A 72,089-nucleotide genomic window follows, 5' to 3' on the forward strand; every position below is an offset into this window, starting at 1 on the left:
ACTTACTAAAGAACAAGAGGTTACGTGGCGTCGTCTACAGACGAGATCGATACGCACCCCATCACTCCTCGCGCACATTTATCCAGATCTTTACAACCCAAACTGCAAACACTGTGGCCAACGTGCTACCTACGATCACATCCTGTGGGACTGCAAAATAGAGCCACCTCCGGGTGATCTAGTTACAGCTCCTTCTCTCGAGCGGTGGGAGACCGTGCTGGCTAGCTCTGACCCCAGAACGCAAGTTTTGGCGGTGGAGTGGGCTGACAAAGTCGTCGAGGGCTATGTACTCTCGACCACTTAACGCGACCTCTTGCCAAGCTCTTCCCGGCGAATAAAATGTTTTACAATCAATTATGTCGGCATAAGTATCTGGTTGTGAAAATGCGCGAGTATTTCATGCTTACAACGCTGTGCTCCCTCCTTCATTCGAGGAACGAATTATGGAAGGAGTAGACGCTTAACGTGCACAAAGAAGTGCATTGGAAACAAAGAAAAAGTTCACGGACGATAAACATGATTGATGCGGAGGGGAATGCTTCAGCGTGTGGGCTCCGGTTATGTGAGCGGTTTGTGTTGGCAAACTGCATTCACACCTATGACAATTCAGGTTCTTAGCTAACCTCCCGTCGTTCGTTGTGACTTGCTCCGTCCTCGACCGGTGGCGGTTCCAGCGCTTTTTTCTGTTGGGGAAGGGGGGGGGGGGGGAGAAGGGGTAAGGGAGGGGGAGGGGCATGCGAGTTCGTGATCCTGCGTTTTGAAGCGGATGAAAGTCGATATTCAAGACACAACGCTAGAGGCAGGGATGAAAGCTAATTCATCGTCGTCAGCCTGACTACGCCCACTACAGGACAACGGCATTTCCCATATCTCTCCCATTAATCCTCTTCTTTGCCAGCTGTAGCCACCTTATCCACGCACACTTCTTAATCTCATCCTCCCACCCAACTTTTTGCGCCCCCTGCTGCACTTGCCTTCTCTTATTATCCAGTCCTTTACCCTTAACGACCATCGGTCCTGCGCATTACCATCCCTGCCCAAGACCACTTCTTCTTGATTTCTTCAGTGGTGTCATTAACCAGCGTTTGTTCCCTCACCCACTCTTTCGTGCTCTTTGTTCTTAAAGCTGCACCTTTTGTTTTCCTTTCCATATCTCGCTGCGTTGTCCTCAAATTAATTTGAGCCCTTTTCGTTAGCCTAACGTTTATGCCCCATGAGTGAGTTCCGGTAAGATACAGCTGTTGATTAAAGTTGATTAAGGTGATGACATCAGAGAGCTGTACTGGCCAACTCGTTGAAAGGAGTGTCAAGCTTAGCTGATGTGTTCGCGCAGCCGCGGGTTCTTATTCCGCGCGAGGCTGTACGTCTTTTTTTCTTTGCGTGTTCTCAGGGGCTCCAGAGAACGACACCCACGTAGAGTGTTTCCTGACATGAGGGTTCTAAAACTAACCCTCATGTAAAAGTAACCGCAGCTGAAATCGAGAAAACCCAGAGCGCCTTGGAATACGTAGTACACTTGATGGCTCCACCTTCGCAGTGGAGCCGAACCGCCGCGGAAGCCAGCACACTTTTTGGAGAAGCTTTTGGATGGTTTCGCCTTGACGGTGGCTTGTTACGGGTACAAACGTTGCTAGTGTTCTTACATGCTTTCCGTAACAAAAAAAAAAACAGCTCTAATAAGGTGACGAAAGTCAGAGAGCAGAAGTCTTTATGCTAATAGAACAAGGTTGATGATTTTTTGGAGGCTGGCGGCCTGCATCCGCTTGTGTCTATGGTAGCGGATGAATTCCAAGAAACGCAAAAATGCAAACCTAATTCAAGGATAGCGTTGTCTGACCGGGCTTTTAGCTTTCGCAGCTTGCTAACTCTCTTTTGTGGCCTATTGTATTCCGTACTCAAGAGCCAGCAAGTTTCGGAGTGCACCTAAAGGATACTGTACTTATCGGTTAAAACGAAATTTTAAAAAGTGAACTTGGCGTACGTCGTTTTTATCTTTGTCGTTTGAACCGAAACCTCCGAGCCCTGGATATAACAGCGTCAGTGCTGCGCGCTAAAGAGTTTTAAGGAGTTTGGTTCACTGTCAGCGAGGTTCATTCTCTATAACAAAAATGTGGAAGTTAAAAATGAGTATTATTGATGAGGAGGAGGAGAAGGAAAAGCAGGGAGGTTAACTGGAAGAATAAACCGATTTTCTACCCAGCACGGGGGAAAAGAATGAGCGATATAAATATGAAGGAGAAAAAGAGAGTAGCAGGAAAAGGAAGTCAATATGAAAGTCAGCAAGCGTTCGGTAAAGTCAAGTATGATGAAGAAAAATGATAATACAACTCGGCAACTGCAGCATTTAAAGCCAGTTTCATATCTGTGGAGCAACAGTTAATACAGGTTTCATAAACATTTAAGCTTCAAGGCCTGCTTTGTAGTTCTCAAGAGCGTGGACCTTTACTGCACGTTCTCAATATGCAACACAAAAAAAGCCACTTGTAGAAGAGAGGAACCGGTGGTGGCGTCAGTGTTGACACGTCTTCGGTGATTATGGCGATTAAGAGTGACATGCTCTCGGTGTGAAAGGGATCATTTTATTGGGAGTATGGGGGAGGAGTATATCTCGTCCATGGCCTATAAATGAACACAACCAATGTAATGAGGCAAATTAGAAAGCAAGAATGCGAGGAAGTCTCATAAAATATGTCGGGCATGTTAATGATGAAAAGGAAAATTCAAATGGGGTGGTCGAAGACTAACACTATTTTCTGCAATCTTCAAGCGGACCGACACTCTGCCAACCGAAGCCCGGGACAGCTTAAGGTCCCGAAGGATGGCTTATGGGCAATTATGCGCGTGCTCTTGTCACATGGAAGAAGGTAAGCACAGCCTGCTGTCCCGACCGCTAGGAGGAGGAAAACAAGAACATATGTTTAAGAATTTCATGGATCGCAAAAGTGGTTGTTAACTGTTAAGAAGAATATCTCCTTAAGTGTTCCGCGTAGAGATTACTGTACATTAAAGCCGGTGTAATTCGTCATTCGCACCCATGATATGTGATACGTGGCAGGTAGGCTATTCCTGTATTAGTGTTAGGCATTGTCTGTAGAATTCAAACAGGAACGAAAATAGCTTTGTACGTAGAGCCGGTTATGTGAACCTTATTAATATTAAATCATAAGTGCCTCTTCGTATTTATTTATTTATTAATTTATTTCCCATTACTATAAGCTCAGTTAAGGCCTTCATAGGAATTGTGTCCTACAAGCTAAGATGAGAACGAAAAATAATATAGGACAGCGCAATGGAAGAAAATGCAGAACAAACAAATTGAGATCACATATTAAAATCATTCAGTATCGGTGACGATGTTTCCCTTGCAACCGCTGTTTTCACTACTAAAGCTCTTGAAAAAATCTTTTTACCCCTCATGATTCTTGCGCTGGAGTCGGGTGCTCCAGCACCTGCTTGAAAACGTGGGACAAAATAAGAGTGCTCATTCCTTCAGCCACTTAGAAAACAAGCTCCGCAATACTTTCTAAACTAAATTATCCTCCACTTCGGTCAAACTGTGACCCGTACTAGCCATAGTGGAAGACGATAGAGCCGTCTGCTTTTCGCTTCGTTGGTGCAAGAAGGGCTGAAGGCTAGACTGCTACCTCCTCAAAAACAAAGTTGCGTTCGTGCTCAATCTCCGTTAAAGATCTAGAGACGCCCCGCAGGTCTTGAGGCGTGGTTAGCGCAGATAAAAACATAACACCCCGTAATTCTCTCCTTCATACGTACTTTCCACTCCGTTAGTCTGAAGCAGTCAAACCGAATCCAGCAAGCTTTCCTGCCTTCCGTTCAGGCTGTTATTTGTATCTGAGTGATATGTTTGTGTATGCTTCTTTGTTCTTAACGCACAATGGAACGTGATCTAAATATATATAGGTGATTGAAAACAGCGCAGCAAATACCAAAATAAGGAAGACTTAGACAGGACAGTCTCACTTCTGTCCGCGTTTGCTGCGCTGTTGTGAATAATGCATATACGTATACCAGCTCACCCAACTTTCTTCCCTCATTAAATATATTCGCCTTATTGAGCATGTGCGATGATGACGTGACTGCATGTTTACAGAAGTTCATAATACAGAACGCAGACGAGGACGTTAACCAGACGAATACGCAAGCTCTTTCCTTCATGGTTTGGTTAAAGCCCTTTACCTTTCAGTCTTTCTTAATTCCGAAAGGGCCGCACAACGTAAAACTAATATGCACAATATTCATGTTTCTTTTTTCTCCCTAGACAGAATAAAAAAAAAAACGAAACGTGTTCAGCCACCCGACCGAGCATCCATAATGTCCGTCGATAAACAAAGGCAGCTGACGGGAGCCTGAATGTGTTGGCAAGAGAAATGGATTGGGGAGCATTATCGGGCCAGAAGGTTTACTACTCTCGTTCTCTTACTACTGCTTTCCTTTTTTTTTTTCAGCCCGTCCATCAATCATGCACCCTGACTTAACTTTACCCGAGGGCAATCCAACCCTGTCTGCTCCGTTCGCTCGTCGATTTATCTCCAGCCTGCATTGCAGGCGTCTGCAAGCTTCCAATCCAGGTCGGCTCGAGTGCCTCTGCACGTGAGCTGCCCTGCAGCGGGCCAACGCTAGCCAACCAGAACGGACGACACTACATCTCGAAAGGATAGAAAGAAAATGAAAAGAAACAAACAAGGATGTCTCTTCCATCTCGTGCCACCTTGTTTTCTGAAGCAGCCCTCGCAGCGCCCCTGTCGACACCTTACTCTTCCGGTAAAATAACGGTGGTGTGTGTGCGCGTTCACGGAGCGCCCACCACGGCGACGACGAGGGGACACAGGGATTAGAGGGTGGCGAGGGATGGGAGCTGGGGGGTGGGGGAGGAGGAAAGGGAGCGGGCGGGAGCTGAGGAGGGCAGAGTGCGAGCGGTGGCGTCCCCTGCCGCTCGCGCGCCTCGCATCGACGTCGTACGGTGCGGGACAGCGCACATGCTGCGCTGGCAGCCGCACGGACACGGCGCGCGGCGTGCCAGGATTTCACACTTTTTTTGGATAACTCCGGCCGCTTCCCACTGGGGTGAGTAGTTGCCGTCGCCACTTGGCGCATTCCTTTGCCGGCGGAAAGAAGCGGTAAGCTGTCGAAAGTTATTGGCGAAGTTGCGAAGCTTCGGGGCAAGTTTAGATTGGGAATGTAGCAGCCCTGCTTTAAGTGGCGCGGCGGAAACCACCACCGCGCGCTTTTTAAAGTAACCGATTTCTTTATTTCTTACACCGATATCGGTTGTTTTGATCGCAGAATATGAATGATATATCGTCTTGTGTGGAGAAAGGTAGAAAAAAAGTTTTAGGCCGATCATAGCATGGCGTGTATATTTCCACTAAACTGCGTTATTTCTTTATTGGCACTTCTCTGTTGCAGTCATTTTAAAGAAATACCTGCCACTTTATACAAAATGATAGCCAGAAAACCTCGCAAGAAAAGCAAAACAGCAGAAAAGCAAAGCAGTTATATCGACCAGTTATCCGGAAGCACAACGAAGAAATCAGCTATGATAATAATAACACATGAAGGAAAATTTCCTTCTGACAGTACACCAATTTATCAGACACATAAAATAACTTACGTACCATCTCAAAAGTTCTTGCAGCTTTGACTTCACGATGGCAATGTTTATATATTTTCGAAAGGACAAATATTGTCCCTTTATCACCACATGCATTGTCACTATCAGGAAAATTCAGATTACCACTGGCCGAACAGTTCGTTCTACTACGAACTGGAAAGGAAAATATATCATATGGCAGCTTGAAGTTTGTTATTGATTTGATGTCTAATGGAATGACAATAGGACGACTTTATAATAACGAGCAGACGCTACGGAAACCTTCAAAGTTCGTCGGACAGAACTCTTGCTTGAGCGATGAAAATGCTGGAAGGTTACTGTGTAAAAGTCAGCAAAGTGCGACTTCTCGCCAAATTACACAAGGAAAAAAAACAAAACAATCACTGTACTTAGTCAACCGCACAGAACAAAAATAACTGAAATTTTGTTTGCTTTTATAGGGACGTTATAGTCATAACGGTTGATGAAGATGAAGTTTACACGGAAGCGTACGAATATGTTTTGGACAAGCTGATTTCTTCAAGGAGAAGATTTTTATGAATTCATTTTTTCGGATGGCGTAAAATTGCTCTATAAAAATCAATATATGCGTACATACCTCTTCTAGATGCTTGTAATTTTCTGCTGCTTATTTTCTTAAACGTGCTTCATTGCACGAACTTTAAAAACAATGTTTTTCTATGCACTGAAAAGTCATACCATCATCGTCTATATGTTCATAGCACTATCTCACAATATTCTAAAGTCGCCTTATAATTAAAAGCAATGTCGAAAGCTCGAATTGCTTTTTCATTTGACCGAGATTTTGTCAGTAAGCCCGTGGCTTCCCGTTTGCGGCTATTTTATGTAAAACAATGTTTTCTGCGCCGGCTGAGAAAGAATAGGCGAAAATTTGAGGAGGCCAAAGAGAAGGAATGGTTATTTTTCTGTCTTTTCGGTGTGCGCACAACTTTGAAGGTGTCCGAACCACAAGAAAAAGACGCTTGGCAGCCATTATCGCGGAGACATTTTTTTCATTTCTAATCTGTTTTATTTGTTGTTCACGTGCTTGGCGCCATTCACTGGAGCCAGTACTGAAAGGGAAAGGTCATGAAGGTTTTCTGTGTTTTTGGTTCTGAATGGACATTGCGGGGAGAGAAAAAGGCGGTTGTTGGTTTTCCTTCCGATGAGTGTAATGAGGTTTTTTTTTTTTTTTTTTGGGGGGGGGGGGAGGGAGGGGTGCTGAGGGCAGGCAGCAACTTTGCTTCTGAATGCACATTTCGATTGGAGAAAAAGGCGGTAGCTCGTTTGCCTCCAGAAAAAATATGAAAAAAATTTCTTTTTGCTGGGGGCAACATTGCTTCTTAATGCACAGGGCGGTGGCAGCAATAGGCGGTTGCTCGTTTTCCTCGAGAAAAATATAAAAGGTTTCTTTTTGCCGGAGGCAACGTTTCTTCTCAATGCACATGGCGGTGAGGGCAAAAAGTGGTTGCTCGCTGTCCTCCTGAAGAATATAAAAACTTCCTTTTTACTGGGGGCAACATTGCTTCCGAATGCACATTTCGGCTGGAGAAAAAAAGATTCGTTTGGCTGGGGGCGACCTTCTAACCAGGCGATATACATTATTAAGATTGGTCAAATTAATCAACTTAAGGTGACTTTTCAGGAGGGGTAGCTCTCTGAAGCAGGAGCGAAAATGATGGCAGCGTTCAGATGTCTATTTAGTGCGGTGAAAAAAAGCTTGTTCTTCAAAATGTTGTGGATACAAGTATAGAAGTGTCCAGTCAAGCATATGCCGAGTAATTCTGTTTACTCTTTACATCCTTACAAATTATTACGGTGATGGTCACATGGATGCTATCTTCACTGAGTGTGTATTCAGCCCGGCGGTCATAATATATAACACCATAGCGGTCACATTTATGAGAATACGAGATGAAATTTGTTGATTAATTTCTTAATTATTCACTTTATGATGCATGTTGCGATCGTAGAATTGAAGACTGCATTGGTTCGAGTGTCAAAGTGCAAGTACAGAACGTGTCAAAGTGCAAGAGGTCTTGAGATATTCATCAATCAACTTTTTTTCGCACCTCATTCCGGAACCGGGCACACACCGAGAAAAAGTAAGTGATATATATCTGAAGACCTCTTGCACTTTGACAATTTCTGCAAATTGAACTAGTCTCGAACTGATGCAGTCTTCAAGACTGCGATCGCAACATTAAGCACAAAGTGAATAGTTAAACAGTGATGTGACAAATTCCGGCTAATCTATGCCGTAACCTTCACCGCTGTCTCGTTATCTAGTGGGCGCAGAGTTCAACACACGTACCGTCCAGACAGCATCCATGCGCCCATCAGCTCGTTTTATCTCTACAAAACTGTACAGGTTAAAAACAACCACGCTATGGAGTACGGTATTAGGCCTATCATCTCGCATAATACGTACTTCGGAATGAAACGCAGTTCCCATAGCTTCCAAACTTCCAGCTGAATGACTTGCAGCGACTGTTTTTTGCGTGACGTGTCCTCGGCTCGTGAGCCAGTCACGTGCACTCTCAATCGCTTTATGTACGTCTTGTCGCACTAGGGTTAAGCAGAGCTGTGGAAATTCAAAGACTAACGAATCACAGAAGGGTATATGCTTGGGCTTGTTGGTTCATTTTTGAAAGGTAAAAACGTAGCGCAAAGAGACAAGGACACAGAAAGACAGACACCACACGGCGCTAACTTCCAACACTGGTTTACTTCAGAAAGAAATGGTGGTTTTAAGTCGACATCAAGACCAACACGCCGTCAAACCATGCGCTAGCAAAGCGTATCAGCCAGATATGCGAGCTCTTTTGCCAGCAATGAAACAGAGGGGGTACTAGCACAATCATCTTTGAAAAGTGATATCCATTCCGCTTCTATAATTTCTCGTGTCAACCGGTTATTGTGCACTTTTAAAACCATGCATTGTTCAAGAAGCGGTATGCAGTGACACACACGGCAGTGGGCTGACAACCCTTTTCCCCGCTTATCATCTGCGTCACGCCCATGCTCTCGAAGCCTATCATTCAGGCATCTGCCGGTTTGCCCAACATACTGCTTGACACAGGAAAGAGGAATCTGATAAATGACATTTTCAATACAATTGACAAACTTTTTCCTATGTTTTTTTGTACAATCAACACCATTTTTAGATTTGTTTGAAATGTTTCGTACACAGATGACTCAACTTCTTAGGCGCCGAATGATTGTGTTAGTACCCCCTCTGTTTCGTTGCTGGCAAAATAGCTCGCATATCTGGCTGATACGCTTTGCTAGTGCATGGTTTGACGGCGTGTTGGTCTTGATGTCTACATAAAACCACCTTTCCTTTCTGAAATAAACCAGTGTTGGAAGTTAGCGCCGTGTGGTGTCTGTATTTCTGTGTCCTTGTCTCTTTGCGCTACGTTTTTACCTTTCAAAAACGAATCACATTTGTGGCTGAGTCTCGAGATGTTGAGAACCCCAGACAATGTGAACCAGGCGTGTTGTATTCGAACAAGTGAACGTAACTGTACTACTGCTGAGATTCGTTGCTTCTCTTCATGAGCACCTCCGCTTACATGGCCCTAAATACAAACAGAGGACAAACGCTAAACCGCCAAACGCCCGAGTGCCGAGACAGCCATCGCATATTGCAAGCCCATTTTCTCTAGATTGTTCTCCTGTCGTTCTTGTTCTGCTGTCTTTAATTATTTTTATTCAGTCTGCTTTGAAGATTTATGCCTCTTAAAAAAGGATAGCAGAATGCCATCGCAAGAGGACTAGAAAGTGCATAACTGTAGATTGTCAGTCATCCCAACTGCACACTGAAGAGACGCAGGCGGAGGTAACCAAAGAAGAGAAAATGCCCTGCTGAGCGAAACCAGACTAGACATATCAAATATTTGTAAGCTAATGGATCGTCGCAATCAAGAAGCCATCACTTCATCACTGCTGCAGCTTCGAAGATTTTTTGCCTCGGTCACGAAATTTCTCCCCCGCTTTGGTGTGGTCCTCTAGCACAAGGCCTAAGCCCCACACTCCGAGATATATGAGCTTTTCTGGGCGAAAAAGTTTTCCGCAATTTGTACCAATGGCTGCTTTATTTGCTGACTATTTGTTCGTTCGAAGTTATCATAATATGCTCAAAAAAGCGTCAGAATCTCTTAGAGCGTCAGCCCTGAAAAACGTCGGAATCAAATTTTCGCGCTTCTCGTGAGTGAATCGGGGACAAGTGAATTGAAATAGAAGGTTGGAGAGGCATTGGAACAAATACGCAAATCAACTCCTCATTACCTGGTCGAACAAGCTGCATCATGACGTGATCTGACCTGTGCCTAAGCAGAAAATGTCGCCTCCTGGGTTTTGGCGCATAACGTGGAACTCCACCCATAACGTTTTTCGGGGAAATATAGTCATATTTTTCAAATTCAGTGCTAAAAACTTCACTGAGCGCTGGTGCAATTGCAACGAAACTGGGGCTTGCCCAAAACCATCATAAAATGAACCAGATTCTTCAAGAGGTGAATTTTCATAGATTTCAGCACCGTGAATGATTTTACTATAATCGTTATGTAGACGCAAGCGGCTTCTCAGCTCATTTCAAAGGCTAAGTTCAATAAAGTCTCCGAGGTCAGCAGCCTAGATGAACTCTTGTATCAAAACTTCGCACATCAGTAGTAACACAGCAGCCAAATTATTTTTGACACGCAGCTCGACTGTTTCCGTGGCTGAAAAAACTTTTCAAGAAAAAACTTCAATAACTAAAATGCGGCCTTACAGGAATAAAAACTAGTTACAAAAGTAGCACATAATAACCAACAAGTTGATGCGGAACTCTTTAGAAAATATCTTTTGCCCTTTTTTTTATCCACTATCATGGTCTCTATTTAGATTTATTTAGATTTGGTATGATGCCGTGCAGCAGTGTTTAATAGGTTCTTATTCAAAAAAGGAAAAGAACAAGGCAAATTCAAGCATTTATAAAAAGAAGCCGTTTATACGAATGAGTTGGAGAGGCTATAACTTAATTATTATATATCCCGCTCTGCACGGTCAAGATTCCATGTATAACTCTTAGCAGGCACCCTCAGAAGCCGATTCGGCTTCAACGCAATGGAAGAACTAGAAAACGGGGAACTGAGTCTCCGTTTTTCCGTGTACTCAAAACCGCTTGTTTTAACTGCGGCCACTTGTGGAAATGGGGTGGGCAGCATATAACTTGGTTCTTGAGTTTAACCGCGCCAAAGACGGGGTCGGAAGAGGGAGGAGCACAGGACGAGCGCCGTGTAGCCAACTGGTTACGAGGATTGGTTGTAAGAATTACAATAACAAAGTGTAACCAACTCCCCCACTTAGCACGATGAAAAAATAGCGCAAAAGGAAAACGAAGGACGGAAAGGACGATGCAGAAAAGTGGTACGGTCAAGTTAGCGCTTGTCTTCGTCGTTGTTTCCGTTCTTCGTTTTTCCTTTTGCACTATTTTTTCATCATGAAAAAACCAACCTGCCTAACTTTCGACACTGCCTGGTTAGAAATAGTTTATAACTTCGCCTGTTCTTCAAAGCTGCCGAAGTCGAAGAAGAGGACAGATTCATGCACGAAATGTGACAAAATGTTTTGTTCCCCGGCCTTAATGGCAGATTTTTCTTTAGTGCTGAGGTATTTTTGTGCAGAATTCTAAAATTTTTTGTCCCTCGCTAAGATAAGAGAGAGCCCAATAATAGAGAAAATTCTCCTATTACTAGTAGGATACAACTCAAAAGAAAACAACAGTTGCTAACACTGGTCATGGTCCCCGGCGCTCTGTATTACTCAGCTTGCCAATTTCAATAGCAAAAAGAAATCAACTTTATTATGTTTGACTACATTAAACAAGCCTGGTGTCAAAATTAGACAGCTTATAATTTTTTTGTGATTAGTTTTTTGCTTAGGTAAGAAGAAAAATTTATAACAACGATCTACTTTTTTGTTGTGGGGGAAATCTGTGCGGCGGTTGTGCATGCGGACTGAGCTTCACTGCAGACTTGAGTTGTACCCGACTATACAAATTTTTGTCCGAAAATACCACAAAAGTTCCGTTGTGACGAGAGAAAATTTTCTTTTCTGTTTGCCGACTGGGGCATATCCGGGCTGAAGTGTAAGCGGAGTGCAGCACGTGCAGGCTTCGCATCAGCTTCGACGCAGACGCAAGCGCAGAAAAATTCCGACTCGCTGGAAACTAATTCCGGGGTTCTTGTCTGAATTTTCATAATGAAGCCGACATACTGGCAGCTGCCCATCTGCCCGAAATAGACTTTCTCACATGGCACAGCCAGTCTGTATACATCCCCTATTTTGTACGGCAGATTTCTATATGCGTGTAGTCATGAAAAACTGCGCTGCATTAGGCACAAATCTGTCAAATTTTCTTCCTGCCCGCGGTGTACACCGTGCAGACTTTGCGATCAGTGGAGAAAACCACCTGTACGCCGTACCTGGTTGCCATTTGAGGCGATGGCAGTCTCTGTGATGATGATGGTGATGGTGTCTTCAGGCTTAATGGCACATACCCACTGCGGGCGTAGGGAATAGCTGCGGCTTCTTTTTTCGCCTCACGGCATCCTCTCTGGGCTGCTGGGCTGTCTGCCTTCTTTATTGTGAGCAGCAGCTGCTCTGCGAAACGCGCGGGACACTGTTCACGAAATCCAGTCTTCTTAAGCCTTGCAAACATGTGCGAGAAAGCTTTCTTCTACCTGTTGGGCAGGATTTCTTAAGAGGCGACCAGATAGGGGACGTTGCTAAGCCATCTTTATTGAGCTTTGAATGAATTGAATCATGATTCAAAAGCTATTTTTTATCTTGGCTCATATCTTCAGCAAACGTGAAGCCTAATGAAGCCTAGGCCTAATGAAGTGCAGTACTCTCTGGCCCACGCCAAGAGATACGTGTCGTGCAAAACAGGAGTTGCATAGAGAGCACCGCTCTCATGTTGGAAGGTTTACATTGGGCAGACGTGCAGTTACCTGAACGTCAGCTTGAGGGAACACCAGAGGTCGCTAGAGGCCACTTCCGCGTCTTCTAATCTTGGTGCGCTTTGCTAAGGCTGCAGTAACGATTGTAGAGTGGAAGTGGAGAGCACCGATGCGGTTCACGAGCGTAGGAATCAGCAATGTCGTGAGATTGCGGAGGCATATCACATCGCCAGATCACGTACACGATGTGGCGCAAAAACTTCCCTCGCGTTGCTCCCTAATGAGCTCCACTGTTTGTTTAAGGCTCTTGCAGTGTTATGAGAGTGCTGCTTTTAAATATGTGGGTGTTAACAGGCATCTTACTTTTGCTTTTGTGCTCTTCGCGCTTTTAAATGTGTGTTTCGGAGTAAAAATTCAGGTTATAGTCAGCGCTTGTGCGTGTCCCTCGCTTCATCAGTCTTTTTTTCGCACTGTTTAAAATGCATAACGTTCATGAACTCGCCCTGTATTCCATTCTGCCAATGCCAGATTTCGGCGGCTCTACCGCAATGTCTCTGCAAACTAAACCTACTGCAGCACGCTCCCCTCTGGCCACCACGGCAACTAACGCTTAACGGCGCATGCAGTTTACTTCTTTTGATTTTAGTTAGCAATTTCTGTGAGAAAGTTCACCAATCTTGTTGTTTTTTGGCCTTTTCTCAGTTAGCATGAGCTAGATTGGTGGGCTGTCCAGCAGAGACAATTGCCCCCACGCACTCTCCCCGCCCCGAAAGTTAGCTAAGCCTAAGCTAAGCCGTTTTTAGCCATTTTTCAGAAGCTGGACGCGCAACCCCCCCCCCCCCCCCCCCCCCCTCCTCTTCTATCCCTCTTTTCCGGCACTGGCCCTCTCACTTTCTTACTCAAATGCGGCGAACTGTAGCGCAGCAAGGATGATGGCAACACTGTTATTGACGTCTAATACAGATTTATAGGGACCTGCAGAGCGTCACCACAGTGACTTGAGCTTGACCAGGAGGAGTACGTAAGTTTATCAAGATCGTAGGCCGTCGGTGGAGCCATTCGTACTTTGGGCCCTAGAATACGTGGCCCGTCTCACTAGCGTTTCGTAGCCTCTTCACCAGTGTAAGCAGCGAGTAGATTTAAATTCCGTTCAGCTTTCGAACCCATGTCTGCAATCTCCGGACCCTGACCTGCAAGTCCGATTTCCAGCCGGCCTAACATGATGGCAGGCAACTTTGCTGTGCCGACTGTAGCTTGATATAGCAGTCACGAGCCAATACTACTTTTTTACCGCTACAATGGATAGCCCTGCATGCGCTACGTGTAAGTGCGACGAGGCCATGCACACGTTCTCTGCGCATGCCCTACATACAGTGCTCAAAAGGCAGTCTCTATGCCATACGCTGAAGCATCTTGACCTACGTCCGCTGACGTGGACGAAAATTTTCGGATAGTGCCCGAGGAGATCATCGGTGGTGAAGGCCTGGCAGGCAGTGCTCATTTTCTAGAAGGCGACAGGCACGCGCGGAAAGCCATGACTTTGCCGCAAGCTGACTTGATTTCATCCTAGCTCCCTTTTCTTCTTGATTTTTATATTCCCCCATTTCTTGTCTTAGTGCAGCGTAGCCAACTGGCTCCTTGCCCCGGTTAACCACCCTGCCTTTCGTTCTCCTCTTCTCTTTAGAGTAGTGTCTCGACTAGAACGCTCTTCCGAAGCTCCCTGCGAGCTCGCTTCATGAATTGGCTTCCGAAATGCTGTCGAACTTTCGAACTGTCGAACCCGGTAGAACCGCTCGAACTGCCTTGTGGCTTTTCTATTCGTGTTTTTTATACACTGGGCTAGCGAGTCCATGCCCTTCCCTCCATCTTTCGAGTACCAATGGTGGCCGCGGTCGGCTCGCCTGTCTTCCCGCTCTCGCCGGCGCGGCGAGACCACAGAAGGAGATGCTCGGCTCCCCGTTGTTCGATCTCTTGACGTTAATGTGTTTGATCACGTGACGCTTTAACCGTTTTCTTTGCTTTCTCACCGGTGGTGTGGCTGCTGCGGCGGGCCGAAAATAAAAAAGATGTGGAGCTATCGCGTGTCGTCGAGTAATTGGGGATTGCTGCTGTGAAGCCACTACGTCGGCAAATGGCTGCCAAGAAAAAGCGTGTGCCATGCATGAAAAGATACGTTCTGTATAGCTTCGAACGCAGGTTAGATTAGGGCGAGCAGCCCAGGCCTTGTAAAGTTTGTATTGTTGCTCCGAGTGGGCACCAACACTCGGACGCAATGTTTGCTGGCGTTAACTGTGTCATTGCATTGCGTGAGCCAAACCAGACGCCCGAGAGGCAGATTGTGAAGTGCGAACATGTCCAGAGTGAGACGCGGTCCCGGTTGAGTGTTCGTCGTCTTTTAGTTTTCGCTTTCTTTTTTGGGCGTGTGTGCTCGGCGTAAACGATTTCGCGGAACGCGGGCGGTGCTAGTCGCTATACCACAACGCGGGCGCCGGCGTCTCATTTGCTAGTTAAGTCTTGAAAGAAAACAACAATGACTGGCTCTGAGAAGCTGGTCTCAAAGTGGGTGAAGAAAGGATCTTCAGAAGCCTGTGCGAACAAGCGCGCACTTAGGCTGCCCTTTTTTGGCGCCCATAGAGGAAATTCTTCGGACAGGAAGCGCCAAGAAAGACGAACAAAACGGTAAAATGACGCAGAACAAGCACTAACTTCACCTAACTTTATTCGCTGAGAATCCAGTAAATAACCAAACTGTTCAAGATATGACATTTTTGCCTTAAAATGGTCGAAGATATATCGCTCACACAATCTTTTTCTTCCTTTCTTTAAGTAAAAATCAACCAAGCCTTCGCGTGCCTTGGTTTTCCTTAAATTTGCTGACTTCGCAGCGAATAATGGTAGATGAATTTAGCGCTTGTCATCCGCCGTTCTCCCGTTGTGTTCATCTTTCTAGGCGCTATTGTTCCCTTCCTTAACTAGTGCGCACAACTTAGCCCAAATTAAAGTTCTTATAAATAAGGGGTATCGCGCTAATATTTTCCTCAAGCGGAGTTTGACGGGCGAGCCGGTGTTGAGAACCGATAGAGCGGTCCTTGTGCCACTCTAGCCTACTTATTTTTTTCCTTTATAAACTAAATAATTGGTGTATGGGGTTCGTAGGTCGACATAAAGTTTCAATACGTTCCTGCAAAGCACTGCGCGATCACCGAATCATCGAATAACTCCGAGGACTTCGAAGTCGCCACTACCTCTGGTAGGAAGAGAAAGCTGTCCTGACTCAGAAACACCACCATCACAATTCTTCAAAAAATTAGCTTCATGTATTACTGGTTTCCAACTACAATAATGCCTTAAAATTCTAAAGGAATAGCTAGCAAACAAATTAATTTAATATTTTTAAATTGACAGCTGTACATAAGAATGTGCTTTCGTTCCTAGCGCCTAAAAATCCACCATTTTCAAAGTCACAATCCAGCGGTGCAACTGGGTCTTGCGTTGTTATATGTCTTTACTGAAAATTGCCGCGTTTACATGCGATTAGGAGGGACAAGAAACAAAGAAAAATAATAGTTTCCTCCTCGAATACCTATTAGAAACAGGGAATGTCATTAATGTATACCCGGTATGCAGTGGGCATTCAACGGAATGCGCGCTGCACACATGTGTAGTATTGTGACCTACGCGGGTGGCAGAATAAACCACATCACTAGGGAAGAGAGGAAGGGAGGGTAGCTATCCCTGCTTCTCTGCTACGGAGATGGGCTATAAGTCTGGAAGTTTATTGCTTATTTTAGCTGAGACCATGTTTTTTGCTCCATGCTTTAGAATTGGTAGTTGAGGGTTCGTAATAACTAGAATTCTTGCGCAAGACTTCTCATAAAAAAGAAAACATGCTGCCGCGCCACACTTTACACCTTGTGAAGGCAAAAAAGTGGCTACACATTCAGCTAACTGGTTAAACCTAAACTGTAGCTTTTGCAAAAATGTTTCTCCGTTTCAGAGCTGCGGCTGCTATTTGCTTTACGCCCACGCCCAGCTGAGCAAGATGATAAATTGTGGCCAAGGAACTACCAGTGCTATCGGCATTTCTTTTTATGAATAATTGCACATAACTTCACAATGTTTCCCATACATAATAAGAACAATGCTCAGATTATATCCTACGCATAGAGAAATGCTTTGCGGTAACATTTTTTCTTATGGCGTTTTTATTTTGTCGTCTCAGAAGTGATCGTCTTTTGCTGCTTATGCTGTTTATGCTCTGCTGCTTATGTGCGCATAGCTTTGTGCAAGAAAGAGCCTGTACTGAACGGCCAAAAAAGGAAAATAATATTTACAGAGAAGACGGCCATTTAGATCTACGATATCGCCAAAACTACAGCTATAAAATTTTTCTTTTCACCGCAGAAGGTATTCATGCTATGCTATGCGTTAGCGTCGCTGCCAACGCCACCAAGATAAAAGGCAAGCTCTACGCGCAAGTCATTGCTCACGCTTCTTTTTTGTACTCGACCCAGCTTTTCAAGCCAGTTGTTTTTATTTTAAAAAGCCGTAACTGTTTTATTTTGTCAGTACTGTACATTAAGCACAACCGCCGTTTTTTTTCCATTGCTTTTCATCTGAGTGCATGGTTATATGATGTGCACTAGGCGGGTGCTTCGTTTTCGGTTGGTTGGATCTGAACGCAGCCGCGCGGGATGTGTGACGTGTAGCGCACCCTGACTGTTCGCTTCAGTTTCTTTATTCTACCGCAGTGTCTGCGGCGCAGAATGTCAGCTTCTGCGGGGCGAGCGCCGTCTATTCGGCGTCAAGATGTCGCACGAAAAACAGTTCGCATGACCGCTTCGCTACAAAAAACGGGAGCGTGTGCCGTGCTGATAAAACGCTTTGGTGGCTGCCCACGGTGGTGCCAAAAAACGAGCAGAACGTGACATCATGCTCACTCTTGGTCAGCTTCGTAGCTGCGTGTGTTGGGAAAGAGTGCGGAAAGCGAAAAAACAGAAGAAATGGCTTTGCATTCGCGGCACCAGGCGAACCAGAGCGCGAGGAAAGAACCAACAGTGCTCTCTCTCTCTCATAGACGTAGAGAGCAAAATGTAAAGAGCGGCTTTCATCCCCTAGGAACGACCGAAGCGAGCAGAACAGCGGAATTAACAAACGACGCTGGCTTATCCATAAGCTGCAAACAGAGGCGCCGAGTCAAGGAAATGAAAGAATCAAAGTTAACAAGACAAGAGAATGCCGCGACCATACGAAGACGCGACCCGGGAAAACGCATTGCGCCCTTTTCAGTAGCCAGTATACACGCTTATAAGAGGTCTTTCACACAAATGAGCTCAAAGCTTACGTTTTTTGATTCAATAACCATAAACTTCATTAAAACTTCCTGTTGGGCGAGTTGGTAGTTCATATTGAATTAAAAATATTATAGCGCAAACGCGAAAGCTGGTATCCGTCAATGTCCAAGCGTGGAGCAGGTCATAGATTTCTGAACAGTTTATGAGTACAGACTCTGCAGGTGGAGAGAGTGGCTATCTATGTCAGTTAAAAAAAAAAAAAGAAGTTGGTGCAGAGTGCCCGAGTTTCATTTTTTCTAACCCCGTGGACACAGCCAGTAAAATTCGCAGTCACCGTCCCCAATGCTTTCCTCAGTGCATCTTGTGCGTAGCTCGACCAGGAGATTCAGCAGAGTAGCACGCTGGGTCCTTCTCTCCCTCTCGCTGCGGACGCCTTTCTTGCCGAATTCGCAGTTGAGGGCGGAGAGGGATGCCTCCGAAGCGGCGGCGACGCGAACACATGACCTCGTCGAGGTCACGTCCGCTGCTAATTTATGACGCCAGTCGGAGATTCGCCGCGCGCACAAAGGTCCAGTCTCCCGCGAGGACAGTTCTCTGGCCGGGAAAAAGGGAAAGCAGAATCCCTCTTCGTTTTTAGACCATGCGTTTTTGAAACTTCTGTCTGTCCTTGAACACAAAGATTCCTAGTTTTTGTCATATTCTCTTCCGATTCAGTGCTGCAGTCGAAAATGTAGGCTGTATTCATATATTATAGAATATGTTGACTAGTTATCATCATATTCGAAAATCATGACTCTGTGAGGAATAAAGAGAAAACTAACTATCACATCTCTCAGTGCTCAAACACTGAAATGTAAGAAAATCAAGCGACAAGCTCGCTAAGGCGTCCTTGCTAGCTCAAGCATTGCAAAAGGGTTTGGAGAGAACAAAGTACCGAAAATCAAGCGGGCAATACTAAGACAACAGCACAGCGCATTGTCTTTCGCAGCATAAATGCAGACAAGAGGCAAATAAATATAATCTTGGATGTGCGTTTGCAGAGAATAGCAGTGAGGGCCAGCTCGACGGGTAGGAGAGGCTAAGAGAAGAAAAAAAAATCCGAGAAAAGATTTAACAATATATAAGTATAAGGAAGTATAAGGAAGCAAACTCTGTAAAAAAAGAGGGGAGGAAGCGAGGCACAGAAAGTGAAAATGAATAACAGATGAAAACACAATGAAGAAGAGAAAGGAATGGAAGAAGTAATGAGGGTAGGAAATAAGGCAGAAAAAGAGCAAACAAATGAATTCAAATGAAGAGAGAGAACTGTAGAAAAGCAACGTGAAAGCGACTGGAAGGGAGGAAGTGGATTGATTGAAAGAAGGCGTTAGAAGAGCAAAGGAGGAAGAAAAGGCAAGGCATTAAGATTTCAGCAGAACAGAGTGAAAAGTTGGCGAAGTAAGGATTACAGCTACAGAGCAAAGATAACGACGAAAACAAGGAAGGTGTGTGAAGCAAAGGAAACCGAAAGGTGAGGACGTGAATAAAAAGAGGAAGAGAGAAGAAAAAGAAAATACTCAAGGACAAGGCATACAAGGTTCAGTGGCATGGAAATGACGCGAAGTACTCCTCTGTCTGTGTGCAACGAACAGCACGGACAACTCCTTGTAGACTACGCAGAACCCAACTTGTACGACATGGAGCGCCTTGCGCCATCTTCCGTTAGTTCTGTCCCTTTGCGAGCGCCAAGTTCTTGATGTTCACTCTGGTGGAAATGCGAAGCTGTACAGATCCAGAAAGGAAGGCAGAAAAAGGGTAACCGGAGTGTAAGTTCCAGGCCGTGATGGAGCAGTGTCAAGACTAGCTTTCGCTCCAAATCACGCTCCTCGGCTTACAGAGATAACGCGCTTTCAGTCCCCATTCGCATCACAAGCAAGCAGGGCGAAACTATGCCTGTGTGTTAACAGTGCTGTTTGTGTTTCGGGCTCGCACCCTATACGAAGCTTCAGCGACACAATGTATACGCGGGAAAGCAAAGAGAAACACCCAGAACCACGGCGGCATGAAAAATGTCTGCGCGTTGCGACGAGGGAACGGCGAGAATCGCAGCCAAAGATGCCTGCCGGGAACAAGCGTAGCGTGAAGAAGCGAGAACCTCCGCCTGGCAGGAAGCTACGTTGCCTAGTACAGACGCTCTCTAACGCAGGCTGCCCCACGCTAGCTTCTAGAACACAGCCCAGTATCTGATGTGCGCGCACACTTATGTGTGTTTGGGGGGCACGCCTAGAACGGTAACATGCGCGGAGATGTTTCTTTGAATTAATATTGCTATACGAGTAGCATTTAGGTTACCGTCACACGAAAACATTCGGTGAGGTCAGGTGACCGTGGCACGCGCACCTTCCCCACCGGATTGCAAGCAAGCTACCCACCATTGCCAAATTCACTGCCGTTACCACCTGCCCACTGCCGTGGTGCGCGCGAGCTTTACGGCAGCTTGTGAAGAGCAACCTGCGTCTCACAAGCTCCATAGGAGGCTGTGTACGAAACAGCCACCTACTGGTTCAGTGGCGCATCGCTTTACTGTTTCGCCCCTGAGCCAGTAGAATGAGAATTCCTCGCCGCCTAGGAATGTGGTTGAGTAGGCACTGATGGCATCAACACACCGTGACCACCAGTGGACCGATCAAAGGCGCCGCCAGATTTGCAAAATATGAGGACCTCAAAATTTTTTGAAGCAGCCCATCGCGGAAAAGAGATTAAGGTGGATTATTGGGTGAATTTCAGATATAATAGTGGAGCCAAATAGTATAATCTCATACGACGATTCAATTGAAGGTACTCTAACATCCTAGAAGGTGACTCATGCATTACACAAAAGGACGATGGAAGCGATTCAAACCGGTGTTTTTGCTGGAAAATTGCAACAAGAACAATAAACACTCATTGTAGACGCCATCACGTACAACTTACTAAATGCTATCTGCCTTGTTGGTTCTTAAATAGAATTAAAATGCCCGAAGTTTGTTCCTTACATTTTTTTACGTTTGTCTATTTTCTACACCCTTCTTTTTCATCATTCTCTCCGAAGACCCCTCCCCTGCACAGAGTAGCGCATGTCAGCGCTCTTCTGACGTCAACTAAATGTTTAGGCTTTCATGAAAGAGCTCTTTCTCTAAAAAGCGCTGTACAATGTCAAGCCGATGCCTATACTTCCTGCAGAGTCACTGGGATCTTCCTTCAATCGAGTCTCGTAACGCAGGGAAAATCCATCCAGTGTGCTATGTATAGCGCGCTGACCGAGCTTGCTGGACGTCGATTCTGAAGAAGGCTTGAAAATCATTTTTTTTGGGGAAAATTTCGCGGATTGAATTTTATTTTTCCAGTTGTATAGGAAACTCCCTTAGATAGAGATTCACCTCGATCATTGCACAGTACTATATGGGTGATTGTGCCAATACTGGTGAGAAATGCTAAGATTGAATCTTTCGTTTGACTGCTGAAAGCGTCGAATCTATGTCCTCACATTAGACTACGGTCATCCCTGCAATACAGGGGCTGTGTCATACATCAGAAGCCCCCGCCCTCAAGAAAAAGAGAGAAAGAAAAGCTGTTTACTGTTTATATATGTCTAATGACAGTGCAGTGAAGGTCGCGTAACATTTTAACCAAGTTCGACAAGAACACAGGACGATCTGTACAAAATGCTACTAATTTTTTTTCTATCATAACCGAAAAAAACTGAATAATGTTCGCGCGGTGGCTTCATTTGAAGCTGCAGCGCGCAGTGTACGCATTCCCGCCGCTTCTAAATTACGCAATCTTGAACTGCACGCAGTAAAAGCCGCATTACAGAATGTTCAAGGCGCAGCTCCCCCCCCCCCCCCCCCCCTCGCTCTGACATGACGATTCAGACATTCGCTCAGAATGACTAAGTTCGTCTTTTTGTGGCTGAAGTCGTTTCGAAGGGTTCAACAAATATGCCGCATTGTACCACTTTAGGCAGTAAAAAAATAAACCCTCTAAAGGCGCTTAAGCATAAGTTTCACTGATATGCCGTCTTGCCACTGTAAACGAATCTGAGGCTTTAATATGGGCTGCGTTGTGCCAATCTTCACAACCGACAGAAGGACAAACAACTTAATTTTGCAAGGCCGTAGCGTCAAAAAGATTTGCTTTATTGGTTTACTGGAGTTTAACGTCCAGAAGCCATTCAGGCTATGGGGGACGCCGTAGTGGAGGGCTCCAGAAATTTCTACCACCTGGGGTTCTTTGACGTGCACTGACATCGCACAGTACACAGGCCTCTAGAATTTCGCATTCGGCCGCCGCGGCCGGGATCGCACCCGCGTCTTTCGGGCCAGTAGCCGAGCGCCGTAACCACTGAGCCACCGCGGCGGGGCGCGTTGAAAAGGACACGACTTCCAAAAATCTTAGTATATGTCGGTGTAATCAAGTTTCAGAAACTTAGGAGCATATTTATATTAAAAGCCGACTCGGCTGCATGTCGTTAACCGGACCTTCAACTAAATCAAAGCATTTCGGATTCTTGACGAAATTCAGTAACGTCGGCCGAGTTGCTCAATCGCCATGACCGCTTTCTTGGGTTATTAGTCCTTGCAAATTGGACGGGAAGGTACGAGCTGAAAATTTGCATCTTGTCACTATGGGCAGAGCAGTTATGCGGCAAGGAATGGTTGGTTCGTGCACTCTGCCCTCCGGTCGGATATTTACTGTGTCATTGACTGGGGCCTCGATTGAAAGAGCTTCCGAACAGTTTCTTTCAAAGATCAATTATGCCTCACTGATAACGAGAGGAAGACAAGTTTGGAGGAGGGGGGAGCACATGCAGGAGTCAGAAAGCAGCGAGCCAGCCGATCATATGATACTGTTGAGGATGTGCTTCGTTGAGACAGAATTTGCTGAACTTAATTTTTAGCAACACAAATATCAGTAGGGCAGGAAGACCCTGTATTCACTAAGAGGCTGTTAGCTTTCACCTGTGAAGGAGCTTTCATGAGATGTCGTAGCTATAACTGGCTTTTCTAGGAAGGACAAGTTATGGCTCATGGTTCTACACATCAAATCTGAGACGGATTGAGCTAGCCAGCAGCGCAGTCTTTGAGCGGATACTAATTTCAAATTCGAGTGCACCTATGGCCTTAACATTCTCATAAGCGTCCCCCATTTCGCTCGAGAAGTCACGGCTTCTGTGGCGCAATAATCAGTCGTCTGTATACTTGCAGACCCTAGAAATCATGGACACGACAGATCACTTGTCATGAGTCTATGAGCACCACAACCCCAGTTACCCTTCCTTATTTTTGCGTCGCGAGTTAACGAAAATTCATAAGTGTTTGAGGAGTCCATCTGGCTATGCGAACTGCAGCAGTCATGCAACATGTGGTCTAGCATTGAAATGTCCAGTGTGTGTTTAGCCTGCTTGTAATTCGCCTTCTTTTTCCTTTTCAGGGTTGGGAGAGTGAATAAAAACATGGGTGAAAAATTGAACAAGGATTGCGTAACTATAACAAAAGATAAAGTTTTCCCGGCCTACACAAGCCGATCCAGTGCTGCGCAGCTTGTTCCGAGCTTTGCCCGAGTGCTTCAGCAATCACTAGCGTCCACTGTTCTAAACGACATCGTTTCCATGAACTGAACAATCGCTTAAAATATATGAGGCATACGGAATGCCTCTGCCGCCGGCATGACTGAAGTGGATGCTTTCAACGCGTCCTCGGAAATACTGACAGAGGAGGGAGGCGTAAACCTAGACGACAACATCACGGTGGTTATAAACAACGTCACTGACGCTCTAGTGCCCGATGAACTTTTGGGCCCTCCTTATCACAAGCAAATCCGCATCGGGATCATCATCACCATGATTATTGTGTCCATCATCGGCAACACCGTGGTCTGCTGCAACCTCCTGGTCAGGCAACGCCGGCGTCGAGTGTCCAAGGCCAGGGTGCTGTTCCTCAACTTGGCCATTGCGGACCTGCTCGTCGCCTGCATCACCATGACCTCGCAGGTGGTGTGGGAGGTAATGGGTCGGTTGTGGATCGCAGGTGACGCCTTTTGTCGCTTCTTCAAGTTCCTGCAGACGTTCGCGCTTGTCTCGTCAACATACATGCTTGTGGCCATCGCGGTGGACAGGCACATTGCCATCGCCACCCCGTTGGCGCCAAGTCCGGATCCATGGAGGCTGGCCGCGGCTACTTGGTTCGCAGCATGCATGCCGTCACTCCCGAACGTGTACGTGTTCCACAGCGTCGAAGTGGCTCCTGGAAAGTGCTTCTGCGCATCCATCTTCTACGACCGGGGCACGCCACTCTACCATCGGCAGATCTACATGGGCTTCGTGTTCTTCATGGTGTTCGTAGCGCCGCTCGTGCTCCTTATCGCATTTCACACCGGAATACTTTGGGCCATATGGAAACATAGTTCGACGAATCGCAGGATGGGCCGACAGACTGGGTCATCCCTTCCACGAGCTAAGGTATGTCGGCACACTACACATTACGTTGTAAGCATGCAGTTTTGTTCCATGCTGTAAACGAAAAAATACCTCTTTCTGGCCCATAATTACCGATGTTTGAAGAGTTCAGAGATTTTTAAAAAAAAAAAGATGAGAAAACTTTTGCTCTTAAAATTATCTCGAAGGACATGAAGGTTCCTTTTTTCCGAACTTTAGTATTCAAACTTCATAAAAAAAAGGGCAAACCCCCCTGATGGAATACCACTGTCGGCAGCACAGTGTATGTAAGATTTGCTGTATTGTATAAGCCGAGTAAGCTTTCACGAGATACACCACAGCCGGCGCCGGCCATGAATGCTGTGTTTACCGTCTTGATTTAGTTCACTCAAAAGACGCGCTACAACAAATGAAACGTTGTTCATTATAGGAGCCCCGATGAATACGTGTGTGCTTTACTGTCCAGTTTTTGCCTCATTCAGAAGTAAGCGGCAGCAGGTATTAGCAACTGCTGAAGTCGTTGACCACCTGGTTGATTTCTTACCTCATATGTTGCGAGAAGATGGGGGCACTGCGTAACTTTCATAAGTGGGCAAAAAGAGCTAATTTTTCAGTACTGATCGAATGATTTCAAGACGTTGTTTCCTCTCTTCTCAGATAAAGACTCTGAAGATGACGGCCGTTGTGTTTGGTGCTTTCCTGGTAACCAACGTGCCATACATGGTGCAAGAAGCAATCTTAGCCTTCGGCAACCCCGGCATCCTGGACGCCAACGTAGTGGCGCTGTTCGGCGTCATATCGGCCTCAAACAGCGCCATCAATCCATACATATTCCTCTACTTCCAACGAACTCACAAAGGCGTCAGTGAGGGCGGCTTCTGGCGGACCATGTCTCGTGTAATCTGCGAGTCTCTTACATGTCGCCTGCTCAACCGCCCGCAACCTAGTTCCCAGATGTCGACTGACGCGATCGACATGTGCTCGCCGTCCCGCCGTTCGAAGCCACCCGCTGTGAACAACTGCGAAAGCGAGTCTCCGCCCAAACAGAAGAACTGCGTCCAGTGTTGACAGTGGTTGCTGTGTGACGTCATTAGGTGTTGTGTGCTGCTCGGTGACCGACATGACTGCAGCTGTGATTTTCTAATTTCCTGGACGTCAGTACTATGAGTTCTTTTGGAAGAACATGCTCAAATCGTATGCATGTCGCCAGCTATCGGAATGTGGTGCGGCGAATCGGCAACGTACTTTTTAACATTTCTTTTCGTTTTTCTTTCACTTGATTGTGACGTCAGTCCTGAGGTAAGCAACATAACGGCGCAAACAAACAACCAATCAATGAACTGGCAGTCCCGGAGGTGGCGCCATCACTACAAATCTGGTCCGGCCGTGTCACAATGATCATGTTCCGCTAATTATTCGCGCGAGCCGGCCGCAGTTTGCACGCAAATATGGAAATAGAGCGGGGAAACCTCGACAAGCATGTGTCAGCATGGCAGAAGTGTAGGGCGAATTTATGGAATTACAGGTTGCACCACAGGTGTGTTTCGTTGACGACCAGTGCAAAGTATTGCTTCCCCGCTGCCTCCCCTACACGAACTGCGGTGCCGGGGGCAGCGGCCAATGATAAAGGAACAAGTGAAATGAAAACGAAATGAAATTTTACAAACTACAGTCCTGAATGAGTATCTGCGTGTAGTATGGCTTCATTCGAAATGGTGTCATGAACAGGTAGAAGGTGGTTTCCTGTGGACTGAGTGACTAATGCCGATATTAAGAAAAATCCAACAGAAGCTGCACTTTTTAATTTTTAATAACACTTCTCCATCACTCGAGTGTGTAGTGAATATGTGCTGACTGTTATTGTCGTTTTTAACGCATGCGCTCTTGATATCGACGTGTTTTCTTGTTGCCTAAAGCAAACATTCTCTGTTCCATGAATTTTTTACTACATGCTGCGTCAAATGGGTGTGAAATGTTGACATGTATACGAAGCTACGGTGTCGTGCAATAGAATGTGCATTTTATACTCATGAATGGTCCGGAACAAAAGCCTCCGAGACGTGAGCCAGGTGATTACTGCGTTTAGTTGAGCTATCTCCCAGCGGCTAGCAGTCTTTCTGCGCCGTCTTCGAAGGAGAATTCCCTCTTTCTTGATGACGTGAAAGAAGATCAGCCGTGGTAGATATCGCACCTTAAACGCCTCGGTCGTTACCGACGGGTTCTGGAGGTGCACGTACCCGACAGTGCATCTTTTCTGCTTCTCGCTGATGATCATATGTGGGCGCACTTCAACTTGCGCTTGGACTGATCGCTCTTGAAAAATAATTTGATGTAAGCGAACGTGTGCACAAATAAAAAAAACACATCTCGATGACGGCTGAGATTTATGTAGAATCTCTACAATAATGGCTTTAGATGCGCAAGACTATAGCTCAAGCAATAAACAGAATAAATAAGAAACGTCGTGTAAGGACGATTTCTCTTCCTTTTCACAAACAGTGTCCATGGAGTTGTACATATATGCGGAAAGCAGCATGGACTTTTGAACGTACGTAATGTGATGATAGCACTGTATTGAAGGTCCGTGCCTATCTTTCTTAATTAAAAAAAAAATTCAGAGAGTTAAGATTACCTGTTTGACGTTGCAGTGTTGTGTTACGGCCAAGGAATCCCAAAAGGACTATTTTGCAAATTTTATTTAAGATAAGTTGCAATTATTCGACTACCCTGCAAAGCAACCTGTGTTCTGCGCAGATGACGCTAAAATGGCCGCACTCAAGCTCTCACTGCCTTTCATCTTAAAAGTTTGTGCCACCAGGAAAAAAAAAGAAGACAAAGACAGAAATGTGCTGCGAACTAAAACGGATATCCAGCCCACACCTTAATTACACCAAAACGGTTTTGTAATATCCGAAGTCTGTGCTATCAAAGTGTTACAAAATGGAGTAAAAGGCCGTAGTGACATAACAGCACACATTGCGAACGCATTGCACTGATGTATTGCAGCTACTGCTGAGATTTTTTTCGCTCACATAGAGAGAAAATGGATGATATTCATAGCTTTGCTTTTGTAAGCACAGGTAAGTGCGCACGAAAATATCAGCTGCACAAGAGTGCCATCTTGACCGCACTCAAATATAGCATGTCGCAGCCCTAATGAAGCCCTACGACTAGCAAGAGATACTGTTTTTAAGCTGTTGATTCACTCCTAAGAAACATGTATCCTTCTGAGAGAACGTAGCATGTTCTTATTGTTGGAACCAAATTCATACTACCTAGACTAAAAAAGGAACCATAGGAACAGGCGCTCATTTGTTCCCTGCATGTTCTAAAATAAAGGCATTGTAAGATAGCCACTAACGTGGCAGCGATAACATATCCTGCGACGTTAAGCTTGTACTTGGGAAGCTAACCTTTACGGGCATGCTGTGTTGTCGCACGCACCCTTCAGGCTCGTATACTTCATGAGCAGCTCTGTATTTTCTGACGCTTCCTTTTTAAGAGCCGATTTTCTGTGGTCGACCTCACTACAGAAAAATTTCGCAGACCGATGCTGACGGCAGAATAAGCATGAAATGACCTCGGGTAAGGTCGTTTACTAAAGTGGAACGTCTATGTTGTCTTCTGTGTGAGGAAGACATGAAGATCAAAGGGTAAGGTACGAGTTCGTGCTATTTCAGCTCGATATGGGAAGCAAGGTCTATCAGCCATGCCGATTACCCAGACGCTAAAGCATAAAAAGAAGTTTCGCAGAAAAACGATCACAATACCTCTCACCAGATAAAAAAAAAAGGAAGCATAAGGAAGCATGCAGGAGTAAAGGTTCTGCCAACCCTCTTAAATGTTTTGCAAGATTTGAACTCGCCCCTGCGCCTCAAGCTATGCGGCACAATAGTAGTGCTGTTTTGCATATACTGTTTTGCATTTGCTGTTTTTTAGCGCAATGGAATTTAGGTTGTCATCTCAGAAAAATTCCGACTTCTCTGTCACGAAATTTCCTAAATGGTCCAAAGACATCACATGACCATGTCTGACCAGAGAGTTAAGGACAACATTTAACATGTTGTCCGTCATCTCAAGTTGCACGCCGGGCTGTGAGAAAACGGCCCACCGTTGAGCAATTCAACGCAACTGTCGTCTGTCCACCAAGACACTGCGCATGTGCCTTACTGGAGCTCGGGAAGAGCAACCTGGTTTTCACAAGCCCCAGCGGTGGCTGTGTTTTGCACAGCCACTTGCCGGGAAAGTGGCGCATAGCTTAACCGCTGCACCACTGCGCCAGTAATGGTATAAGGATTCTCTGCGATCTGACAATGCGACTGAGAGGCTCGTGATATAAAGACTGCGTGACCACCAGTAAACCAATCATAAGACACTACGAAATTTGAAAATCTGAGGAACACCAAAATTTTCAAGTTGGACCACTCCCAGAAATTCCAAAGGATACAGAAAATTTTGGGTGTAGGCCAACACCAGAAAATAGATTGAGATGGATTAATGATGATTCTAGGGTGAACAAAGGTGGAGTAGTTGAGCATATTAGTATAATCCCTGATTATAACGCAATGGAAAGTGATAACTCATGCATACCATATAACGGCATCGAAACTGGTTTAAACAGGATTTGGCGGGAAAATTGCAAAAGAACACTAGACACTTATGTAGAATTCATAGCAGGCAATCTGAACGCTATCGTATTTTTTTAAGAATGCGGTTGAGAAAGCCCCAAAATTTTTATTGCACTGTATGCCATGCAAAATAGCATCATCATCTCAAGCAGATTACAGCATATATTTTTCACCGCCATGTAAAAAAAGCACACCAGCTTCCATGTATTCTGCTAATGCAGGAACTAGCATGGATTTAACATGTTGTCCTAGTGCGCTGAAATCACTTCGACAAGCTTTATTACTGCACCACCACTATCAGCAACAGTTTTTCGTTTGTGTCGTAGTCTCTGTAGAGAGAAATTACGAAAACGGGCATACCTTGCCTCGTTCAGGGCTGTGGGGCACTTCAGCCGCTTTTGTCACACATTCGCTAATTTGGGCTTAGACCGAAACAAGCATACTCCTATCCCACCACGAATACGCTGCCGCTGGCCGGATCTCACAAGTAACGCAGCGGCCGTTAAAAGAGAGCTCTCCCAGCCCCCGTGAAGGATATGGAGACTAAATACAGCAACCTATCGACACGAGGTTACTTGTTGGTAAAACGACGAAAATGCTGCACCGATGACTCCCTATGTACCAAGAAGACGCCGCACACAAAGAAAAGTTCGCAATGATGTGACCAATCCTCCTCATAGTGTTGCCACCATGCAAGATGACAACGAAGCGCTCCATCGCGGCCCCAACACCGGAGGAAGCTGTGGTCTCACCCTAAGACCAATGCTAAATGCGTGGACACAAACCACTAATACAGAACTTACTTTCGACGGCCGCAGTGCAACTACACTGGCGAACCCGGTAGCAGACCGCTCAATTACAAATAAGCCGTTCCTCGTTCAGCTGAAGGAAACAATGACCACGTGTAAAGGCTCACTGATACGTACAACAAGAGCTCCAAAAACAAGCGCACGCAAGCATGGACACAAGCACACACACACACACGCACGCACACGCACGCGCATGCACGCACACGCACGCACACGCACGCACACGCACGCACACGCACGCACACGCACGCACACATTCACACACGCACGCACAGACGCACACCCGCGCGCACACACAAAAAACTATGTTTCGCGCAGTATGAATGCTACCTTAGCGTTTAGTGCATTTATAAGATGAAAAAGACAGTTGTTTAGAAGAAGACATAAGGGGATGCCCAGGTTCAGTTACTAAACGCCAGCCGAGTGAACATACGTACAGAAGAGATGACCCATACCCGTCAAAATGGGCCATCCCACACTGCTAGCGTTACTGAAATTAAAATTACTTTGTACCTTTCTAGCCTTTGCCTTCGTACAAAACTCTCGCGAGTGCTAACTTTTCACAAAATTTACTACCACAATCACCAGCTAAAGCGGGATCTTCTGTCTGCGCCATCTTTCATATCACCTCAAACAGATAATCGCCATAGGGTTCGCGTTCCATACTGCCGGACCAATGCATATTTTAACTCATTTATACCGAAGACGGTCAGCGATTGGAGCCACCTGCCCATCGTGGTAGCCGATATTTCTGATACATGTTTTTTTTTAAACAGCTGCTAAAAACATTGTTTGACTAATCTGCCTTGTTATCTAATGTGATCTTTTATCTTGTGTAAGCTTACGGGTTTCTTTGTTGCATTACATTCTGTTTTTGGTTTCCTAGGTTATGACTACGTTTCTTCTTTTATCTCCTGTAAGCCCCCTGGGGCCTTGAAGGTATGGTAATAAATAAATAAATAAATAAATAAATAAATAAATAAATAAATAAATAAATAAATAAATAAATAAATAAATAAATAAATAAATAAATAAATAAATAAATAAATAAATAAATAAATAAATAAATAAATAAATAAATAAATAAATAAATAAATAAACTCTTTTCAAAAAAAGCTGCTCAATACGCCGACAGTTTCTAAGCGTGCGGTAAAGCAGGCCTAAGGATAGGTTTGACAGGTTAACTGAGCGCTACGGAACACGACACAAGAGGAAGGATAGGCTAAGGAAAGGCTAACACAAGCGTGAACAAGGTGTTTTTTTTTTTGCAGGTGAGCTGCAGTCGCAATTTTTCTCTCTAAGGAGCAGTTCAGAAATTCGACCTCTCGTAAGGATTGCTCATGTGCATTTCTTCAGAAAGCTATACACTCATGTTACTCTAGCACAGAGGGCAGAATTTTCATGCTCCACGCATTGCCACCTGTTCTCTTCCCAGAAGCCCCCCCCCCCCCCCCCTGTTTTTTCTCTTGTGACAAGCCACATATAGAAACATAAAAACATAAATGGCAACGTCCTGACGCATGCATGATTGATCGCACCTGCATCCTGCTATCGTAGAAGCTCAACACAGCACGCAATGTGCTCAATTAGAAGGGTGAGATGAGTGGGAGACTCGGACACGAGCATGACCTCAACCCTCTAAGGTGCCTTCACCTTTCTCTTATACGAGCAAAAGGTAAGTGAACAATATTTACCGGCTACTGGGTTCAACAAGCGCTCCATCACAGGTTTATGTTAGCGTCGTCTGGAACAGTGGGAGAGAAAGCCGGAAACGTTCACACCTGTATATTGTGTGTCATGGTTCAATTTATCAAGGCGGCCCAAAGAACCAGTTTGGGCTTCCATCGCAGGTATTATAAGAGGCTAAACAGAATAAAAATCGTGCGGAACAATCCGCAGCCGAATAACATTACTATGCATTCACGGCAGCGTAACGTATACGTCAAGCATAAAAAAAATAACAGCAACCGATATCTATACATACTCTGAGTCTTGTACGGGTAGGTTGTAGTGTGACATACAAAAAAGCGAGGCGGTCTCCCGTACCACTAAAGTATGATGCATGAGGCAGAAACAAATTGTAACATAACAGAAAAGACAAAGTACCGGAAGGTGGTTTGCGAAAATGATAAAACCTGGAGATTGGTAGGGTGATAAAAATTTAGGCAGAAAAATTCCAGCAGCAAAATTCTGGTAGCAAAGTTCAGTAGGCGAATTCTAGTAGTAGTAGCAATTAGGTTGCAGTTTTAGAGCGGTCTCAGAGCTTATTTGAAGATCACACTTGGAGTACATTTCAGTTCAGTTCAGTGCATTTATTTCAGTCATGTACAATGGCTGAGGAGAAAGGAAAAAAAGCCGCGCACGCGGCTTGACAAAGCTCCCATCTCCAGTGGCGGCTTGGCACGGCGATGGCAGACAGCAGTAAAACAATAACAAGAGAATGCATGAAATAACAAATATGTACAATATCTTCATAACAGATCACCAGAATAGTCTCGGTACTGTTACACACACGCAAATGATAGTTTAATCACAGCACATGGACACTTCCTTTATTTTACAGTTGGTCAAGTGCGGAGAATGTCTCTGCAAGATTTTCCTAAGCCCTGGAACTTACTAGCAATGCTTATCTTCGCAACGGCAGAGGTGGCGTCTTGAACAAACTATCCCTGGCGTGAAGTATTTTAGAAGAATTGTGCTAGCTGATTGTTTAATTGGGAAAAAAGTTTCACAATTAAGTCGATAACGTTTCCTGCACAGGGGGTACAGATGATTTGATATTTGTTTTGATATTTCAGTTGCTTAATCTTTGGTAAAATGTAGCGAGTTGCGACTATCTCTCCCACTTCTTTGTCTTGAAGCATCGATAAGAAGAAAGACGTGCTGGCGAGAGGAAGAGGAAAAGGCAGGAGTGAAGCGAATATATACATCACACTTCAAATCATACTGCTGTTAGCGCCGTCAAAGGCGTTTCTTGGAGAAGAAATCGACAAACGCAAAATTCAGTAAGCTGTCGTTGAGCATCCGTTCCTCTGCAACCTCCTACGAGTCGGATTCAGCTCCCTTCCTCTGATGTGATAACACACACGGCGCGAAAAGTCTCGTCAGACAAGCGTCTCTTTATTTTTTTCTTTCTACGCCTTGCAAAAATGCAGGACTCCGCTTCCAGGCGAGAAGAAAATGACATGAAAGCGTAACGTAAAGAAACTGTTACTATAGATCGCCGGGCGTCTTCGGCGTTTGTTCGGTCGGGGCAACTCGATTTTTTTTTCTTTACACCTCGTTCATGCTCAGTCCCTCTTCCAGAAGCCCCGAAAAAGAGAAGACACCATGGCAACCTCTAGAAGCGACAGTCTTCCATATATATACCTTCTAACCTTACTTTAACTTCTATCATATATATATATATATATATATATATATATATATATATATATATATATATATATAAAGAGTGTCCCAGCTAAATGTAACCAACCTTGTAAAAAAGAGGATGTTCCCTAGCCCAGTGAGACCAACTGAGGATTGTTGACAGTCGCGTGTCCTAGTCTGCAGTATTTTTTTTATTATTCAAACGTGATTAATTAGCAGAGACTAATTAGCTATCTTTTTAATTATTGCCTTCAGGAAGAAAGTGTCAATGCAGGAGTTGTAGATCCCATAAAAAAATAACCGTTTGCCGTGTTTGCAGCCAAGTACCAGTGATACACCTTTTTTTATTTGCCTTAAAAGAAAGCCCGCGAAATACAAAAAGAACCACGTGATAGGGACAGTTTCAGCGCTCCCAAACGAGCGATCAAGCAACGACATCCGCTTATGTTTGCAACGCTGTCCCGAACAGGGTTCGGCGTTTTGAGGTGGTGGCGAGATATGCGCCAGGAACTGCTTATGCGTCATGGAAAGTGAGCGGGCACGGCTTCTGAATGAAGGGAAGCTCGGCTCGCATGGAGGGCTTTTTCACGCGTAACTTTGCCTCGGGTGATAGGAATGTGGCCGTGCCGCTAACTTGCACCGTCACGCGCTGAAGAAACGGTCGCCTTAGCGTCGATGCGAGAGTTGCTGGCGTATATCTCGCAAACATCGCAAAACGCCGAACCCCGTGCGGGACAACGTTGCAAAGATAAGCGAATGTCGTTGCTTGGCCGGTCGTCTGGGGGCGCTGAAACTGCTTCCCTATCACGTGGTTCTTTTTGTATTTCGCGGGCTTTCTTTTAAGTCAAATAGAAGAAGCTGTATTAGTGGTACTTGGCTGCAAACACGGCAAACGGTTCTTTTTTTATGGGATCTACAACTCCTGCATTGACACTTTCTTCCTGTAGGCAATAATTAAGAAGTTAGCTGATTAGTGTCTGCTAATTAATCGTTTGTATAATAGAAAAACGGCTGAGGCTTAACTTGGTTAAGCCTGAAGAATGCGAAGCATCATCGTGTCGCGTAATTTGGAGGCGCGCAACCACAGCGACGGCGCGAGTTGGGCCCCCGTTTCTCCACTGTCGTGACGTCATCGTGTCACGTGGTGTGACGTCATGTATCACGTGATTTGGAGGCGCACAACCACAGCGACGGCGCGAGGTGGGCCCCCGTTTCTCCACTGCCGTGACGTCATCGTGTCACGTGGTGTGGCATCATCGTGTCACGTAATTTGGAGGCGCGCAACCACAGCGACGGCGCGAGTTGGGCCCCCGTTTCTCCACTGTCGTGACGTCATCGTGTCACGTGGTGTGACGTCATGTATCACGTGATTTTGAGGCGCACAACCACAGCGACGGCGCGAGATGGGCCCCCGTTTCTCTACTGTCGTGACGTCATCGTGTCACGTGGTGTGACGTCATGTATCACGTGATTTGGAGGCGCATAATCACGGGGAAGGGCTGAAGCGGTAGCTAAAGTAGTATGCTTCGCATAAAATAGTGCAGACTAGGACACGTGACTGGCAACAACCCTCAGTTGGTCTCACTGGGCTAGGGCACTTCGTCTTTTTTTAAAGCTTGGTTACATTTAGCTGGGACACCTTGTATATATATATATATATACAAGGTGTCCCAGCTAAATATATATATATATATATATATATATATATATATATATAATTCTAGCTAGGTCCACCAATATGATCGAGTAAAGCAATTTCACTCCGAAAATTTCTCTAACTCAGCATCTAGGTCATGGCCGCCGCGTAACAATATATATATATATATATATATATATATATATATATATATATTGTTACGCGGCGGCCAGCCGAAGAATGAGACGTGGTGAACCATGGCTATGAGATGGTTTAATGGCCGCTGGCCTAGCGCGAGCGCTTCGTCCCGCGCCACTGCCAGCGTCGTCTTCGTCACACTACCCGGGGCCTCCGAGCGATCGTCCCGATCGGTGACGAACAGACGGCGAAATGGCGATGGTCTTGAGTGAAGGATCGAACAATATGTAGAAGATAGTGCAGTGCTGGCCGCCACGATGAGAAAGATGAGAGAATGAGTCCCGGTCCACGAAGCATCCGGGCCGGAGGGTGCCAGGAGCTGACGGCCGAGGTCCTTGGACGCACCGGACGGCAGGGGTAGGGGGGCGGTGTCTTCAAGTGTGGGTCTTCGGTCTTGGGTCGGTAGGGTCTCGGGTCGGTGGGGTCTCGGGTCGGTGGGGTCTCGGGTCGGTCGGGTCTTGGGTCGTCGTGTCTTGGGTCGTCGTGTCTTGTGGTCCGGGCGGGGGACGGGGCTGGGGTGAGCGGCGAGGTCGGTTCAGGTCGGACGGGCTGGGGCATGGCCGGGCGGCGCGGACCAGGCACTCACGGCCGACGTCCACGGCAGGCGCAGGACACCGAAGCTCCGGGACCAGGATGGCGATGAAGTGACCCCAGCACCTCACACCAAATGTTACGCGGCGGCCAGCCGAAGAATGAGACGTGGTGAACCATGGCTATGAGATGGTTTAATGGCCGCTGGCCTAGAGCGAGCGCTTCGTCCCGCGCCACTGCCAGCGTCGTCTTCGTCACAATATATATATATATATATATAAACGGCCTAAGTAGGCCGGGCTGTGTTCCGTTCTGTCGCCATCTCCAAAGCTCGAGGGACACAACTGGTGATTTAAATTTTTGCCGTTCTGTTTTCCCTGAGAGCAGGTCATTCAGGTGTGAACTATAAAAGCGCGATGACCTCCTACCTTCAAGTACTTTTTGTGCGCTCACTGACTTACTTTGTGTAATTTTTTAATCGAAGGAAAACTGAGAACAAAATGAGGTTGGTGGGTATCGATTAATTACCACGTTATAATCATATTGAGACCACTGTCTCCAAGAAAAGGAGACTCTATAGGCTGTATAAAAGACCTACAAATTATATACAGGGGTAGCTATCACCGAAAATCTACGGCGCGTCGACACAGTGTTTTCGGTACGGATTCCAGATGCTAGGCTACCCCACCATTGACTCGACGGCGGTTATCTCGGGTCTGCTTTTCAGTGTAGACGTGAAAGTTTGAACTGTGTGGCCGGAACTGCTAAGGCGTGGTTTTCTCCCCACTAAATACGTCTTTTCCTGCCGGGAACACATGACCGTACAAGAGAGCGTGAAAGAATCTATTTTCCTTGAGAAAAATCGGATGCGCTTGTCCTCAACGTTCCTTGAAGTTATCGGGACTGACTCACAATTTTACTATTATCAGACGTCGAACGGGTAAGCGCTTCTACTTGTGACACCCTGCCGCCAAAGGCCGTCCCTACACACCGGTTTTTATCTCAAGATGTGAAGAAAGCGGCAGTGTTTATTATTTCCTCAAAGCTCACAGTTTTCCTTGACTTGTGATATTGCATTCCGGCATTTAAGGTCACATCTGTTCAAGTTAGAGGGTCCCTATGCCCAGCCACATGAGCTGGGAAATTTATTTTTTCTCGGAAGGTTTTCGATTTTTCGTTCGGCTTAGCCACTTCACTATTCCGGCGCAGCTTCTAAGGCATCGTTTTTTTTATTCTTTGAAGCCTCACCCAACCTCTCCGCCTCTCCGTTGGTTAGGCACTTTAAACGGTATGGAAGGTGGAGACGACGGTGCAATGAATCCGACGCTTGCCCAATAAAAATACATTAGAGAGTTTTAGTATAGCGTTAGCGTGATAGCGGACCTAAGGGAAATTTCGTTAGCGTGCCAGAAGCGACTTATCCCCACAGACAGTTTTAGTGTAGCGTTTTGAAAACGGTAAACGCCATCTGCTTGACATGGATGCCAACGGTCCTTCTAAAATGGTTGACATTGCCGCTAACTTGCCGAAGTGTATTTCCGAGTTTTTTAAACGAATTATTAGTGCAGCGTTCATTTTCGTCTGCAAAATGACCCCGAAATTGAAAAAAAAAATGAAATAGAAACGTAAAACGGTGGCGCCATCTAGTAAAGGCAATGTTAACTACAAGCCGGTGGAGCAAGAATATTTGCCATCACATGACGTCTCATGGTAAAAAACTTTTGTAAATTTAATATAAACTCTCTTTACATAATTTAAGTCCATAAAACACCGCGAAAAGGCTCCAAATCTATTTTTGTCTTGCTCCAGACGTTTTTGCTAGGTTTCTGCTGCGTTTCGGGCCGTTGCAGACGGTAGCAGTGCAGCTTGAGGTTACATTAGGCTTGCGCGCTCCAGAGTCGAGAGCGTATCTCAAATACTGGGCTGAATTGCAGCTTAAACTTTATCGTCGAAGCAAGGTAAGTCATAGCGAAAAGCAAAAACACCAGTAGTTGCCGGTAAACATGCCGACCGCAATCGCAAGAGCTGCTGAATCGGCTGAAGCGGGCGGCTGTCGCTTGAAAGGACGCCGCCATGTTTCCACGCTAAGGGCGCAAAAGCCGAAACTGCCGCAACGCTAAATTCCGAAAATTGCGTGCGTACGCTAACGATATTTCCCCGTTAGCTGCTAGAGAGTTTTAGTTGCGGGCTTTGCGTAATTGCGTGCATAGCGGAATAGTGGGTCCAGAGTGCGCATACGCAGAACGCTAACGGGGAAATAGCGTTGGCATCCATGTCAAGCAGATGGCGTTTAGCGTTTTCAAAACGCTACACTAAAACTGTCTGTGGGGATAAGTTGCTTGCGGCACGCTAACGTAATTTCCCTTAGGTCCGCTATCACGCTAACGCTATACTAAAACTCTCTAGCGTTCTGCGCATGCGCACTCTGGATCCGCTATTCCGCTATGCACGCAATTACGCAAAGCCCGCAATACTAAAACTCTCTATTATGCCCCTTCATTCGTTGAGCATGCGCTTGCGAATGTATTCTTTTATGTGGAAATAAAGCCTGCTTTTCACAGTACGTTATCCCTTTCACACCAATAAAAGTGTACCGCTCATGAAATAGAAAATGACGAAGGTCACCTTTTTCTGCCTTCGTTATATGTCTGCGCCATAGGAGAAAATTGTTTTCATTAGGTGTTTTCTTCTAGCCGAAAATGGCGTTACTTTCCTGCACTTCTTTGTGTCGCAAAATATCAGTTCGAGTGAGGTTTTCACCGATAGATACGATTACTGCCGCTAGCGCACAATTTATAGATTATTTTCTCATACTGTAAAGTGACAAAGACTACGTTTGGGCGCCATATCTTGTGCATTGTAATTGCGCTGGTTGCAGCGCGTTTAAACAATAATATTGCAGGCAAATTCCTTTTTGTATGTTGTATCTTGCTGAAACTGTTAATGACCGTATTCTGTGCGGCAAGTTTCTTCGTTGTTTCAGATTTTTTAGCTTAGAATGGAGCGTTAGGTAGTGCGCATCTCACGTGTATGAGTTGAAGTCATTTGACTGTTCCAAAAGAGGGGAGGTAATTTTTACGTACTCTTTCTACTGAGAGTCAAGACCAATATTCTGTTTCTGCGATCCGTATCAAATCTAAATACAGTTTTTGCGTTGGCCTCAAAGGCTACATTTGCAAAACGAACTGATATCAATAGCACGAATGACCTGAATCCTGCATATTTGCAGTGTAGCCTCTGAAGGCATGCTTTCCAGGCGACTGTTGTGAAGTGTTAAAGATCAGGGTAGCATGGGCGTGCTGGAGAGGGAATGAGGGAGGTCGGAGACGAGGATGCGGGAAAGGCAAGGAGAGAAAACTTTATACAATTAAATTTACATTATTTACAAGTGAACTCGGTGACGAGACGCTCAATGCTGGAACGCTGCATGATGAAAGCACATGATGAGACCATCTGATGAGAGCCTCTCGGCTGGTTCGCTGCCGAGGTTTTAAAGTGTTCCCTTTCCCTAAGTTCCCTAGATGGAGGCCGGGCCTGCCGAGGAAGGAAGTTCCCTGCGGCACCAATCACACACACACACACACACACTCCTGGGGGATCACGCCGCCGTCACGTGTTGGGAGAGGGAGAAAGGTGCCATCCACGTAGCGCAGACGCTTAAATGTCCACGAGCGGCGTTCCCGCGCATTTCATGCGTTTGAACGTGCTTTCGCACGCGGTGTAGGGGAGACGCTCGCTCAAAACTTCATCCGGGCAGACGGACGCGGCTTCCGTGGGCAATCCAGGCGCTCACCCAACGCGCGTCTCGGGGCCAGTCGGCGTTCCGCTTCAGCCATGCCGTTTTCTTCCCCACGACGAAGGCGAAACGTAACAGAAGTGCATGTGGGTCAGCTTTTGACAATTGCGTTTTGGCGCGATCCGCAACTGAGAAAACGGACCGCAAGCGACGCCAGCCGAGTGGTTGTGTCGGCGATGCTGCCGCTTTAGGGAAAAGCATTCGCCTAAGCCTGTCAAGAAATGCGTTTAGCAATGGCTCTCAGCTTGGTCTTGTCAGCATGGGGGGTGAAAAGCAGATGTACGCGAAGCTGAGCACTCTTCCTGCCAAATTCTTCTTTCAGTATGGCGCGAAAAAATAAAGAAGTGAGGTGTGTTGGGAAACACGGGGAGTTGGTTGGGGGGGGGGGGGGGGGGGTTGCAGACGCTGATGTGGCTCTTCTGTTGTTGCATACTCTGTACAGCTGGGTAAGTCGAATGTAGAGAGAAAGAAAATCATCACAGCATTGCAGCTGTTCAGCGCTTTCAACGCGCGCAGAGAGATTGCGGGCGAGCGGGCCGTTTTCGGCTTCCGCGGTTAATTTCCGGCGAGGAACAGTCGCGCGTGCTCGCAACCGCGCTTCTTTGCAGCCAGCGTCAGAGTTCTGCTCTACTTTCGGAATCGCAGAATTCTGGTCGCGTCTAGCTTGTTCTATTAGCTACTCGATTTTTGTTTACGGCAACGTTTCCGGCCTGAAACTGCTAGAACATGATTGTTGTGTAAGGAAGACGACGGTCGTACGCGCGAGGCGCATGGCCATTGCCTGGTGCACGCTCCTGGCTTGACTAGCTGATAGACTGCTGTTGGTCCGGCTCCCCTCCGAAGATTTTCCAAATAAATCCAACCTTACAGTTGTAAGAAGAAGAAACCAGTAAAAAAGTAAAGAAAATCAAATTTGTTGTACGCGCGCCGCACATTTTTTTCGCTTCGCTCCTTCAGAAGAAAGCAACTATCGCTTCTGAGGATTGCATTTCTCCGTAAGAGCTAGAAATCGTTGGGTCGAGCGCTCTCTACACTGCTCTCCTTCTGTCTTTATCTCCCAAATTCCCCTCCCTACGCAGAGTAGCATGCCAGCGATTTTTAAACGCCGGCTAAATTCTCTGTATTTTATTAAAGAGTTTCTCTCTCTCTCATTGGTCTACTGAGATTTTTGTTAGTAAAGAAAAGTGATGGCTAGTATACCACTTCAGTGATGCGGCCCATGGAAACAATGGCGTTGCTTTGGCATGTACAGTGGCAAGTACTGGAAAAGTTGTTTCAAAAGTTTAGAGGAAGCATTTTTCTTTTGCCTTTTCCACGAGGCTAAGAGGTACCAACGATAGTTCAAGTAGATAATGCTTGATTTAAACTTCCTGGTTGAAGACTCTTAGCTGACATTGGGAGCGTACTTCGTTAGAGTTGTGCTTGACAGTTGGCCTTTTGCCACACTGTTGACTGAAATAATGGCTAATATGTTTTCGCCCCCAAAACGAAGGGATGATTGCACAGCTCTCACGACAGTAGAAACTCAGAGAAGGTTTGAGGTATAGTTGCGTTAGAGAAAACAGTGTTGCTCTACGCATACGACAATAATTTGGCGCGAGCATGATTGAAGCTCACTTTTCAACTCTGTCGCATCACATTGAGAGCATAAGTGACTGCTGAAGGGCTCGAGGCAGCTGTCATGATGGTCTCCGCTCCAGTTCCCATTGCTGGGGCGCTCATTTACAGGCATGTCATTTGAAAGGTTTCACAAGGATTTAACACACATGCCACTGAATTTAACCAGCCGATCATAGAGACCGACGCAGGCTGGTACGGAGAAACGTCGGGCGGCAGTGTATAGCACAGCTGACGCCCCGCCTCAGGGCTCTTTAACCTTCAGTAAGGATGTAGCCAGATGGTAGTGCGGATAAACACTGCCAAAAAAATTTAGAAATTGTGCACGAAGGAAAGCAAAGGAAAAGCGAGTATCTAATTCCGCATCACTAGAATTTCGCCAACACGATGCAGTAAGTTTAACATTTTTTGATCAATGCCCAGTATATAAGAAATCTCTCTGCACCGTGATGCGCTGTTACTCTTTACCTTCCTGATATCCGAAGTAGTCTATGCCTGCTGACGTAGTTTATGCCTACGGTGCTGTTTCAGTGGTTTTTAATGAGCGTAGGATGAGGGAATGGTCTATAAACCAGTACAAAACATTGCAGCGCGAACTATACTTTTGCTGAATAGCGAAAACGGCACAACACGAGGTTGATTCTGATTGTTAGCGTGAAAATTCAGAATTTGTAGCCCGGTTTAAACAATATTATCAAAACAAAGACGCTTGAAACAGTCAGAACATATAGTATCTATTACTAATGCTCGGAGTAACAACTGGGTCATGATTCACCACTTCACACTTCGGGATGTGTTCTGCGGGGAAGGTCACTACGAGCAACGTACTTGAGATGAGACCCTTGTCAGGTAAAGGCAAAGTGAGCTTTCAGGTCTATTCCGATAATCCTAGACTCGGCGCTTAATTAAATTTCCAAGCTCTACACTTCTAGGATGATTCGTGTTTAACTTCATCCTTGCAATGCACAACGAGGCCCTCATGTTCAGTTCCCTTCTGAGTACACTATCCATATTGAGTCCTGGCACTGGCAAGGGCAAAGTACTTCCCGTTCACCTGTGGATGGCGCTGTCGTTCTTCAATAAGAGCCCTTGCGGTCCTCGCTCGGTGTGCGACGAGGCCAAAATCCACGCCACTCCAAGCCCTCTACGAGAGCAGAGTGCCGGAAAACGAACCCCTGTGTTTGTTCTTCGTTGAAACCTTAAGTGTCGTGGAGAATTTTGAGAGTTTCGCGTTTTGCAGGTGGTGCACACTGTGTATGTCTTTCAGGTACTTCAGCAGTCGTTTGATCTCGCCCCTAGTTTGGGGAGCATGTCGAGGCAGCGCACGAGCGCGTCAGGGGGAGTGTGCGTCCTTCATTCTGTGTACTTTATCTGAGTAAGCCTTGTTGCTTGCACAGAATACAGAGAGAGTTCTGAGTTCACACTGTGTTTAGTATTAGATATTGAGACATGGCAAGCAGAGCGCATTCAATGAAAATTGATATTTGCACAATTAAAAGAATGTTTATCTGTTATTTGTCCGGCAGAGACGTGTGATCATTTCCTGAAAAACAAGACAATTCAAACAACGTCTCATTTATTTTAAAGTCCCGAAAAAAACGAGAAACAAAAGTTTAGAAAAAAACATGAAAAATAATTGAACGTTTAAAGTAATAATGTATTAAGAGCTCGCATTCATGTACTGATGTGCGCCCATTTCTTGGAAGGAAAGCGAGCTCAAGAAATTGATAACGTAATCTGTCTAAAAATAAGGGCAAATACAAATGAGTCGTCGGGTACCCGGTTTTGAAGAATTTCGATCACGGCGCTGCAATAAACACGTCTTTGGGAACGCGTGAAAACGCCCTATATCTTGTCGCGCAGCTGATTCGAACTTTTCTAAAGCTTAGATAACAATTTCCTGGAGACTCAAAGAGCGCGAGGTGATTGATCCATTTATTCTGAATTTGCAAGCTCTCACGCTTGCCATAAGCAATTGCAATTTTTGCTCCTTGTTTCATTTCTTTATTTATGCTAGCAAGCCTTTAGTTAACTAACACTTCAGAATTTGCACAAGACTTACAATCTGCTGAACGAACCGAGTAAGATCCAGAAAGCGCCATTAGAGTTGGAGAAATTCAAGGCTGTGTTTTCATTGGTCATTGATGCTTGTAGCACGATGCTTAAAAAGTAGCAATTATCTCAAGATCTTTGAACGAAAAGCTACACATATATTAATAAAAGAATAGAAATGAAGAAAAACACTTGTATGAACAGTGTGTTTTGTGAAGGAGTGACTGGTAAACAAGTATGTCTACTGCCATAGTAGTGCAGAAGTGAATAAAAGAGGGATCACCACAAAGCGAAGAAGGAGCAAAACGCACGCTTTCCTCTGAAACGAAACATTTCAGTCGTTAACACTGACTTCTAAAGAAGGGAAAGTAAACCTTCAAGCGCACGGCCGCAAGTACATACATAGCTGAATGCAAGTCACAGCAACACTGCTTAAGTAACCCAAGCTTCAAACAATAAGGGTACGAAGAAAATTTGGCGAAGCGCGACAAACTAAATATGTACTACTTGTCAGAAAAGGTGAAGTCATGATTATACGCGTGAGAAATTTGGCTTCCAGACACTTGAGAATTTGTTTTGTTTAGTAGGAGTAAATTAATTTTGAAGTGAGCTAATTTCGGTGTTTGAGCAACGTCTCTGCTGCCTTTAATTTAGTAGTCGCCACACGCTTGACGAATGGTCGCAAGACCTCTCGGGTAATTAGCATTTAGGGACACTGACAACCACGTCATTGAATTATTGTTCTCAATAAAAACTGATTTTCCGGCTCTTTCTGGCTATTGGAATCTTCGACCGGCAGCAAAAAAAAAAAAAGGTTTTATAGCCAAAACACAAGGATTTAAAAAGAGCCTCTCCAGTCGATTTAAACTTATTGTGTCCTCACCGAAAAGAAACGCACTGCCATTGTTTTGAAGTGAACGACGGGTAACCATTCTTTGAGTGCGCCGCGGAGAACCAATGCAAATACCACATTTTTGTTAGACGATACTTTCTTCGAATCGCGCAAAGCTTGAGTTGGAAAGTTCGGAAAGTAGGTTGAGAGTAACTCTAAAAAACTGTTCACTGCCACACCTTACATATCTTGAAACGGAACCGCTCCGCAGGCCCCGATACAATCTATGACACTGCTCAACAGGTCTTCATAAGGGATCGAGGAATACGAGTCATTTATGTCGACAGAAAAGAATAAAAAACTGTCGCTGTGCCTGTAGTGCAGATACTCAGTAACATGCTAGGAATCCTACAGCTGAAAGGGCACCGTAAATTGTTAGTACATTAAGGTGAGTTTGCAGAAACTTTACCAGGCGCTTCTGTCATCTCCCGTTCTCAGATATAATAACCCTAGCAGGCAGTCAGGCTTGTGAATCTTAGCAGTAAAAAGCAAATATAAGCTCAGCTTATTGTCACCGTTAATTTTCCGATCAAGCTTGCCCAGATTTAAGCCTTCACAAATTCTAGTATAGCCTGACGTTTTTCTTTGTCTAGACACAAGTTATTGTGCCTGTCAGAAACAGAAGCTACTGTACACTTTTGTACTGTACACTTGTACACTTCGCGTGGCATTCTACAAAGCCATGGTCTTTGTCAGCAGGTAGCAAGTTCCGAGGTCTTTCCTTTAGGCACGCAGCAACGATATTAAACGAAATGTCCCTTGCGTGACCATGACGATGCAAAAGTACGTCAACACTTTCAGAGACGCACTTTTCATCATCAGTTATAGGGGCCAGCCTTGAGCCTTGTCTCACCGTCGCGAGCTGTTCTGCTGCGTCTTTCTTCGACTTCACGGTGAACTTGGGACCATGAATAAGGAAATGCTGAGATCCCGCTTCGCACATCGTCAACAACACATCATGATCGCACATGATCATCAGCATGCACTACATTCCCGGAAGGCGGTGTCCTTGTAGCAGATGCCGTACTAATTTTTGCCCAGGAGTTCAATGGTTCTGCCGACGACGCAGGATATTTCACACCAGCGCCACACCGCCGTCGTCAGTTTCTGGGAGCAGGTGGAAAGTAGGCGAAGGTGATCCCTGTAAAAGCATGCTTGTCGCTGCCTCTCAGATAGCAGGATCTCAGATTACAGATATGACTGCCCTGAACGATGGACGGAACGAACCCGCCAAACATCATAAGGACATCGGATGATAACACCTTCCGGCGAATACAAAGAGCTCATTAAAGTAAGTTGCTGGGCTAGTTGGTTCATAGTTGGGTCATAGCAAATAGCTGGTTCATATTTCACAGCCTAGTTCGCTAGCTGTAATTCCAGCGGGGTTGTGTGTGTGCCTCTTTGTCTTGTCCCGCGTCAGTTTTCCTGGTTCCACCATCCGTGATTGCAAAAAGCGTACCTTCTGGACCTCCAGAACACCACTGCTTTCCGAGGTACGAGATGCCTCGGATCACGAAGAAGAGGAAAGCTAGCAGAACTAGAAATGTACTAGCTGTCTTGCTTTGCTAGCTTCTGCTGTATACTCCGAGCATGCTTTCCTTCGCTTTGCGCTCGATAGTTTTACTGCCGCCGCGGTACAGACATTACTCCGCGAAAATGGCGCTTATGAGTGTGTGAAGCCTCGGCGCCAGTGTGAAGAGCAAAGGGAAGAGGTAGAGATGAGGCGCGCCACTCCAACATCCCCAGTGGGACAGAACTCAATTAGTGCCCGCACCGGAAGAGTGCTGTGCTAAAACGCATTGTGCAGCTAGATTTATTTGTCATTTCATGCCATTAACAGCGCGTGTGCTGAATTTGTGACCACAGTGGTGCGCTCATTTCTCCTCTGGATTTCGTAGCCTTCGGACGTGCTTGACGGTGACTCCTGGACGTTCGAGTAGCTAAGACGTCGCAGCAGCCCTGCTCGCCCAAGAAAAGAAATGCAATGGCTTCGGCGACAGCGGCAAAGGGTAGAGAAAGACCTTGTGGCATAGCGATTCTGAGAAGTCAAATGTTCAAGCGATGCCGAAAAGCCGTCAGGATCGAGTCTCCTGGGCACGACAACCGCAGCGAAAAAAACCATGCTGCAGCGACACGACGGCGAAATCAGATTCGAAGACACGATGGCAAGGCGATGACGATTACGTAGATTTGTCGGATCGTAACGTACAATAGGCCACAAATATTTTGTGCGTTTGGCGGTTTCGTTGCGTGGATTAAATGTCTGCTCTTGTGAGAATACTGGCGACCTCATCCTTTCCGCCTGCCGGACCGGCATCACTTGGAAAGCGTGACCCCAAAGGAAAGAAGTAAAAATAAAAAAGAAAGCTACGAATGTGGCTCCAAGGGCCCAACAGCAATTACGATGAGAACAAGCGAGGACTCCAAGTACACATGATGTAGACGCTAGGAGATCCTTGCTACCATGTCGGTGTCTGACAGCGGAAGTGCACTCGCAGTGCTTGTGGGGTATCAAAACACGTCGCAGCCCTCATGCATTTCTGCGATAGGGTGATGCTAACTCAGCATGGACAAGGATGGATTTTTTTTGTGTGTGTGGTCGCCTTTGCATCAACGCTATAAAACTTTTAACGTGAGTTTCTGGAACTTCAGGCGATCGTGGCTGCTGGATAACCTGCCTTGCTGAACTTTTTACTTAATTTTAGAAGCTAAAACTGAGGGCCTTTAAGTAGTGCATACCTGAAGCCTACTTGTTTTCAACACTAAACCAGCAGGAGGATAAGTCATCTATTTTATCCCGGGGGTGGGGAGATTGGGCGAAGCTGGAGATCAAGATGAGAAAGCAGTAGTAGACAAATAAGAAGAAGATGACGTAGGTGCAATGCATAGGCTTCTACGGCAGATTCTGTATGAAGAACAGCAGAAGGAAGTAGTAATATGTCACCTTCAGGATTTTCTGTTCAAGTGCGTTGGAAGAAGAGAGATAGAGAGCATAACGGTGTTCTGTTGGGGTTGCGTGAAGGTCAATACGAAGGAAGATAGAAGAGGCCAAAAGTAACCCAACAGCCTCGATAGAGGGCGCCGACTTTTGAGAGATCTCTCATTAGGAAAAGAGATTGTCGACTTCGTCCATCATATAGGAAATCTATTCCTGCATTAGTCTTGCCCCCCATAAGCGCGAACAGCGCTAAGGTATTTTTTTTCCCCTTTTACCTTCTTGTAGTGCAGGATAACAAATGTAACCCTAATCGCGTTGCATTCTCCACATCTCTTATTTTATGCCCCATTCCATCTTGGAATGAAAGATGAGCAAGAAAAATCCAGCGTTTTCAACTGTGCCCTAAGATTGCTCCGAAATCACTGTCCGAAGACTGGAGAAAAGGCATATTATAAACTGAACTGTGAATAGCCGGATGAACCTCCTATTTAAAAACCATTAGGATAAGAAGAAAATCATTTGTTTTCCAAAGAGCCTTGTCAACTTCAAGCAGTGTGCTCCATAAAATAACAGCCACTCCATTAAGAGAGAATCAAACAATTTACTTTCCATTTCTGGTTGCAAAAACAAACAGTAAAAGAGGGTCGAAATACTTAGCCTTTGGCTGCCTTGACATTTGCTTTTGACCTTTCCCCGTGCAAGGATCTCCCAAAAGCTTAGAAAAAGGGTGGGAGTGTAAGTGGTTTCCAGAACTTTCCATTACTCGCCTGCTTTATTCAAGGGTGAAGGCACGCCTCGTCATCATTAAATGGAGACTGCACTTTCTACTCCGCTGTTCGCTTTAGATCAAATACCACGCAGAGTTCTCCTGTGTGGTCTAACACTACGTCATCGGCTTTTTTTTTTCACGCCAAAACACTTTAAGGCAATGAATTTGCTAACAGTCCTTTGGTCAGCAGTAAAGTGGAGCGTATTTTTTCCTTCCTACTCACTTCTTGCCGACTCATGAGGATTTGCTTTCTCTTTACTTTATACTGATAAATATTCAACTGTGCGAAATAATGATGAAGTTATTTTCGGGTGGGAAAATTACGTTTCCAGTACCATACAAAGAGACAGGTTGAAAAAAATAAGAAAGCGGGCCAAATGTATCGGAAGCAATCCAAGCAAGGTACCATTAATAAAACTTTAAGCTCATTTTAGGCTATAGTATGGAGAAGAAAGTTCACTGGGGCGAATCTAACCAGTGTCGCGCTATGTAGGCCAGAATTGACGCACGACTGGGCCACTTGTCTTGTTGGCATTGGGCTGTAACCGATCACTTGGACGAAGTGCAGACTACGCTCGATACAGCCTGCGAGAGCAAGCTCCTCAGAAAGCGCTATGGTCTTGTGTGGGTGCACAGGGACCGCAAGACTTTCTACATATTACAACGAAGGTGGTATTCAGTTAAGACAAATGTCAGTGGGCTTCCTCCACGTCGTCACCTGCAAAGAGAACGGTTTCGTTTTGATACGCTTACATTGTTAAAGGCCAGCAATTCCTCTTTATTCTTGTCGCCTCCGTTTTCTTCGTGTGTGAGGTAGGCTTCCTATGCATAGGATTTATGCTGCAATTTACTTCATTCAAGGTATTCTCTCCCTAGGTTTCGCGTCGATATTGGGCTGAGCCCGCGGCTACCGAAGATAAACTGCGGGGTCTATCCACATCTTGTCACAGCCCAAACATAGCAAGGCGACTTCTCTTGCAGTAATATGTAAGACAACAGAAAGTGCGAACCATCCCGCACTGTATTTTTATCTTTTCCGCATCATGAAAATCAGCTAACTGGGTTCAGGAAAAATTCTTACGAAGATATATCATCGCTGCTTGTACCATATGCAAGAAGAATCCATGGCACGTGGTGTTCTAGGCAAGAAGTTTTGACGAATTCGGATCTAATGAGGGCACGTATATAAGAATTTTATCTTGCGACAAGCTGGTAAACACAGTGACACGGAGAAATTTCAAATCAAATTGAGAGCAAACTGAAATATTCCTTAAAACTGTGTTTTTCTAATTGTGCTAATTCTTGCAGATAGCTGTCTACACGCCCACCAGAAGAGTTTTTTTTTATCTGGCAGTTGTTATTCCCATAAGTTTTCTATACTTTCAGGCACAATAGATACCAAATTTGTTTTACCACAGATGAATTTCACCAACATACGCGTACTCTCACGGCTGCCTTGTCGCGACAGAAATTCTCCGAGAAAACAGTGGATGACGTGATTGAACGCGTCCGCAACCTGGACCACACATCTATCCTGGGAGTGAAAACGCTGAAAGACTACAGCACCACAAAAACAAATCTGACCCTTACCTACTCCTCAATGGCTCCAAGGGTAAACAACCTACTAAGTCGTCAATTCAATGCAATCAGACAAAAGAAACTCAATGGCTCCCAGGGTAAACAACGTACTAAGACGTTAATTTATATAATCAGACAAAGCAATCGGTGCCTAAATTTCGCAGCTGAAGGCGGAGTTCTTGCTTTCATTATTGCCTTCATTTCACACTTTGTTGTTTGGTCTTAGGCTGCAAGTGGTGAAACCAGCTTACATCACCAGCCCCAATGCACATCAGCAAATCCTCTTCTCGAAATCCCTGGGGAAACTGGGAAATGAATTTTTTGCGTTGAACTTTGCGATCCTGTGAAAAATCTCGGAACCAAACAGGCGCAAATTTTCCGATATACAAAGCTTTCAGTCATTCCTGGACTGCATTTTGCCTTATCTCAGGCATAGTCGCTTAATACTGCTGTTCGCCTGTCTTCTTTGAGTACATCGACGGTTTTCTTTCTGGCTTACGTCCCGCTATCCGAGGGCGCCTACTCAAAAGTTCATCTGGCCATCACTGAGATGTTTGACTCATTTTCTCATACTTGTAGAGTTGATGCAGGTGCCGCCATATGCATTGTTCAATTTCCGCGGCTGAAATTTCTTGTTTCACGAGAAAGTCTCTGACTCTACATTGGCGCCATAGCCTGCCATTTAGTTTAAAGCCCTGTTGGTTAGAAGATGTGCTCCGTTGATTGCAAATGATGTTCCCTTATCGCGCAAGAGATGGCACAAAGTAATTCGCATGAAGATTTGCGTACAAAGCAGTGTTAATCATTGCTTTCAGTTGCTCTAGGTATTTAAAAGAAAAGGACCCAAAATGACGTGATGTGTCCATGAGGCTTTCCAGAAACCCTAGTACGGACCACATGACCAAGTGTTTCACGCCTTGAGCAGCAAAGGTGGATGTTCGCCACACGCTGTGGACTTGTGTAGGCACAAGGACCTCAAGGAAAGAAATAACGCAGCAAGTGCGACTCATGACCGCAAAGGTTGAAGACTTCTTCAATGGGCTTGGGGCAGTAATAAGGGCAGGAGCCAGCTCTGGTTCTTGTGAAAATTACCCGCACGACTTTCTCTAGTGTACAGTCAGCCCAAGTTATGTTTGCTGGTAAGCGTACTAGTTCACTTCCAAAAATATCTGGTTTTGTACTTGCTGAATCATCCTTGAGCATATTAACGTCTTTATGTGCGCAACAAGTGAAATCGTGGCAACAAAGTGACAAAAGCAAAATTTTCTCCAAATGCATTAAAATAAGTAGTGATGTAAAAAATAAAGCCGTGATGATCAGATGGAAGTTAATAAAACTAAACGGTATATTTCGTAACCTATTTGACCAAACTTCGGTTATTACAAAGCTTAATGCACTTAGGCAATAATTTATAGCTGTAAGACTTTTAGCAAGTATACATACATCGCCACTTCTGCGGGTAGTGTGATTGTTATAAAGCTGTTATAAGATACGAGGTTAGAAACAGTTTCGGCATTGGTACACAATGCTTCAGCCAACAGAATGGAGTGAAGAAGTGGCTGTACATTATCAAATAAAAGAGGTATAGGCTAGACTCTTCAGCCTTAATTGATCTTACGCTGAAATGAATTGGTTTAAAGTTTTGATTAATCAGTCTCAACGTCCAGAAGCGACTCAGGCTATGAGGGACGCCGTAGTGGAATGCTCTGGATAATTTGCATAATCGGCTTTTGAGTAGCGCAAAATATGAGCATATGAGTAATCCTTAACGTTCCCGTAGCATTGACAGTTCGGCACTGTAGCGCTTGTGGCAAACGTGAGATCACCTGCGCGCTGTCCAACGCAAAAAATTGTAAAATATTTTCGGGCTTATCAGCACAGAACAGAGGAAGCGGGCAGACTAAACGAAAACAGAAAGTGAACTCAAACACCTATGATTTCCGCAATTCCTAAGCGATGGGCGCGACTGGAATGGCGCTTTCATCACGCGCGCAAGGTTCCCGCAGCGTGTTCTGAGTAAGCCCTTTCTCACTGTTCAGTCCGCCTACAGCGGCAAGCGAATGACAGGAGACTGCCAGCCACGTGAATGAAAACGGAGTTGTGAGTTACGGTCACTCCCATTACGAATGCCGACTTAATTATATCTTAATGAGGTGAGCAAATAAAGACGCGGTCATTTTTATGCGACCAAAGGCACGCCGCCTTAAGTATGCAGCACGAAAATGACGCACGCTTGATGAAGATGCAATATTGCCGGGCTTATTATCGCCCTGGCCTTGCGGTTTCTTCCAGCCAGCTTTTACTGGGCTATGTATTCTGAGTCAGTGAAATGCTGACGACCCATGTGAGACCACGAAGAAGGCAAAGCTAAGTAGCTATGAAAAACACGAATGGATAGCATTATTCTATTTTTTTTTGGCGAAATTTTTTGTGGAACGGTTCACAGTTGTGATTTCGATGCTTCTTTTGTTAACTTCTGATAGGCACAAAAATTGCTGCAAGTAAATTTGTCGACATTCCTTTTTTCGCCATCATGCATGGATTATTTGCAGCACCAATAAGCTTGTACTTCTGGTTGCCTACTGTGCTCTCTTTACTTTAAACTGAAGTTTCCATCACACACTAATGATCGGTCTACGCATCTTTCGCTAAGGCAAGGGAGCCAGGAGTTTCTGCGAATACATGGAATGACATCCGGGCTCAATCAGCTCCTTGCTTTCTTTATTTGTATTCCTGGCTGCGCCAAACAAGTCCCTTATTTTACCTCTGATTGTTCTCCCCTCAATCCCTATCAGAGCATGATAGCCGTGGTGAAATGTCCTGAGGCGCAGAAAGATGTGCTGTAAGAAAGTGCAAGGTTAGCTTCTAGCTTGAACTCGTCGGACTGTCATCTATCTTCGGTGATCACAAGTACAGTAGAAGAAGAAAAAAATAAAGATCTGCTTCACAGAACTTTAAGCGAAGACAGAGCTCCCTGCATTCTTCCTTCCTCTTAGAAAAGCAGTAAAAGAGGGAGTTGAGTCCATCATCTTCCAGAGGTGAATCTTTTTTGTTGCTTTTGACCTGAACGGTTGGCCCATGACATTCTAATCCACGGCTTGTCGAAGACCCACAGCTCTTGAAGAGAAGTTTGATTTTTATGCTCTTTTCTTCATTCTGTTTCTCTAGCAAGAAATGCTCACTTCTATAGCACTTGGGGTTCATTTAAAACAATATATTAAATTTATATAAACTTTCTTTCAGTAAAATCGCTCCGTCAAGCACACTTCCTCCCACGTTTCTGCAGCTGAGGCCAAGCTTCCTTAAACGTCACTGATGCCTCAGTCTGCCGGAAAAGTTTATACAGTTTGGGCGTAGGAATCTTGAAAGGCGGTTCGAATTTGTTCTTTTTTAGCCATGTAAACAATGTTGGAAATTTTCTCAAACATTTTAACACGTTAGCATAACAACCACCACATCGGAAAACTGTCCGTCCGTCCTGTCTGAAGCATCGGTTGGCCGGTGGCGTCACAGAGGAATATTCCCCTCTCCACTTCAAGAGGAAAGAACGAGAGGAAGCGGAGAGGAAGAAGGTGGTTTGGGGGCGACGGGTGTTAATTGTTAACGGGGAAAAGTAGATTTCCATAAGGACTGAAAATGATATATTTTTTTTTTACCTTCAATGCATTTAATACAAACAACGCATGCCTCCTAAGTACACTCGGGCAATTCTTTAGCCGTACCACCGGAAGGTCGAATAAACTGCCGTACAGCGGCCTGCGACGAAGCGAAGCTGCGAAATTGGCTAGAATAAAGACGCGCGCAAACTGCACGCTATTTCCAGCCTGTTTTTTCAATCCGCTATGTCGAATAGCGCTGTACGACTTTTTTGTTTCAAGCCCGGGTGATCATACTAAAGTGACAAGGTGTACACACATGTTTTATACCAAAGTTTTGCGCAAAGTACGCAAAAGTACGGCAGCATAAATAGAGGCAGTAAAATGCGATGAGATTTGTAAGCATACGAAGTCAAAAATAAAACATCATGATCCTAAAAAAAATTACCAAATGACGGGAAATTTAGCGGGGCGGCGCCAAATGCGAATTAGTAGCGCTAGCACTTGGTTACGGTTCGAGGTTTGTTTTTCATGGTCAAACAGGCTTCAGACAAACATCGGCGAAGTCGCTTAGTGGAGGTCTTAGCGCTATCGCACTGAATAAAGCAGCAGGCTGTTTCCGACTAAAACGTTCATGAAGTTTCGTTTCCAGACCTTAGCTTTAAAGAAGCAGATCTTGGCTTTATGAACGTTCTTCTCTCATTCATATGCGAACACCTAGAAAAGAGCCGCGTTCTTCTCGAAATAAGACTTTTTTTCCCGAAATTACGGTTGTTAGGGGAATTTCTTCCTGTACATTCAGAGGGATTGATTACGCCCGGTCATGCATATCATGTACAGAGGGCAAAACGCTTGCCTAGAACAACCAAACTGTGTGTTCCGGAGCTCCTAAAGCCGCTGCGACCAAGAAAGCCAAAAATGACTATGAAATCCTATGAGTTTAATAGCACATGTTCTCATCCAGACCATTTTTAACCAAATCTTATGGCTAGTTATCGCGTGTTACGCCCGAAACACGCTCAGAGCGTGTTGTAGACATGCGTTTTGCCCTCTGTATCTTCATTATGTATCACAGCGCCTTAGTCACCTCAATATAGTTTATCGCCTACCTCCCCATATAGCGAGCACAGAGCTTAGTCATCTCTTCTCGACTTTACTCCCGATGCGGCACGCATTCCCGCCTCTGCATTGAGTAGACCTGTCATCTTCTTCCACATCTTACCAACCTCTCGTGCGATAACAAGTTCTGCAGTCTTCGAGGCACAGTACACGAGTAGATTTCCTCTCAGCAAAAGCCTCCTTTGGGCCACTACTGCACTCAATTTTGCCGTTAATGTTGTAAGATAAGCTCCCAGATATACAAATGGATCTCATCTAAGCTTCTAATCCTGCAATAGCGAAGATTGCAATAGCGAAGATCCTAATGTTCATTCTTCTTTAGCAAGATTGCTGCCACTTCAGTCTGTTTGCACGGACACAATTGGTCAAGGACAGCATGCCTATCGCTTTGAGTGCAAAAAACTCACTTGATTTGCTCAGCACTTAACCACGAAAGAGGGTCTTATCACACGATCTCCGTAAAGCTAGTTAGGGTGTCTTGAACAGCGAACGAAATAAGAAATGCCGTTATGGGAGATTGAAGTATGACTTCTACGCCGCCTGGTAATTTTCATTCTGTCGTGTTGTAAACAGAACTGACAAAATATCATACCTAGACAGAGCCCATGCAACAACGCTTACGCCAATACCACCTTTCCTTCCATCCTTCTATAGTCGCCTAGACGCCTTTTCTTTGGCGTTCTCCGCGCCGCAAAGTAGTCATGTATCGAGAATATATAAAGGCGAAAGTGATGCAGAGGCAATCAGCTGCGGGCCGAATACGTATTCCTTTTATTTTTTTTGCTGCGATGATTTCGTAGTTGACGAGAAAGAGAAACAGGCAAGTCAAGTTTTTAAAAAGATAAACGTCAAGTGGAAAGAGAGAGTGGCTTATATGCACCAGTGAATACAATACGCGAAAAGTTGGACATATTGGGGCAGGAAATGGACGAGGGTGTGCGTATAGTCGGAGCGGTTGTATAGAAATGAATAGAGATCCTGAATAGGGACCCGACACAATATGTCTGCTGAAGATAGCAGCGGTCTTGACTGTAATAATTTATTAGAAAATAAAGCAAGATATAAGGCAAGTATAAGTAAGATTTGTTATCCAGACAAAGGAGAGCGTCAGTATCTGGGTTCGACATTTACTGAGATATTAGGTTGGTCGGCACACGTCGACAAAACTAAGCTTCGTGCCGTCTCTACCTTTTCAACGAAACTTAGGCACTTAGGCATATTATCATCCTAAAAAAAGAAACAACATTGTACATTAGGAATGTAATGGCAATTCTCGATGCGCAGCTTGAGATGCGTTCACGGATATTTTAAAGACAGAGCCACTCCAGAAGCGTGCAACATGGTTCGGGACTGCGAACTATAATTTTGGGGTTAGAAGTTCTGAACTTCAAGAAGCGTTTTGGAGGGAACTTTTATACCACCGAATAAATTGCCTTGATTGATTTAACTAACTAACTAACTAACTAACTAACTAACTAACTAACTAACTAACTAACTAACTAACTAACTAACTAACTAACTAACTAACTAACTAACTAACTAACTAACTAACTAACTAACTAACTAACTAACTAACTAACTAACTAACTAACTAACTAACTAACTAACTAACTAACTAACTAACTAACTAACTAACTAACTAACTAACTAACTAACTAACTAACTAACTAACTAACTAACTAACTAACTAACTAACTAACTAACTAACTAACTAACTAACTAACTAACTAACTCACTCACTCACTAACTAACTAACTAACTAACTAACTAACTAACTAACTAACTAACTCACTCACTCACTAACTAACTAACTAACTAACTAACTAACTAACTAACTAACTAACTAACTGACTGACTGACTGACTGACTGACTGACTGACTGACTGACTGACTGACTGACTGACTGACTGACTGACTGACTGACTGACTGACTGACTGACTGACTGAATGACTAACGAAATAAATAAACAAATAAAATGGTGCAGCTGAAAAAATTCGCTCTGGAAAGAGACTTCCACAGTACACAGATATTTATTATCATTCTTTATGTACGAGACAACTATAGAAACGGGTGCGATTATAGTGACTCGATACAATGAAAATAATACAACCAAAGAAATGGTGTAAGAAAACGAGTCGTCAGCAATGCGAGGGCCATTCCGTTAGTGAGATATTGTAAAGATTCAAAGCGTTAAACAGCACTCGGAGCCATTGGCTGGGTTGCGCTCAATTTGCTTTGCGCTAAATGCGCTAAATTTCTCAACTTCAGCACTGGAATGATAGGTGTGAAGACTGAGTCACTAGAGGACGGCACAAGATAGACAACAACGAGTGCTGTCTTGAATATTAGGGCACTGGTGAGCGCGTCATAGATTAGCGATTTACATTCGCTGTCGGTCTGAATATTATTTTTCCAGATACCAACCGACCAGCTTCTATCCTCATCACTGACTGCCTTTTCAGAGAGAAGTCGCAACTGCCTCCTTCCTTCTCGACTAGCTGTTTACTCCGCCCGCGCGCTCTTCCACGGCGTACAACTTGCATAAAGTACTGTGACTACATGGGCTTCTCACTTACGTAAACAAAAGAAAAAGGTTTTTGCGACTATTTTGAGTTACTGATTAAACTCCACTTCACATTTTTCATTTAACGATAGACACACCCCAGTGAGTTCGAGGCTATCTTTCTCGCCATTCCCGTCCACATTCTCTTTCCCTTGCCAGGTGCCCGGCTCAAACTTATTGACGGGTCGTTCAAAGACACCGCTTGCTTTGCACAAAATTGATGAATTTGGTACCGCAGCGGTGGCCTAATGGGTTGAGCATGCGCCTAGTATGCGGGACGGACAAGATTGGATGTCCAGCGCCATTACACCGTCTTCCAACCGTACAGGGCTTCCTCTGGCTTCTCTAAGGTGAAGTGTGTGAAAAATGAGTCCGTGACTCCACTCGGTATTGACGAAAGCACCTTTTTCAATGGCACTAACTGCCCAAAGTTGGGTCATTAAAATTTATGTTCTTCATCAAGCATTATGTTCAGCCCGGTTCCAACTCGCTCGATTTTACAAGTACTGAGCAGTTGGATAAGGCGTCGACCGGGCCTTTGCCATGTTTTTTCGTGCAAAATTTGCAACGGAAAATTGGAGGGTACACTTAGGCTCTGCTGCTTGGGTATAATAACGTGTGGTTAATCGCTTATAACTTCCGCATATGCGGAATTGGTTACTGCCGACTTCACATTAATAGATCCCTGGGAGTTCTCATACCATTGCTAGAGTAGTGGCACAGCAGTTAAGCGAAGCGTCACTACCCAGCGATGGCAGCTGCTGCCACGGGTGGGGCTTGTGGGACCCGGGTTACTCTTTCCTAGCAACCTCTTGCGCTCAATCATTACTTTAACTGTCACCTGCTACGGCAGAGAGTTTGCTCGCAATCCGATGGGAAGATTGTGATGACACCACAAGGTAACGGGATCTAGGTGGACCAAAGAAGTTGCTTCTCCCGCGGTTGTTCGCTCCCAACGTCCGCGACGCCACCAACGACGCCGAATTTTTCACAGAATAGGTGCCTAGACGCTATCACATTAAAAACAGTAGCAGAAGAGGGAGTTTGAACTATCACACGAAATGAAACGATGCAAGCGCAGTACGACCAACTATAGAGAAAAAAATTGCTGCCACGGCAAGTTTTACGGAGAAAAACACCTGGGGAAACGGTACCGCCAATGGCACAGAAAAAATAAGCTTTATTAATTGCGCGTCTATGAGAAGGAACTGCAATAGGGCTACCGTTTAAAACACTCACCATAAGTATACACACGAGGCGCAAAACTCTGCATGTGCACGCAACCGTGATAAACAGGTGAAAGTGCTCATAATTAGATTCGTGCCCTGAAAAGAGGAAGCACAATGTAGTGTGGTTCCACGTGACTTGCGCTCATAAGCGCCTCGACAGGCGAGTGCCTGCCACTCTCGCTCGCCCTCCGCTTCAACGCTGTTCAAAGTAGTCACGCCACCGCGGAATCACTCGCGTGCGTCGTGGACACGGAGCCGCAACGCTGTACACTTGCCGGGATGCCGTGTTGTGCCTCCGGCCTTGTTGGTCGCTTAGGTACTGAGTTCGTGTTGGCGACGTGAAGAGCAGCTACAGAACCGGGCCTAATTGACGCCCCTGGTGCCTGTCTTGTTTTATTGATCCTGATTCCCTCTCTGTTGTCTAATGACGTAGGCCTCATTACAGGCGCTAATATGCGTTTTGGGAGTGCACCGTACCTGTATAAACAGTTGAGGTGATAGTGTCGAATCTCCGGTACCCACATTGCTGAGGAGGCTTCATTGAGAGCGAGGTTGGTTCTGTGGGAGACAAAAAAGTAGAAAGTAGAGACACTCCAACGTGTGGGCAGAAGTGATGCGCGTATTGCAATCACTTGTGAGAGGATCATAGCCAACAGTTCTGGACAAAAGCTTTTCTGAGCAGGAAACCTTCTATGAACTAAATTTCTACATGTAATGTAAGATTTCCACTATAGCAATCATTACATCCGCAAATCATCCACCGGCTGTGTTAATTTTTTTTTATTCAACTTCTTACGATCGTCAAAGCCGTTCCCCATTGCTTTTCTACAGCAGTCTTAACTCTTTGATGCGATCCATGTAAACACTATAAAAGAAAGATTTTGCTACATATCAGAAGAATGGACCATTACCTTCAATATTTCCATAATAGTATCTTAGAATTTTTCAATTCTCAAAATTTTTGTCCGAAGTTGCTGGACAAGTTTGGAGTAACTTCCAAGTGATTTGAAAACAGCTCGTTGGCTAAGGACTTGCATCCGCTATGCCCCCTGGCCAATCGCCCGCAGTGGGTATGTACCATTAAGCCTGAGGACATCATCATTACGAAGGATGCGCAACATAGTTCGGTGCATCGGAACCTCTTATTGTTTGCCGCTGAAAGAAACACATCGCGCTCTGTTGTGTACCTCTTCTTATGCCCTTTCTCAACGTGCTGTTCTGTGGTGGTTTCGTAAATCGGCACCGACTCAAAACAAATTAAAAGGTCGTTAATTAACAATTCTTTGTCTTTTCCTCTTCAATTCGGTCTGATTTCGCCTATGTGTTTATCCGAAAAGTTACTAAGAGGATCATGGCATTTTGAAGTTCAGCTCGGCTTCGAAATCAGAGGCGTAGTTGACTAGATAAACTTCAGCGAAAGATCTTTGGAATTACGTAGTGGCTGCCCTGAGCCCGCTGATCTACTACTTCTTGAAAAGAGAGTGCACGCAAGCATGGATGGGCGCAAATATGCCGCTCTTTTTTTTTCTCTCCTGCGGTGTATACTAAGGAATTCTGTGGGGAGAACTCATACGAATAAGGCAAGGCGCGTTATAGGAACGCTCAGTAGTTATGGCGAATAGCTGCTCAACACAAGCTGGTTACCAAAGCGACCGTGACGCATAGGTGTGAACATCGATAAACGCCGAAATACTTTGATTTAGGCGCACCGTAAATATTTCCGCTCGACAATAATTGACTCTTTCTACTGAGGCGTGCCTTATCTAAGCAGCAGTGTTGCTTTTGTCTTCTGACAGCCTACTGACTCTGAACTTTTTCAGAAAATAAATTTTATAAAATTCACCTCTAGGATATCGGAGGAATGAGGAAAGCTGTCCGCCGCTGTTAACCTTTAGTAACTGAGAAAAGGAAGTGCTCAGGAACATAGACATGAAGATATGAAAAGACTATGGATGAAAATTTGAAGCTTTACTTGAAGCATTGCCTTTGTAAGCAGCAGGACTGGCGGCCCTTTCGTTGAATGAGTTTGAGCTTCAATCTCTCGTCAATCATTTGGCAGTACAATGTAAATCATGTATCTATTGGTTCTTATGTTTCCTGTAAATACTGGTCTCGAATGGTCGAACCTGATCAGCGCACAATATTCCTTAAATTTTTAGAGTTTTAACCATCTTTAGCTTCTCATACTCTCCGCTTTCATTACTTTCAAGCGATGACGCAAAGCACGCGCTGAGCTTCGTCGCGACAGCAGTCGCCTATCGCAAGCAGCCAATTCATGTCTGCGCTCATTTCCACTCCAACGCATGCTCACGCCAGCCGCCGTAGTTCGTATTTCGTAGATGTTTAATATCTGCAGGACCAAGAGGGTCAGCAGTGACGACGGGCTAATTAACGCCGTACCGGATGACGACGGTGTCTTCTGCTGCGCACCTCTATGCCGCATATGCTGACGCGAGCGTAGCTAATAAAATAAGCAGTGAGTGAGGCGACGGAAACAGGACCCTGGCCCGCGCCCTGTACGCCATCGTCGACGGATCAGTGCCAGCCGCCAGCGCGGAGACAGAATGACACCGAAGGCTAAAAAGATTTCTAGCTTAATTTTCCGCGCAAGGGTGAGCGCGAGGGGACCTTGTTATCCTTCGCAAATGGAGAGTTTCAGGAGACGGAGAAAGGATGGCAAGCAGAACAGAACGAGGAAAAGGAATGGTACCAGAAGGTTCTTGAAGAAAACAGCACTGAAAACGAGCAAGTGATTAAACGAAAAAACAAAACAAAACAAAAAGAGCAGAAGGAATGAGCACCATTGAATGCACGGGGAACTGTGAGGTGGCGCGAGAGCCGTTCTCAGTGCAAGAAAGACATGCAAGGCTAGCCCCATTCATTGTGAGCAGAAGAAGGTAGTTTGAGAGAACGGTGAATTTGGGATACTGGCGAGGAATCTTTGGCAGGATCTGTCAAAAAAATCATTCAAGTGCGAAATTTATAGGCAAAACCTTTGATGTCTTTGTACCACCGCCGCGACCATCACCATGAACCTTATTACCTCCACTGCAAAAGAAAGACGGTACTAATGTTCTCGGATTATCCCACGTCTCGATCCTGCCCCAGCCAGCCTACTTTTACAGACTTCGTAATCTCACCTGTCCACCTGACTCTTGGCAGTCTTCAGCTATGTTTTTCAGTTTTTACCTCAGAATGAGCTGCAAGCCTGGTTCTCCAGAATTTTTCAGTACGGCACGCAAATCATGAAGAAAAAAATACATACTGAAGAAGAGCTCTATCAGTGGGGATTGAGCCCACTCCTGCGAAGCCCACTGCTGCCGGAAACAGGTGCGCCACTAATTAGGCTTTTTATTGTTTCTGATAGCAATCTTTCAAAACAGGAGATAATGTTAGAAAGAACACGATCACAGAGCGTTACTCAATGTCTTGTAATAGTAGATATGAAAAGGGGCATTTATATAAAGGGACATTGAGAATAACGCTATCTTATTATTGTTCGCAGTAGACGTTGATTCGCTGCCCTTTTTGAGTATGTTGAAATTTTTTTCGTCAGCAAAAGGCGCATTTATGCCGGAGAAAACAGGATTTGAAAATTTCCCGCCCCGTCACTGAATCTCGTGAAGTCTACGCCTAAATGTCACGGGTTGTTACGAATTTCAAGTTAATGGCGGGGCAGCATATTCTCTGGGATCCATGCCTAAAATTTGATTTTGACGCTCACATTTTTTTTTTGAAATCATACGGTGATGGTGAAACCTGTATATTTTTCTCTCATTAGCTAATTAAATTTCCGTTTTCGGCGACAGCGGAGTTTCTGAGATTAGAACGGGGTATTCTATAGATACCAGCCAGCTTTAATTTTCCCTGAGAGTCCCTTCACGGTTTCCATTTTTCAAAACCGTTCTGATCCACACTGCTTTAACTTCAGTGTTTAGCTGCCGGTGCTAACGGATTCTTGAAAGTACGACCTCGCAGGCCTGAAATCGTTGACAGCATGGCGAGCAGTAAGCCTAGATCGTGGAATGGCCCTAAAGCCCATCAGTATTATCCTACATTGCGGCACGCCACCATCTTTTTTCATTGACACGACCCTCATCTGGCAACTGCACAATGGCAAGTCTTTCATCTATTTCCGTCCGAGAATACCCCAGAAAATCTGCCGCTCCCAGCAGTCTAAGGAAACACGCTCAATACATTCCGGCTTCCGACAAATAAAACAATGCGTTCCCCGAGCTAAAAAAAAAAGCGCCATGCGAACCATGAACAAACTCGTACAGGCACATTGCTGGATTTTCTAGATGTTTCGCTGCGCGCTGCGTGTTCCACCAGCAATGAATGCAACACGAAACAAGACAACGCAAGTGCCAACAAAAAAGCAAAAACATATTAGCTCCTTGAGAGGAAAATACAAGCGAGGTTGATTTGCACATCTATGGGACAGCCTTTGTGCTTTTGGAGTGAAAAATACCCTCCACTGCTATTTAGGTTCCCCACGGCTAAAAGCCTATTTTGCTGTTCACAGTTGAACTGTCTTAATCGCGTTTCATTTTTTCTGATAGTACGCTTCTTTACAGCCTGCCTTGTCACTTGTCGGAGCTTCTCATGGTAAGCGATATGTGCGCTTGTTTCAAATGAAGGCCGCCCACTGAGCATTGTGTCACTGTGGCCCGAGGTCATTACGTGTTTTTTTTTTTCGGTGGCTATGAATACAAGTTCTCAAGGCTGAAACTAAAACTTGCATATCTTTAAAAACTTCTTGCAGACGGAGGCGCCGATGCGAGAATCTCAAGCAGCTAGCGATGTCCGCGCCTCCCGAATGGTGGCACAAAGAGTCAGCAGCAAGGCTTGAAGCCAAAGGGAGCGACGATCCGGTGCCACAGAAGAATACGACGCTACCAGTATCCTACTCGGCAATGCCCGAGAGTACGCTTACAGGTTCACAGACGATCAGTTGGGGCATACATGAGGTGCCTAAGAACGACTTTTCTTAAAGGAAAACGCCTCACTCATCGCGTGGATAGTTGCCTCATTCTGCGACGAGAGGTTTACGAAGACTTCCAACTGCGAACAGCCTTCCTGCAGTCACTGACGGAAGCAGAAAAGAAATCTCTGATTGAGTGTAACGGTTTCAGATACCCCTGGTATCTTAGAGGCCTCTCCTTGATATACCCTTGATCAGAGAACTCTTGGTGTCGCTAAGAGTGTACTTAATGTCTCTATAGCTACTCATCATCGTCAGCATTTTTAACATCGTGGTGCAAGTGACACGGGCATTCCTTCTGTCCACAGCTAAATTCTGTGTTTAGTATCATAACCAATTATTCGCAAAGGGACATTACATAAGGAAGGAAGCCACATTGGTGGCTTTGGCATTCGGTTGCTGATTTCAAGGTCAAAGGATGGCGGAATAGAATACCGGCCGTGGCGGTCACTTTCTGATGGAGTCGAAATGAAAATTCAGGGGGCACTTTGACTGTCTAAAGTGCGTAGAGGCGAAAGCGTTTTCCGCACCACTTTCACTGCTTCTGTGGCACTGCCGGCGTCACATGTAATTGAGTACTAATTGCTAAGTGATGACAAATCACTAATTAATGATTAATTACTGATTAATGCCTGAATACTAATTAACTGCTAATTAATGACGCTTAAGCTTCGCTTTTAGGAGTGGAACGCGACAGCGTGTAGTAGCGCTGCCAGGGTCCACGGAACGCCACCACTCGTTCGGCGCGATGCCTTGCCGTTTGAACGCCACAGTTTTTGAGGAAAGGAAATGGCGCAGTAATTCTCTGTCATCTCGGTGCACACCTGACCCGCACCGTAGAGGAAGGGAGGACGTGGGAGTGAAAGAAGAAAGACAAAGATGGCCCGTAATGAAGAAAATGAAAATTGTATTTGAGGAAAGAAAATCACACAGTAACTGTCTCACATATCTCGGTGGACACCAGTGAAAATTCAGGGGGGGGGGGGGGGGGGGGTGCACGTTTTTGACCTAAAGTGCGGTCACTGATGTGTGGTTAAGATGTAAAGCTTCGCCTCTAAGAGTGGAACGCGAGAGCGTCTTGCAACGCTGCCAGGGAGTCCATAGAACGCCATCGCCCATTCGGTTCTACGCTTCGCTCGTCGGTAAATTGGTGTTTGAGGAAAGGAAATGTATATCTCTCTCATATCTCGGTGGGCACCTAAACCTCACCGGAAGGGAAGGGAGGAGGATGGCAGTGAGCGAAGACACCGCATTCACTAGACGCGCCTTTGTTGATTCCAAACAATCGAGCTGGCATGGCGGAGCAGATAGCATGCTCGTCTCGGACTCCGAAGACCGGGGTTCGATTCCCGAGCTCGGCTGATTTCTTACTCGGTTTTATTTATTTATATGGCCTGACTAGAAAACTTAATTAGGCTAATTGGGCAATTAAGCAATTAACTAAGCTCAGTCCCACTTGCTTGGAGCATCACTATATGATCCCTTCAATTGGTTGCATGGTTACTAGCCAAAGTACAATTGGCCCCGTTTGAAATTGGCGCGCTGTGACGTCACGACCGTTTCGACCAACTGAAAAGCGCGACATTTCTGTCGACAACTGCTGCTTACAACGATGAGGCATTAAAGGCTTTCGCCTTAAAAATGCTCGCGTGCTGTGCGATGCCAATGCACGTTAAACCGCCCCAGGTGGTCTTAATTAATCCGGAAGCCTTTCAGTACTGCATTCCTCATAGCCTATTTTTTGCGTCGAAATGTCAAAAAACATATAACATAACATAACATAAAACACACCATATATTCACATAACATAACAAAGCATAAAAAACACGAGGAAAGAGGGAGGCAGGTATATTCAGTGGTTATACGTGTGTAATACAAAATCGGTGATAATTAATCGAACAAGATCAAATTTAAACCTGGTTAAGCAACTCGAAATAAGCAACGAAGAACATATCAGAGAAACATGTAGCAGGAGAGACTGAATCGTAATGAATGCACTTATGCATGCTAAAGAGATTGGTTCTATTACAGGGCAACTGAGGAAAGAGCGCGAGTGAAAACTCTTATCTTCGGAAGAAATGGTCTATTAGTAGCTCTCTGATGAACCTGGAAGCATTAGCTTCAGTAACACGGCGTCCAGAAAGACTATTTCAGTTTTCTCCGGAAACAGACAGAAAAATTGGCAAATTGGTTTTTGAGGAAAGGAAATGGCGCAGTATCTGTCTCACTTATCTCGGCGGACACTTGAACCGCGCCGTAAGGGAAGGAAGGAAGGTAGGAGGGAAAGAAGATAGAGAAAAATAGGTCCCGTAGTGGTGGTTTCTGGAATAATTTCGACTACCTGGGAATCTTTAACGTGCACTGACATCATGCAGCAAACGGGCACCACTTGCGTTTCGCCTCTATCGAAACGCGGCCGCCGCGGTCGGATTCGAACCCGCGTACTCTGGTTCGGTAGACGAGCGCCTTACCACTGAGCCACCGCGGCGGGTAAACAGACAGAGAAGATTTGGTTTCTCGGCATTCGTTGAGCAATACAAACATTATGTTCAAAGAGTGAAAAAATTGCTAGATGATCGTAAAGGAGAGTGTAGAAGAGGTCAGAAAGTGTTTTAAAGATTAAGAATAATTTTTAAGGCGGAAGCCTTTAATGCCTCATCGTTGTAAGCAGGAGCTGTCGACAGAAATGTCACGCTTTTCAATTGGGAGAAACGGTCGTGACGTCACAGTGCGCGAATTTCAAACGGGGCCAATTGTACTTAGAATACTAACCATGCAACCAATTAAAGGGATCGTTCAGTGATGGTCCAAGTAAGTTTCACTGAGTTTAGTTAATTGCTTACTTAACCAATTACTCTAATTAACCTTTCTAGTCAGACCGGATAAATAAAACCGAGTAAGAAATTGGCCGAGCTTGGGAATCGAACCCCGGTCTCCGGAGTGCGAGTCGAGCATGCTACCACTCCGCCATGCCAGCTCGATGGCTTGGAATGAACAAAGGTGCGTCTAGTGAATACGGTGTCTTCGTTCACTCCCATCTTCCTCTCTTCCTGTTACGGCGTGGTTTAGGCAGCACCACCTAGACGTCTAGGTGGTGTTGGTTTAGGTGTCCACCGAGATATGAGAGACAGATACATTTCGTTTCCTCAAAAACCAATTTACAGACGAGCAAGGCGTATTTTTCCGCATTTCAGATTGGTCCAAATTGTCGTGACGTCACCGCGCGCGAATTTTGACGCGTGTCCACCGAAATATGTGAGAAAGTTACTGCGCAACTTCCTTTCCTCAAATACAATTTTCGACTAGTGTCTACTGACATATGTGAGACAGTTAATGCGTAATTTCCTTTCCTCAAATACAATTTTCATTTTCTTCATTACGGCCCCTCTTTCTTCTTTCACTCACACTTCCTCCCTTCCTGTACGGTGCGGCTCCGGTGTCGACCGGAGCCATTTCCAGCGCCAGCGCCATTACAGCGCCATTTCCTTTCCTCAAAAAGCGTTGCGTTCAAAGGGCAACGCATCGCGCCGAACGGGTGGTGGCGTTCCTTGAACTCCGTGGCAGCGCTACAACACGCTGTCGCGTTCCACTCCTAAAGGCGAAGCTTAAGCGTCTTTAATTGGCAGTTAATTAATGCACCAACAAAATGTGCAGTGAACAATCGCGTAGCAGAATGCAGCACTCAGGCTTTCGCCTTTCGCCACTTTAGCCGCTAAAGTTCCTCGTAATTTTTAACATAGAAATTATAAAAACTGTGAAGTTATGAAGCATGCTGCTGGTTCTGGATGTCTTCGAGTGAGTAAATTAATAATGGAAATGAGTGGGCGAGTTGATTTTCATTCTGACAATGAAAGCACTCATAAAGACAAGGACGACAGAATGTCTCTTTTTCTGTCCACCTTGTCTTTTTAGCGCTTTAAATGTCAGAATGAGTGAAAGAGTTAGGCGACGTTAGTGTTCCATATTGCTGATGTGATTTATGGTATAGCGCGAAGGTAAGTTTCATAAATTCATGAAAGGGGGGAAATAGCAAATGATCTGATAAGGCCAATTGACCCGAGTGTGCTTACACGAAGTTTAGTTTAGGGGCGTGCGTATATGCGAATTTTCAAACAGCGAATCTGATGTGTTCCTATTCGATTCGTCAAACGAGTCGAATAGTACATTTTCAAAATGAATGGAAACGTATCAAATACATTCCCAAGTTCCGAAATAGTTTTCAAATAATTGGCACTGAGTTCAAATAAGGCAAGTAGTATTTTTCTTCGTTTCTAAGGCAGGACCCACTCAGATGCCGCACATTACGTTGCCGCAGTCGGTCTGTGCAGCATGCAGGGTTCTGCGCCGCGACGTGGTGCATTTCGCAGTTTCCATTATGCTCGTATACATCACTTTCTAAAATGGACGACACAACAGGGATCAGGCAGATTCAGAATGCCCTACTTTGATGCGCTATCCCGAAAGGCCACGGCTTCTATGCCGTTTTATCCGTTCTGATCTACAGATATGTGGCACTAAATAATTCGTTATCGTCATCAGTATCAAAAGGATTAATTTTTTTCCTGTATGGATAGCATGGCGGTCACAGAAATTATATACTGAGAAAAAAAAAATGACTTACGTTCCCCGTAGTAGAGATCACGAGTTCCATAGTTTGGCAACTATAGCTATAACTTCACATGTTCTGGTATCATAGCAGTGAGCGGTCTCTAGCGCTTCACTGTTTCGCAGGATTGCTCGTCGTGTGCGCACATAGGGGCCTGTAGCCAATAAGTTGCAAAGATTGCCAAGGCATATTTGATTCTTATTTTCAGCAATGCTTTTCGCAATTGATTGGGAAGCAAAGCTCCAAAATTCGTTTTAGGTTCGGTTTCGAAAATCTACTATTCCTACACCCCTTGTTTCGTTACATTAGTTGTCCACGTTCACTTGTTCGTTATTTCGACGTCAAAGTAGCGTATGAGTTAATTTCAGACAGCGCAATGGACCTGAGGAGCAAGGAAAGTGAAGGCAGGAACGTTCGCGTGAGATGTACGTAAGCTTTTGAAATAATAAGCTGCTTGCGCCAGTTCCAAAATCATTTCTTTATTCGGCTTCGTCCTGTAATAATCTCTCATCAGTATTATTCAAGATGCGAGAATAAATGACACAATCGTTTGCAAAAAGGCAATAGAATGATTAAATACCAGAACACAGGTCGTCGATAATCATTAAGAACAATAATGAAGCAAGAACAGGTCTCTGCAGTTACGGTTGCATGACTGGCAATGCCGGTGAACTGAAAGCTGTGAGCATAAACAGCATATCCAGGATTAGATGTTTGGGTCGAGCTATAAACATAACATTTTTTGAAATTAGGCTTTGGTGAGAAACACAGTGAAACACTTTTCAAGACTAAAAGCTGTGTTTCTGCTAGTTAGTCATACCTGAATAGTAGGAGGACAACACAGAAAAAAACTATTAGCACGGAACACAGCAGAAGCACAGAAGGCAGGACAGCAGCCGTACTGTCTACTGTGTTTTTGCTGTGTTTCGTGCCGTTTTCTTTATTGTTTTGTGCTGCCATCTTATGATTCGACTTTTCAAGAGTCCATGTATATAATATCTGTTAGGAATAAAGGGTTCAGATTTAGGTGGAGATAGGTAAACTGAAAAAGTGTTTCGGCATTGTCGAAATTATCCGGAGCCCTACACTTCGGTGTTACTCACAGCCTAAATCCATTCGGGACCTTAAACCCGAAAACAAGGTCTCGGTTCTACGGCACACGCGGCCTTCAGAGCTCAGGAAGTGTTGCAATGGTTCCGCTGCGCCCTATAAACTGCTGCCTTCAGCCGTATGGGCCGCTACCAGCGTGAGACCCTATTCTGGACCATTAGATTCGCACGTTTGGCTGATAACATTCCTTGCCGGGCTTCTCTCGACGTAGCCCAATTAGCTGACGTACTTGACGTGTGGCTTCGACAGAGTGCGGACGCTAAAGCTCATAAGCGCAGGAAGGTGGAGGGGAAAAGCCCCTCGAGTGCGCCGAAAGCGGCTTGCTCCTCTCGCTAAGCTGCATGTAACGGCGCTGTTACCGACGCGGCGAACTTCAGCGCGGATTGCGTATAGGTATTTCTTTCTTTCACGTTTTTTTGCTTAATGCATTTGAGTAACGTAGTTACGTTTGAAGGTTAGGGTATAGCCAGTGTAACGCAGTAACCGATAGAAGTAAAAACATGCAAATATAAGCGGTTACTTAGTACTGCTGTTAACCCTTCATCACTCTAGCAAGGAAACAGCAGTTCGTAATTGGTAGCGAGGTGCTGAAAGTAGTAAGAGAATATGTCTGCTTAGGGCATGTAGTGACCGGTGATGCGGATCATGGGTGCGAAATAACTAGAAGAAGAAGAATCGGGTGGAGCGCATATGGCAGGTTCTCTCAGACCATGAATGGCAGTTTGCCAATATCCCTAAAGAGAAAGCTCTACAAGAGCTGTATCTTACCGGTACTCACCTATGGGGCAGAAATGTGGAGGTGAACGAAGAGGGTTCAGCTTAAGTTACGGACAACGCAGCGAGCTATGGAAAGAAAAACGATAGCTGTAATGTTAGGAGACAAGAAAAGAGCAGAGTGGGTGAGGGAACACAAGCGGGTTAATGACATCCTAGTCGATATCAAGAGGATGAAGTGGGCTTGGGCAAGGCGTATATTGCGAAGGCAGGATAACCGCAGGTCCTTAAGGGTAAAGGAGTGGATTCCAAGAGAAGGTAACGTAGCAGGGGGCGGCAGAAAGTTAGATGGGTGGATGAGATTAAGAAGTTTGCGGAGATAGGTGGCCGCAACTGGCACAGGATAGGGTCAATTGGAGAGACATGGGAGAGGCCTTTGCCCTGCAGTGGGCGTAGTCAGGCTGATGATGATGATTATAGTAGGTGTAAGAGATCGGTAGTGTTCGCCGGGGTCATTGGAACGCGGCTGGGGGCACTCAAAGCAGAGCGTCTCCTTTCTTGGAACGCGGCCGCTCGCGAACGCGCCGGAAAGTACGGGTGTCCACCCGCCCCGCGGAACCGATTCGCGCACGTTCTGGCACGAATGTGTATTTGGTTTGTTTTTATTTTATTTTGTGGCGGAGAGATTGTTCTGACTCCGCACGTGCTGGCACGACCGTGCGTTTGTGTTTGTGGAAAGGGCGTTGTGCCCTACGGAAGCTGGAGGGCTGGCCATGCTCTCGGTAAACCAATCATGTGAGCAGTGCAACATGATTGGAAGCGACGAAATGTGGGCCGGGTCTTGAGGGCTTTAAAACCAGGCCCCGGAGCTGGAAGCGAGGTTCTGCGCTAAGGTCAGGTGCTACGCATCTTCGGCTACGCCGAGTAGGGGCCTCCCCTAGTGTTAGCCAGTTCCAACTTTTTGTTCTTGTTTGTCTTTTTGCCGTTGTATCTAACTTGTATATGCAATGTAAATATCTGTATATAAATCTTGAGTTATTCCCTTTTTATCCCTGCGTGTCAACACATCTTGAGACCGTCTCTGACGGGGCACCCCTGGTGCGAAGAAATAAGCTTAAGTCTTCGAGTTACCAACCGTCTCTGGCGGGGCACCTCTGGTGCGAGGAAGGCACGTAAAGAACCTGTGAAAATTTACTGGCGCAGTCGACAGGATCCTGCGGCCATCGGAAGACGGCGCAGGAAGAAGATTGAACGCAGGAAGAAAGGCGACGATCAGGCAACAGCAGCGTTCGAGAAAGGACCTGCGGAGAGACGGCGGCAAGGACGCAAGGACCACGGCAGGTGTCCAGCGACGCGGGACTGCATCCGGTGAAGGAAAGCAGCGCGTCGAGAACTCGACGGTCACCGGCGGGTCGCAGCAAGTGACGACAGCGGGCACAGGACCAGCGGCGTGCGGCAGCTCATCGCAGCGTGCGGTGAAAGTGGTGGTGGACTCCGACACCAGGAAACTGGCAATGCGGATCGACGCATCGAAACCGTGAGTTTCCTTGGTCGCATTGCTCACGCCCCTGTGCGTGTGTTCGAGCCGGTAGGACAGTTGAGGGGTACATACGGCGGTATGGAGGGTTATCCATGCCGGCCCTCACTCGATGTGAGGTATCGAGTGGAATTGGCGAAGGCACGCTTAGCTTACTATCAGTCTGAGCTTGCAAAAGTGAATGGAGGAAAGGCGCCGCTATGCGAGGAAAAACCTCCGGATTTGCAGGCGTTAGAAGCAAGGCGCCAGCAGCTAGAGCTCGAGTTGGCTGAGCTCAAAGAGTCTAGGAGAGCTAGCCAACTAGCCAGGGAGAACTGCTCCGAGTCCCGAGCAGAGAGGTCGTCTGTGCTGGAAGACAAAGGGTTATGCTTGTCAAGCACAGGTCAAGAAAACAGCCAGGCCGAAGTAAAAAGTGAGCCAGATTTCTGCGAAGCTGGAATCGCAGTTGAACAAAGTATCGTGACGGAACGCAGCGTCGCGGTATTAGAGGCGGTGAACGCGCACTCCGACGATCATGCCGCACAGGTTAGCTCTGCCCCAAATGACACCAGGGACGCGGACGCGAGTTCAGGATTGTTGGAAGTGAGTCTCAGAATTCCAAAAACTCGGTCTCAGACAAGCTGCGAAAAAGAGCAGTCGGTTCAGCGTGAAACGACCAGCGACAACAGACGTCAGACTGGCGAGCTAGGGATAGGAGGAGGCCAAACGTTGCCGCAACGGCACACTGTGCCAGGCATGTGGCATGAAGTGCCACGTAGCACTATTGATGGCAAAGTCCTTTCATTTGAGGACAGGGAAATTTGTGGCGACTTGCCACAAGGCAGATTAGGATTAAGTGGCTGCGAAAGAGCGCAGGTAGCCTCGGAGTTATATGATGCCACGAAATCGGCAAGCGCCTATAATGCAGGGAGCGGAAATTTCATTGCATGCCCGTGCAGGAACGGAGCAAATGGCTTCAAGCGAGGCGAAGTAACCGGAGGCAGGGGCGTGGCTTTCAAATTGAAAGTCGGCGCGAGGAACAGTACGTTCCGGGCTGCGGTACGTCAAATTAGATGTAGCAAAGCCGGCCGCACTGTTATAGTTGGACTGGACAAGGCTAATGTTCCTCACGCAGTACGCGTTTCGAACCGGCGCGCCGGAGAAAGCTTTCCCTCAAGTGCGTCGCGTGCTGAAGTATTTGGACTTATCGAGGATCAGGACGTTATTTTCGATCCTGGAGGGCAGCAATTTTTGAATTCTTGCCCCGCTGTGGCACCAGCCTAATGAGCCGAGTGGCAGTTAGGCGTTAATTGTGTTGAGACGCGCAGTGGCTCGAACGCACACCAGGACTGTCGGTGCGACTAAGGAGGCTCACGTGGACACTTACGGACGTCGTGCGAGTGCTACTGAACGCTCAAGTTGCGAGTGTCTGTGTGTGTGTGTGTGTGTGTGTGCTCGTTCGCGAGCAGGACGAGGGTGTCTACTTGGAGGTGGTGAACTGGGTGCAACCC

At 45.6% G+C, this 72,089-nt stretch overlaps 1 protein-coding gene across 2 annotated transcripts; it reads left to right on the top strand.

Annotated features, from left to right (window-relative positions):
- Nucleotides 1-5,002: 5,002 nt before the first annotated feature.
- Nucleotides 5,003-26,628, top strand: LOC149341420 (gonadotropin-releasing hormone receptor-like). Of its 2 annotated transcripts, XM_089541969.1 has the most exons (3): nucleotides 5,003-5,082; nucleotides 23,322-24,348; nucleotides 24,982-26,628. In XM_089541969.1, the coding sequence occupies exons 2-3, from the start codon at nucleotides 23,557-23,559 to the stop codon at nucleotides 25,390-25,392; spliced, it is 1,203 nt and encodes a 400-aa protein (XP_089398095.1). In that variant the 5' UTR covers nucleotides 5,003-5,082; nucleotides 23,322-23,556; the 3' UTR covers nucleotides 25,393-26,628. The 2 variants fall into 2 exon arrangements, with proteins under 2 accessions (XP_089398095.1, XP_089398096.1); XM_089541970.1 differs by lacking the exon at nucleotides 5,003-5,082 and having other exon boundaries at nucleotides 23,198-24,348.
- Nucleotides 26,629-72,089: the final 45,461 nt, after the last annotated feature.

Source organism: Amblyomma mixtum, chromosome 5 (genome assembly GCF_055824585.1).
Source record: "Amblyomma mixtum isolate Tamu chromosome 5, ASM5582458v1, whole genome shotgun sequence".
NCBI classification, from domain to species: domain Eukaryota; kingdom Metazoa; phylum Arthropoda; class Arachnida; order Ixodida; family Ixodidae; genus Amblyomma; species Amblyomma mixtum.

What these genes read in the sequence shown, in the direction of transcription:
- LOC149341420 (XM_089541969.1), top strand. Translation starts at nt 23,557, where the DNA reads ATGACTGAAGTGGATGCTTTCAACGCGTCCTCGGAAATACTGACAGAG. An exon ending in CATCCCTTCCACGAGCTAAG is followed by an intron (nt 24,349 to 24,981) that starts GTATGTCGGCAC and finishes CTCTCTTCTCAG; the next exon opens with ATAAAGACTCTGAAGATGAC.